Source organism: Carex rostrata, chromosome 14 (genome assembly GCF_964058835.1).
Source record: "Carex rostrata chromosome 14, lpCarRost1.2, whole genome shotgun sequence".
NCBI lineage: Eukaryota > Viridiplantae > Streptophyta > Magnoliopsida > Poales > Cyperaceae > Carex > Carex rostrata.
Genome location: NC_135931.1, coordinates 5,466,979 through 5,538,138, shown reverse-complemented (window position 1 = coordinate 5,538,138; position 71,160 = coordinate 5,466,979). Strand labels below are relative to the sequence as shown.

Below are 71,160 nucleotides of genomic sequence, written 5' to 3'. Positions count from 1 at the left end.
CTTCGTTGGAAGCATTTCACAACTAACACCAGTATCTCTCGCCAAGAATTGGAGAGTGCTATTTTGAAAGCAATTGACAAGAATTGCAATGCAAAGGAAGTCGTTGGGTTGTTGGTGGTGTACCTCTTCACGACAATTTTATTCCCTCAGACTGGAACTACTGTTCATGTTCATATGTTTCATTATGGAGAGTGTCTAGAAGATTTGGGTACGTATTGTTGGGTTTCGGGATAACCAAAACCCGTTTAGGCTTAAGCTACGGAAAAAACGTAAAACAAAAAATTTACTTCTAACTTAAGCCAAGGATTAAACGGGGTATGTCAGGAAACTTTCCAAGACGGTCCACCTTCAGTATTCCTTTGGCATCAAAACCCAATTTAATCCTTTTACAGATCTACTCCATGATTGATTTCTAAAACTTTAATCTACTTACCAATTAAATAGATTAATATAACATATTTATACCTTGTTTTCAAATCACAGTTGGAATGCAGACCGAGCGAGTAGAGCTACATCACGGGAATGATTCTCCTCGGAGCACCAAACGTATGGTGCCTCTATAGGTTATCCACCAGGACTAACCAGATAGCGGTTTATTTCTTTTGCCAGAAATACCGTAAACCGCGAAATTCTGCAAAAATACTATTCATGGGGAAAAAACGAAAACCTGTAAACACGAATTTTCAGCTACTCAGTTTCACAAATAAGCAAAACTGACATACCGCGAAATTCGGGAAAATACTATTCACCGATCCCGTAAATATACTTCACAACAACCCGCAATATTATACGTCAACTACGTATAACTTTCTTTTCTCAACCGAAACACTATTTGGGAGAGAAACCGAGAAAGAGAGAAAATACTGATTCGTTTCGACACGAAACGATACGAGTGAATTAGTGGTTTTTCTCTCTACCCCTCCACCCCTATTTATAGGGTTAAGGGTCGGTTGCCAAAAGACCGAAATACCCTCGGATGGATAAGGATGATGATATGTCATGATGACGTGTCATGCGGATAAGACTGATGACGTGTCATGCGGATAAGGATGACATGTGAAAAGACCAAAATGCCCTTGGTCGAAATCAATCTCCATATAATTATTCTGAACAATTATATTTCTTGCGGTTGTTGTTTCGGTAACTTTTATACAACGTACCGTGTACGTTTATAAATTAACCGTTGTTTTTGCTTGTCATCTTATATGACATTTATAATTTAATTATAACACGTATAATTAATTATAACCATCTTATTATTGATCATAACCAATTTATAATCAATCACAATAAGATTCTCTGATTAACTCCTATATGGTGTGACCCAATAGGATATGTGTTATGTTGGTAAATAGAATTAAAACTGTTTTAACTTCTATAATCATGAGAGGCATCTGGCAAAACGCATCATGACCATCCAATTACACAGATGATGCTGTACAGTACAATATCACGATCCAATAAACAATTTACTTGTGTCAGTTCTTTTGTCACATAGCTATCAAATTAGTTTCAAGGTAGGTGTGCGTCATCCTTGTAAACTTAATCTTTTCTTGATCTTGAGCAGATTATCAAATATGATTACTCTTGTAATCATACCGCGCGCTGATAATCTTACTCTATCAAGGGGCCCAGTGATGCTATATCTCGTATAGAGATACGAGGGACAATAGTACTTTTGGTAAACCATTACTACCTCAGCTAAGCCATGCATACCGAAGAGCTACCGTTATAACTGCATTTTACCGACAGCGTTTGATAACAATCACACATATACATTTCTTAGTAGGAAAGATGAATACCTCATACTTTAGAACTTAACACTGAATGAAAGCATTAATGACACGAACATAATTCCGTATAATGTTTCATTCGGGGTCTGTTAGATATCATGTTCCTGGAACATATATCTATGTGATTAAAATGACAACTCCTTGTCTATGGTCTGTAAAACTTGACCATCATTTAATCCACATACTAACCTTATCGTGGTAATTAGTGATCCTGCTAATTACCTTGGTCAGTGACTTTTAAGAGTATATATCATCTATATTATGAAGTTTCACAATTCCAGTTATGAACTCAAAATGATTCATAAATACAATAATACTCAAGGCAACAAAATGATATTAATCATCTAATTCATGAACAAAGATTTATATAATCAAAATTATCGTATTATTGACTTCTAGATTATTACAAACTAACACGTATAACTGGGGAGATGCAATGTATGAGTTATTAATGCACCACATTCCAAGTTGTGCTACATGGTGTAAGCTATTGAAGTTACGTGAGAAAGCTGGTGGTATATCTTCTTCGTCCGAAAGCGAGGACAGTTCAGATGAAGAAGATGTAAGAAATAAGAAGAAGAATTAGCAGAAGAAGAGGAAGAAGAGTGAGGTTGAAAAGGAGGAGAAGTTGAAAAAGTGGAAGAAGAAAGTTGAAAATGACGGGAAGCCATCTCAGTATTTTCCTGGTCGTACTTTAGCACTCATTGTACGTTTTTTCCATCTTATAGTTAAAACTCATTATTACTTTTTATCTTTCATTAATTATTTAAAACTGATAGACTGAATAACTCATTTTATTTTATCATTGAATTTTTTAAATAATTTTTGTATCTGGTTTTTTGACATTTTATTTCTGTGTTGTAGGTATGGTTCTTTGAACACACAATGAGATCAAATATAAAGCTAAATTTGAGAAAAAAAAGGGTGTATACCAAGGCACTTGAACTGGAATCTAACAAAGAACTGGAGGAGGGATACTTTTCAAAACCGAACACTAGATTTTGTATGGACAACAGATGTCAATGATGGACCACTTATCTTAACTAAAACTGAGATGCTAATATTTGAGAAAGGTTTCATTGCAGAACAGTACGTACAATATCTAAAGGATGAACGTAAATTAAGGCGAGATAATGACGAGTTGTAGCTGTTGAGTGAGGTTGCTCATATTTTTATGAAGTTTGGTTTGAAGCCTTGCAGTATTTTAAATGGAAAATTTCAAAAGAAGAGGTTTCTTAGTATTGATTACCTAGGTTTGTATAAGAATCAATGCAGCATCAATGATATTTCAGTACAAGATCTGCTTGATTTTACTGATAAGCTTGAACAGGAATATTTAGCACGTAAGATTTTATCTGTGCTTTATTTTTTTTATAAAACTGTTGTGTTCGTCATTTTTTGTTTTTCGTATTTTTATTTTCAAATAGTTAGCAATTCAGATTGATATTTACATAAGAATTTATTATCATTTATTTTTGCAGGAAAAGGAGGAAGCAATGTTAAAGTTAGTCCTGGAGGATTAAGTGAGGAAAATTTTGATGAAGAAGTAGACGATGATTTAAATAAAAGACGTAATATTTTTTATTTTCTTCATTCTATTAATGTTTATGTTAGTTGTATTTGACGTCATAACTGTTACTAATTCGGATTGATATTAAATTATTTATTAAAGAATGTTTTATGAATTGATATTATAGAAGAGGAAGAAAGAAAAGGTACATGTGGTGGTGAATTAAATGAATCAAAATATGAAGAAGTAGTGGAGCAGTCCAAAAAAAGACGTAATATTTTATACTTAATTCCTTTATTTATTTCTTTTTTCTGTCTTATGATTTACATACTGTTGTTATTGTCTTGTGATTGTGTAGGAAGATGTGAGCCAAAAGAGTCGAAGAATACTCCTGTCAGTCCTTTAGCTCCTAAACAACTGTTCATCTCGAGTGCAACACCAATTGTTGGTACATTTGCTGCCCAAAAGAGTAAAAGAAACATTGAAGAAATGATGAATGTGCTTGAAATGACTCCAATTGCTTGTGAGATGTTACAACCTGTGTTAAGTCTTGAATATCGTTTACCAGAAAAAGATCATGAAATGCAAGATATTTCAGTGGAAGCAGTTGTTGATGGAGTTCCCAATGAAGACTGGAAAAAAATCTGAAGACAGTATTTCAATTCCAATGCATGAAGGTGATGATCTGGAAGTTTTGAAAGTCCGAAAATCATATCAAAAGAAGGAAAAAACTCCTTACAAAAAGAAAAAGAAATATGAGAGTTGGCTTGGTTTAGACAAGCAGTGTCATTTTTTTCAAAAGTAAGAATTCTCGGTTCTGTTTCATAAATCCTGTTAGCTCCAATTGGTCTTTCTATGAAAGTATTTTTGGGGATCCTTTTGAGAAAGATCCGAGAGATAAGCCTGCAAATAATTTCCTTAAACAAGGTTATAAGTACAAGTACCGGAATCTGCTGAGTGACGATATTTCTGATGTTCTTGACAACTTCGCTCTTTGGTTGCAAGGTTCAGAACCTGCGGACCTTCAAAAATGCGGGTTCAGAGCTCGTGACAACTGTTCAGCTTGGTGCAAGTACGATTCTCTCAAGGAGTTAATGTCAAAGGCAGAATTTATATCTTCTGAGGTATGAGATTAATACAATTCTTTTATATTTTTGTGAAGCAGTACGCGAAAATCAAGAGAAATACATTAATGGGTACTTTTCTGCACGCAGATTATTGAAGTTGCACTCTATTTAATGCAGCAGGAAACTCCAGTGGATTTAATTTGGTTTTATATCAAACCTTACAGCATAGCAAGTTTGAGGATTCTTTACTGAATACTTTTATACCTTTAGTTTTGTTTGTTAATTGATGTTTAAATTATGAAGTGAATAGATTAATATGGTATGTACGTTAGCTTTCAATGCTTCTAATTTGTTATATTAATTGTTTAAAAAGGTGGATTACTAGTTAGGTTTCAATGCTATGTACGTTAGCTTTAAATGCTTCTAATATGTTACAGTGAATGGTTTAAATACGGAAATTATGAGTTAGCTTTCAATGTTATGTAGTTTAGCTTTCAATGCTTCCAATTTGTTACAGTGCATGGTTTAAATATGGGAATTATTAGTTAGGTTTCAATGCTATATACGTTAGCTTTGAATGCTTCTAATGTGTTACCGTGAATGGTTTAAATACGGAAATTATGAGTTAGCTTTTAATGTTATGTAGTTTAACTTTCAATGCTTCTAATTTGTTACAGCGAATGGTTTAAATACGGGAATTATGAGTTAGCTTTCAATGTTATGTAGTTTAGCTTTTAATGTTTCTAAATTTTATTTTTTTTCATGCAGAAACTCTTCTCAAGTGAGCAAAGGGTGAGTATTAAAAAACTTGCAAATGAAAAGTCGTTGCTTCTAGGTTCTCAATTTTCTCAAGCCAAGTGGTTTTTTGTTCTAATTTGTGAATCTTCGCATTGGGTTCTGTTTGCCATTGATATTCCCAACAAGCAAATATTTTGGTACAACTCAATGGGGTCAGACGGGAAGTATTTGCAAATTAATCATTCGAAATTGAAGTGGGTGAAACACTTTCTATCTTGGAGGTTTGGTGAGTTTCTCTATTTTTTTTTGTTGAGTAATTAAGTTTGTTTTACATGTATTTTCAAGTTATGTTCCATTTGTGTAATCATTATAGTTATTGTTTGTTCAGATGATGAATCTTGGCTAGGTGTTAACGTGTCAGTCATTAATTGCCTAAAGCAAGATGGTTCTAATGACTGTGCTGTTTTTGTTCTGCGATATATTTACAATATAATCACAAGGTTTGATGTCATGTCTTTCAATCAGGTAATATGTCTTTCATTTGATCATCTTTAATTATGTTTTATTTGACCATTTATAATGTTGTTTGTTTTCTTTTTCTTCTCCAATTTTTCAGGCCAACATAAACAAGGAATGGCTTGTTATTTTGTACAAGATTTTAACTTGTGAAAGAAACAAGTTTAAGTGGGAATTGAAAGATTTGTGAGCATTTGTTGATGTGTGAACAATATTTTTCCCTATTGTTTGATGTGTGACCATTAAAAAATATTTGATGAGTTTGCTAACAATTATTGTTTCCAAGAACTTGTTTCATTGATATTTAATACATGTTTGTTTGGTTACAAATTGTCATTGTTGTGAGAAGTTTTATGTTCAGAATATAAAATAATTGATGTGTCTACTAAAAATGATTGTTTCGAAGACTAGTTTCATTGTTATTTAATACAGGTTTGCATGGTTATAAATTGTCATTATTGTGAAAAGTTCTAATTTTGAAAAGAGTAAGGCTTGGGTGCTATGGATAGCATAGAGGGCTACGGTGCTACGGCTCAATATTTGAGTTTTTAAAATCCTAACAGTCGATCCGAACCGTTCATCTTGTTCTCCATATTAATATGTGTTCGGAGACCAAATTTTACATTTTTTGGAAATTTTTTACTATTTTTTTAAATAGGTAGAAAATCAAATATCTCAATGGTGCAGAATTTTTTAGATCAAGTGATCTTCTACCTATCTAAAAAAATAGTAAAAAATTTTCAAAAAATATAAAATTTGGTCTCCAAACACATATTAATATGGAGAACAAGATGAACGGTTTGGATCGACCGTTAGGATTTTAAAAACTCGAATATTGAGCCGTAGCACCGTAGCCCTCTATGCTATCCACAGCAGCCTTACTCTTTTGAAAACATAAAATAATTGATGAGTCTGCTAACAAATATTGTTTCCAAGTAGTAATTTCATTGTTTTTTAATAGAAGTTTGCATGTTTATAAATTGTAATTGTTTGTAAAAGTTATAAGTTTGACAGCAGAAAATAATTGTAACTCTTCTAAGCAGTATACTTTTAAAAATAAAACTTAAGGTTCTGCCGTTGAAATTTTTAACATACTATTTTCAATGGTAAATAATTGTGCTCATAATTGTTCAATATATTATTGTTTCAATTGTACTGGTCTTACAACATCAATACTTGAAATTATATATATATATAAAAAATGATTTTATACGAACAATTTTGTATGGTGTAAAACTGATGTTTAACTGTTTCAATATTTACTGTTTCAGTGGTACTATTCTTGCAACTGTAATACTACAAAAAAAAATTTAAAAATCATCTTACTATTTTTTAATCTTAAACTTACAAGTTTTTATTGTTTAAAATAGAGGTTTAATTAGTTATAAATATGTTGAGTCATATCTGGCAATCGGGGATTGGTAAAAATTCAGAGCTGTTATCATTCTAGAATGTACGGAAAAAATTGTGCTGGGGTACGCCATCGGGGACTGGTACAAATTTACAGCTGTAAAATTCGTGCTCGGGGACGCGTTTGGGGATTTGTTCAATTTTTGAGATGTAAATATGTGCTCGGGGACGGGTTCAGGGATTTGCTCAAATTTAGAGCTGTCAACATTCTAGAATGTTTAGCAAAATTTTGCGCTCGGGGACGAATTCGGGTATTCGTTTTTCTTGTAAAAAATTAAAATTTTACTCTTTTGCAATGAAAGTTAAATACTGGATCGTAGTTGATTAAACGCTTTTCTTAATATGTTTAAATTATATGAATATTTGGCTACATTTGGCGCGGCTTTTGTTAACTTTTTGAACGGAGTACTTTTCGCTTCATGCAGCGAAATGGTTCTGTGGTAAGAAATATTTGTACTGTTATTGCGCTTTATGAAGTAAAAACTGCTCAATTTTTCGCCGACATTCTAGAAAGTTGGGGGACGCACGCGGGTATTTTGTTTGGGTTACAATTATCAGCTCTCTATAATTTAAGTAATTTTTTGAATTGAGATTTGAATGAAATCGGATAATATCTGATCTGTTTACACTCCTAATAGATTAATTTTCTATTGAGTCTAAAATCCCACCAATTCTTATCCATTTGAACACGCCCTGAATATGTTCTATATACCCAAAAATATTTATTATTTCTGAAATGATCCCTCCAGTCGGGACCTGAATTGCAGTCAGTACTTCACAACAACTCTACAAGCAACTTCATGCTCGAGCATTTGTAAAGCAAATAAAAATGTTGATATCTCAACTGCAATTTAGTTGCAAACATATACAATTTCAACCAGATTCTAAATAGCACGCTATAGTGTTTTCAGTTGTTCCGTTATGACGCAATAAACACTATATAAACCTTTGATATCTTCAATTAATTATTCATTTTATAAAATTGTTTAATTAATAATTTAGTTAGAGCAAATAAGATTTGAATATAAAATTACATTGATAAAGAATTAAAATTGATCGTAAGTACCATGACAGTAAAATAAATTAATTGATGAATAATTGTTAAAGTTGTTGTGATAAAATATTTAAATACGATGGACCGGATTAGAATTGAGATTGGGAGCTAATAATTAATAAATAATGAATCAAATATTAGTTCTTGGTCTGTATTCAATATTAAAGATAACGCAAGCAAATCTGCTGCAATCCTACAGGATCGCAGGGTTTTGCGATTCCAATTTCAATCCTTCATTTATTACAATATATGAATCTTTAAAAGAGATATTTTTTTGTGCACAGATCTTAAAATATATGAATGGTTGAGATTAGAATCACAGCAGATTTATTTCCAAAGATAACACCTTTTTATAGCAATATTTAAGATAACATGAAAATGTTAAACAATATTATATATGAAAATGTACATTACATGTGGGCAGGAAAATATACACTAGTTCTTAGTTTTTTTTTTTAATCTTCTGTCCAGAAAAATTCTATTCATTATTGAGTTTAACAAATATCTAATTAACATATGGTATTCAACTTTCATCTAATTAATAAATTTTAGCAGTATTAATTTTCTCAACTGTAAATCACAACTTTACGTTAATAAAGATAATTTTATTGGTTATGGATGGATTGCACTCATTCTTTCCTCCGTTTCTTCACCTTCCCTTTCGACATTAATAAAATATACAAATTATGACAATTCGTCGGGTCGAATGAAAAATATAAATTAATTTGATTAAATAAACACATTTATCATTTTTTTTATGTACAACGTTTTTTTTTCTGCTATATAATCAATTAATTAAATAAACATATCTTAACAAAATGTTGTGATTTACAGTTGAGAAAGTTAACACTAAACTCATTAATTAAATGAAAGATGAATGCCGTGTGTCAATTAGTCACTAAACTCAATAATGAGCAGGATTTTCCAGATTCGGTTCCATCTTTTTTTTCCTCATCCACAATTTTTGTTTTTTCAGTCGAAAAAGTCAATTAGGACTGACTGCCAATAAAAATGGAAATCATCAATTGATTATACTCAATTAAGGAGGCGTCTATTAAAACAGTAAACAGTTATTTTTTTTTTAATTCTCTCATTTCTTTCCTGTTTTGAGCGTTCAAAAAATTCGCTGTTAAAATCTGGATCCGTATCCTCCCAGGTACCTGACTCAAAAAAATTGAAACGGACGGCCCAGATTTAATATCATCCGTTGCCTGTTTGGGATGATGGAGGAGCAGTTCTATTTATGCTTTGAGATTCGTGCCAAGTTAAAAATTCCAATCTTGGATCGTCCGATTTAATTGATTTCTTTTTATTCCCGCCTCCCCGCTCCCGCTGCCGGTGTCTTATTGAACTTCTCTCTTCTGTCCGTTCAAACTCTTCAGCTGCAGGAGCAAGAACTACCGCAAGAGAACGGCTGAAATTGTAGCAACCCCACTAATTTACTCTTATAACCGCCACTGAACCCACTGATTTATCTTATTACCGTCCACTGCTGCGCCGCAACTTCCTTTGACCAAAGGCATCCTTCAAGACGCTGTTTCGTTTCCGCCCTCTCGGAATCGAACCCTAGCAGAGTGATTGCCAAAAGAGGAAACAAAGATGTTCTATTCACCTACTATTCTCGCCAAGAAAAGCCCCATGGGTACGATCTGGATGGCTGCTCACCTAGAGAGAAAGATAAAGAAAGCTCAGATCGAGAAGATTAATATCGCTATTTATGCGGGTATTTGATTTTAACCATTTATTTGTTTTTAAACTTGTCTGATTCGTTTAATTTTTGCAAGACTGCGGTTTGCTTTTGGGACGGACTTATTAGAAAAAAAAACAAAACAAAACTGACGATTAAGTTGTGAAATGATAATTAAATAGGCCTAAAAGGAATCTTCCTTTAGGAAATTATATACAAACAAATCAAGAATTGTTTTATTTGTCAAAAACTTGAATAAATCTTGAACAAAGAATAGTCAAGAATAGATCTTGAAGTTCCTTCCACAATCAATTATCTTTAGCAGGGTTTTATTAAAAAGCTGTGCTAACAACATTTCTTTTCCCTTTGTAGAGAAATTACTGATCCCAGAAGTGCCAATAGCTCTTAGATTGTCGGCTCATCTGTTGCTGGGGCTGGTGCGGATATTCGCATGGAAGGTGGACTACACATTTAGTGATTGCAACAGATTGCTCACGGACATAAGAACTGCCATTGTCAACATTAAAATTGATCTCCCAGCTGATGCGAATCGAGCACTGCCCCAATCTGTAACCCTGCCAAGCAATTTTCAGCTTGACAGCATTGATTTGGATGACTTGGCAGATGATGCCGAGTAAGAACTTCGATTATCTTTTCTCTTTTTCTGTCATGTTCTGTTTTTCTTTGTGTGGAAGAAATCCTGTTGTCTACAAGAGAAAAGGACCTATCCTCCTATAATCAATGAAGAACCTGACATGCACCCTCCTGTTGGACCTACACAACAGTCACCCAATCATGGCATATCCATTGAGTCCTTCGTTAACTCTCCTGTTGGCACCATGCCAGAGTCCCCCCACCATGATATGGAAACTGTTGAAGAGCGCCCAATAAAGTCTCCAGCGGGCCCACTTTACCATTCCCCTAACCACGAGATATCTATTGAGGAACCCTCCATGGCCCCTCCCGTGGCCCCTCCATATGGTTCTCCTCATTATGAAACATATGTTGATGAACCCACCATAAACCCTTCAGCGAGCCCCACACAACGGTCACCTATAGATTTTGATGCGCCACCAGAGAGGCTTAGGTGCCAGCATGTAAACGAAACTATACCTGCACCATCTCCTCCAGTGGATCTAGGCTGGAGAACTCCTAATTCCAATAATAACCTCCTTAATACACCATCTGATGCGTTGCCAACTTTTGAGCCAGAAGTGCTTGACAATTTTCGCAGAAGTCCTCCAGCGAAGCATACCCGGCGCATGTCTCAGTCTCCTTGGACTCCTTCCCCTGAGAGAGATAACTTTAGGACCCCTCCACTCCACTGGTCTGCTGAGAGAGAGGTAGAGAAATATAAATAATAGTGCCTTCTCACAGCAGTGTAATTTTGCATCAGTACATGCACTTTTAGTTTATATTGCTGAATTGTTGTGACTTGGCCGATTATGCCCACTTGTCCTTTTAAGCCTCAAGTTTCATTTAATTATGCCTCTGCTGGAACTAATTGGGAAACCAGGGCTCAGTTTGGTATAACTTGCATCAACTAGTGTTCGATTGAAAATTAAGCCTCAATTTGTTCCATTTCACCTAGTTAATCCTCAATTTGCACAGATTTAATTTTGTTTAAATTTCACCCAACTTGGGTTTAATGTACTACAGTTGTATGACAATACAATCTAAAAGCCTCAAATACCAAAATAATATAGAAAAGTGGTAATCAAACTTACCGTTTAGATCATCTACAATAATCAAGGTGGCACTGAATTCCAAGATTGATTACTGTTTCAACTCATGTAGGATTTGAATTTTCTTGAAACTCCGCCAACTGTAAAAGCAAAGAGGGCTCGTATTGAAGATGGCAATTTATCTCCAAGTGTTCTTCTTGGAGATGGTAATAGAAACCTTGGATCTTTGCCTTATTTTATAACGAAGTTGAGATGAACATAATCTTTTAGATTCTGACAATATAGTGTTTCTCCGTTAATTTCCTTTTTTCTTTCTTTCTTGAAGATTCAGAAAGAAGAGAACGGAACAGCTGGTCTGCTAGGTCAATGTAAGGAAATATTGATATTTAACTAATCTTGGTAGTGTTTTGATTTTAGATGGGTTGCATAAATACATTTTTACCCTAATTTTATACGATTTCTGTTTCTAAATTCCCAATTTTTAAATGAAAAGATCAGTGCTGTAGCCCAGTTGTGCTGAAATTGGTACCCTTTTTCATTTTTCTAATTAGCCAGTAATGAAGAAATAATATGTTGCAGGGGCATGGCAAAGTACCTGAGAGAGCACTTCCCTGTAGTCCCTAACTTAGAAGGTCAAAATGGTAATATTTCTTTGAATAATATCCTGGAAGAGAAGCCCAGAAAGCACTGTGCCAGAATGTTCTTCGAAACCTTGGTAAAATACCTACATTTCCCTAGATATATTATTTTTGAAATTTTTGGTTGTATTAAGCCACTTGAGGCACTTTATATAACTTTTGGTGGACATGTAAGATACTTCTGTTATGTTGTAGAGATGTTTTATTTTTAAACCGAATTCCTTTTATTAGGTGTAGTTATTACTATTTTAGGAAAATGTCTGAGCTACCCTCCTGAAGAGGTTCTGTTTTCCAGTTGTTACCTGGAATATTTTACAATTTGCAACTCTATTTTCCATCAGGTTCTGACTTCTTGCGAGTATATTCATGTCAAACAAGAGGAGGCGTATGGTGATATTTTGATTACGCCCAGGCCCAGGCTCACTGCTACTAAAAATTGAGTCATTCCAGATATTTTGAACTAGTTATTTTAAATAGAGGTAATATATTCTCTTCACTAAAAGAATTGCTAGCTAATTTGTTAATAATTAACAATACTTGATAGTTGACAAATGGAACTCGATCGGCTCACATTTAATTTGTTTTTTTAATGTAGGGGGGCTTTTAACTTCAGAGGCATCACTCAAAGCTTCAATAGGCTGCTAATTTATAGTTGATATGAATTTAATTTTGGTCTAAGTTTAATCTTTTTTCTCTTATGATGCTATAAATCCAGTGGTTGGTGTTTGCATCGTTCCTAATTATGGTTTAATTATTCCATCTTAGGAGATGATGCTTGCCTATTTTATGTATAAATTATAAGTAATATATATAAATCTTTATCCGTAGCCAACTAATGTGAAGTTGTTTATTGTCAAGAGCAAAAAACATAGACATTGCTTTACTTTTCTTACTTTCTGATTATGTGAACAATCCAAAGGTTGCCTACAATAATATTTGTTTACTCGCAATTCAATGGTTGCTCAAACACATGAACAAGTTGTTGAAAATAAAGAAGAAAATCAAGAGGAATGATCTCAGCCGCACATCATAGATCAAAGGGTCAAAATAGGAAATAAACCTTTAGTGCAAAATAATAAACGGTAACTGTACACCGTATCCATTTACGGTAAAAAAGACTCCAACGGTAACTTGGAGAAAAGTTGTATAAATAGATTTAGGACTTGTAATAAATATGAAGAAAAAGTTTAATAAGAATATTCTCCTCAGAAATCATAAAAATCAACATGGTATCAGAGCCTCAGGCTTGATTCTGATAATATCCGATAATCCCCAATATTCTGATAATCATCCAATAATCCCTCAGTCATACTCATTAGCAGAAAATTCTTCACAAGCAGTGCAAAATGGATCAATGGGGGCAGCAATCCTACGAGGCTACCAACCCATCGAAACTCACTTCGCAATTGCTAAATGGTACGAATTATATATCATGGGCCAAATCAGTCTCTATTACCCTTAGTGGTAGGGACAAAATTGATTTCATCACAGGAGATAAGGCAAAACCAAAACCGTTAGACCCAAATAAACCAACTGAGGCTGAAAAACTAATAATCCAAAAATGGCAAAAAGAAGATCATACAGTTATGTCTCTGTTATATGGGTCCATGGAACAACAAGTCATTGACTTGTTTCTCCAAGATTGTGACACATCTCAAGAACTGTGGGAAGAAATTCGAGCCTTTTACGGGCAACAAAAAAATCACTCCCATGTTTACCGCCTCCATCTGGAAATCCAACAAAAAAAGAAGGGAATCAGAACCCATATGGAATACCTAGCCTCTCTCAAAAAGAAATACGATGAACTCAATGTTTATCGACCATTCACAACAAACGCAAAAGAACTCAAAAAACGAAAAGAAGAGGATCAAATCTTCTCATACCTTACCGGCCTTGATTCAAGCTACGAGGTCATTCGGTCACAGATTATTCGAGCACCCGAGCTCCCTACCTTCTCCGAGGTAGTCAACCAGATACAACGCGAAGATTCACTTCGGGAGGCTATGGGAGGTCCACAAGTCAGCCACGACGAGGGACACGAATCCCATGGCCATGCCGTAAAGTTTCCCCAAAATCACCGAAACCCTAGCTCTCAAAATCACCAAAATTGGCCACAGTCGAGAGGGGAGAAGTGCTCTCATTGCAAGAAAGAGGGTCACAAGGCCGAGAGGTGTTACTTTCTTCATCCAAACCTCCGGCCGAAGTGGTGGATTGAGACCGATTCAAAGAGAGGCGGAGGAGGAAGCTGGAACGAAGAGAAAAAGAAAGGAAAAGAAGGGCTCATGCGTGGAGGCTTCTCTGTCTCAACCAAAGAGACTCTTTTAACTCAACCAACTGAGTCAAGTGAACCGGGTTCAATCAACCAAGGAGCTGGCGGGTCAAGCAGGTCAGGGGATCAAATGCAACAGATCCTTCAGCAATTATCCGCGTTGCTCGCTCAAAAATCTGATAGCTCATGTGGTATTGTATCTCACTCAAATAATTTTAATTTATTTAACCAAATAATTGTTGATAGCGGTGCAACCGATCACATGTTTGGAAATGAAAATTTCCTTGAAAATTTGACAATACCAAAGAATGACCAATATGTAACCGTAGCAAACGGTATGAAAGAAAAAATCAATTGCTTAGGTGAAATTATTTTGAGCAATAAAAAAATTAGTAACGTATTATATTTAAAAACCTTTCCTATAAATTTACTTTCGGTTAAAAAATTAACACAAGATTTTAATTGTAATGTAATATTCTCATATGACAATGTAATATTTCAGGACCGGGTAACCGGGGACAAGATTGGTGAAGGGGTTCTTAAAAATGGACATTATCTTTTGGATTTAGAAAAATTAAATTTTTGTGCCTTGGCAAGCTCAATTAATTATGATAGATGGCACAAGAGACTCGGGCATCCCTCCAACAAGATTCTAAATAGTGTTTTAAATTTTCCAAACTCAAGTTGTATTAATTGTGATATATGTAAGTTGGCAAAACAAACGAGACTTCCCTTTTCACTATCCACTAGTAGAAGTGAAGCCTCGTTTGATTTAGTCCACTCCGATGTATGGGGTCCGGCCCCAATTAATTCGTATAATGGATTTAGGTATTTTGTGATATTTATTGATGATTTTTCAAAGGCTATTTGGTTGTATTTACTTAAATCAAAAGATGAGGTATTTATGTGTTTTAAAGAATTTCTATGTCTTGTAGAAACTCAATTCAACGCTAAACTTAAAATTTTTAGGTCGGATAATGGAACGGAATTTGTAAATAAAAATTTTACTAATTTTTTTAAAGAAAAAGGAATTATACACCAAACAACTTGTGTCAACACTCCCGAACAAAATGGAGTGTTGGAAAGAAAAAATAGACATTTATTAGAAATAACACGTGCATTGTTGTTTCAAAATAATGTTCCAAAAATATATTGGTCGGATGCCATCCTTTGTGCTACACATCTAATTAATAGGTTACCTAGTGTTATTTTAAAAAATAAAAGTCCAACCGAAATTCTTTATAAACAAAAAAAGAATCTAGATCACTTGAGAGTTTTCGGGTGTGTATGCTTTGTTCACATTAAAAGAAAAGACAAGTTTGATTTTATGTCAACAAAAGCTATATTTTTAGGGTATTCACCATATAAAAAAGGCTACAAATGCTATGACCCAATAAATAAAAAGGTATTAATATCTAGAGATGTGATATTTTGTGAAGATGAACCATATTTTAAAAAAAGTGAGATTAATAATAAATCACTTGAGAATAACCAAGTTAGACCAATAGCACCTCTCTTAGATGATTTAGATTTCATACCTAATGAGGAATATGAAAGTGAATCAAATAATCATGAAGAAGAAATAAATAATGAAAATAGTGAGGGAGAAGAAAATGATAACAATAATAGGGAGGAAGAAGAAAATACAATAGTTAGAAGGTCCTCAAGAGTAACCAAACCATCTACTAGACTTAGAGATTTTGTAACCTATACGGTACAATATCCAATACAAGAATTTGTATCATACAAAAATATTTCATCCGAATATAATGCATTTCTTGCTTCTATTGAAAAATAATTTGAGCCGAATAGTTACCAAGAGGCAATAACCAACCCGGTATGGTGCAAGGCCATGGAAGAAGAATTAAAAGCCCTTGAAAAAAATGAAACTTGGAAAATTGTTTCATTACCCAAAAATAAAAAACCCGTTGGATGTAAATGGGTATATAAGACCAAGTTCAATAGTGATGGTTCCATAGAACGGTATAAAGCGAGATTAGTGGCCAAAGGATATACTCAAACCTATGGTATAGATTATAACGAAACATTTGCACCGGTGGCAAAAATGAATACAGTTAGAATTTTATTTTCTATTGCGGTAAATAATGGTTGGAACCTGTTCGCTTCTCAGAGTGTGCTTACAAAGTTCCAAATACAACTAATTGTACTTGTTTTAAACCTTGAATCCACTCACGTCTAGGATTGCAATTGTACAATCCTATCCGTGTAGTAAAATAAGGTATCGATCCTCAGGGACGGTTAAACTCAATTCTAGACTTTCACAAATCCAAGTTAGGTACTAGAAGTTTGAAGAATTGGGTTTGATTTGTTTCAATTTCTAAATTTCAAAAGACAATTCAATTAAAGGTAAATGAAAGTGATTAAAAGGTTTGGTTTTGAATCAATTATAAAAGGTGTTCTTAGGGTTTCAGACTTCATCTCCAAACTTTCCCTTCTCTGGACCTATCATACAACTCGCATCATCTCTGATGCGACCTGTGTGATGCGACTCGCATCATCTCTGATGCGGGTCGCATGGCCCTCGAGCAGAGCTGACATGAGTTCGTATCTAAGTTGATTTCTTGTGCGAGGCTTCGACCTGTGGCTCTCACCTACTGGTATCTAACCTAGATTGATTGTCTGGTTAACTAGAAGTATCTATAACCTCTCGATAATAGAAATTTCACCTCTCGGTTACTATTGATCTTAGATCTACTTCAAGTGCTCAATTACAATTACAAGATACATCAAGGCCAAATTACTAGAAGAGATGCTATAGACATCTAACAGTAGACAATCAAGAATCAATCAAGAAATCACAATCAAGCAAACAATGAATACTCAAACAACAATCACACAAGTTCAACATTAGATCAAAACATCATTCAACTCAAAGAAAAGGTTTGGAGATTACATCTTAACCCTAAGAAACAGGGATCTACTCAAGCATAACAAAAGTAAACATGAAAGAGAGAGAGAATAAGCAAATCATGATGGAGCTCGAAGATCCAAAGTATATTGGAGAGGATCTTGAAATCTTCCCTTCTCTTCTTCTTCAATCAAGCTCCAATCTCCTTCTTCTCTCTTGATCTTCGCTCTTTTTGTGTTCTGGAATGTAGAGGGGGAAAAAGCTCCTCGAATTCTGGCACAGGACCTCCTTATATAGGCAACCGAGTTGACTTTGGGCTTGTCAGATTTAATTTGAACTGGGCGGCAACAGTTGATGCGACTCGCATCAGGTGGATGCGACTCGCATCAGATGGTCTTCAAGAGAGAGCAGTGAGGGTCGCATCGCAGGTCGCTTTGGGCTTGGATGCGACTCGCACCAGATGAATGCGACTCGCATCAGAGCTTCCTGAAGTTTGCCAATTGCCTGATTTTGCCCAATTTCGCCTGATTCCTGCAAAGTAAGAACCAAAACTTAGCAGTACCACATTCTATGGATGTTCAATGTAAAAGGCACCCTTTGTTGGTTCAAAACATAGATTTTCGTATGGAAACAAGTCGAAATGATAGGTCTAATAATGTGATAACAAACTCCCCCAAGCTTAACCTTTGCTTGTCCTCAAGCAGAAATCTAAACATTGGTACCAATCTAAATTCTAAATGCGAGTTTCCAAAATGTAAGAATTTATATGAGTTGTTTCAATTGGGAACTTTAAAAATCATGTTGGTATAACTTGGACTTTCCTATTTAACCTTGATTCTCCACACAAATCGACCAACCAAACTTCAAATTCTGAAATATTTGAATACTTGTAAAGCTGAGCACTTGAATCAATCAAGTTATCATTTATCTATTTAACTATTGTCCTCATTTGTGGAGATTTTCCCTTTTTAACCCCCCCAAGCTTGGAACAAGCTTAGGTCAGAAAGTTGCAGACTTCGCGTGTTGATATGTGCAAAATTTTCTTTTCTTTTTTTTTTTTTTTTTCTAAGTGGGAGACGAGCTCAAAGGCGCCCTAAAAAGGACTTATTGCCAGTACTCTTATGTTCTCCGTCTTTTCGTTTCTTCTTTTTTTTTTATATATTTTTTTTTGTTTTATTTAGGAGATGAGCTCAAAGGCGCCCTAAAAAGGACTTATTGCCAGTACTCTTGGTTTCTCCATCTATTATTATATTTTTATTCTTTTGCACATATCATGAATACACACATCCTTTGATATTCATTCATACCAAATGATATCCCAAACTTTCTTTATCAATAACCCCCATTTCCCTATTTGAGAAGGCACAGGTCAATTTCTAAATGAGTTTCGCAATGCATTTCAAGTTTTCATCATTACAAATGGTCAAAACATTCGTCCTCATCAGTTTGTTGGTCAATTATGGGATAGTTCGAATCTCCTAGGGTCATCCTGATCAACACCAACAATTATGTTTTAAAGTTTCCAATTTACACAATCACACAAATTCCTACCTAAAAATGCAATAAACAAGTAAACATGGCCTAAGTAAGAACGAATAAATCCTAAAAATCCTAAAGTCACCCCCCCAAGCTTAGTCTGAGCATTGCCCTCAATGCTTCAAGACTCTAGGATAAAGCAAAGGGAAGGGGAGAAGAAAAACAAACCTGCTCAGTCATCGGAGGGGTCGAATCTCCAATCGCGCAAAATATCCTCAATGTCACCCACTCTGCGCTGTAAGTCGTAGAGAATGGCACCCTGCTCAGACCTCATGTCATAGACGAGGCTGTAGATATCCTGGATAGTGGGTGAGGGAACTGGTGGTGGATAGGAAGGACCAGCATATGAAGTGGAGGGGCCAGCATGATAGGTAGATGTGCCTGCCTGGAAGGGAGATGTGGCTGCCTGGAATGTGGAATCATGGAAGTGCATAGGAGAAGTGTAAGGGTGGGCAGGAGAGAGAGGGACATCTGGCATGGCGACGTCATCATGGACTGGAGAAGTGGGCTGGATAGGAGGAGAAGGTGGCGCCGGCTCGTTTGGCAGGGGCTCGGTGAAAAACCAGGTGCTCTCATCATCGAAAGACAAGGGTGCAAGGCGGAGAGGCATCAGATGCAAGCCATGACCCTTCAGAGCCCAGAAGTACCGAGAACGGTGGCCAGCAGGACCGCGCTCAATCTTTAGAAAAGTCGCCCGCTCGTATGCCCTGGCATCCAGGGTGAGATGGCCAGTAGAGAGAGTGAGGCCTGCGGTCGAGACACCAAGCCTGTCAGCGATCAGGGTGACATAGGCGCCAATGCGAACAGCGCCACCCACCTTCGTGTTGCGCTGGAGATCCACCCAGTGACGGACCATGAACAACATCAGGTCCGGTCGCACCAACTCAGCCTCAGGACGGAGCATGTGGTCCATAAGGCAAAGGTCCTCCTCATTGACTCGGGCTGCAGTCTCCCCGCGTGCGAAGATAGAGCAGCCGATGGTGCGCTGGATGCACCGCAGTACCGGGTGAGAGATGGCAATGCTGCGGTACTGGGCACTGGTGGCACTCATCATCCCAGAGATCAGACGCCAGAAATGAGCCTTGTCGAACCCCACGCGATGGTCAAGGAAATCGGTATCGGGGTCGCTGTCAAATCCGAACCACTCACGGAGTCGGACCAGAGTGAGCCGGTGCGTCTGGTTGAGCATCTGGAACTTGATGTAGTAGTAGCCATGCACATCCTGACGCAGCTTGAGAGAGGAGAGGAACTCGAGGGTAAGCTCGGTGTAGCAGTTACGCTCGATTGCCCAGAAGGCGGGAGTGAACCCGATCCTTCCAGTGAGACGAAGGAATTCCTCGCGAACCCCAAAGGCATCCAAAGTGTCGAAATCGACTCGGCGCGTGTTCTCATAAGTGCGCTGCCTGAGGTAGAGAAATCGTTCCAGCATACCATGGCTGGAGAGAGTGAAGTGAGGGGCTGGGTAGTCTGCTGCTCGGGGGGTTTCCCTACCCGAGATGGGGTCAGAGTCATCAGAGTTGTACTCTATAGTGCCCAACCCTGCCCCTGCCTGTGCGGGAGAAGGGTGATAGGAAGACTGAGAAGAATGAGAAGAAGAAGAGTGAGAGGAGTTACCACTGGTGTGAGCTGAACTGGCGCCTAGCTGAGACCAGTCTTGGTCCTCAGACTCTGAAGGGGAGGGAGTAGGGTCCGGTATCCCCTGTTGGATACGGAGATCCCTCTGTCGGCGAAGCTCGCGTTGTCGGCGCTCTTGGTTGTGCTTGGATCGGAGCTCGCGGTTCATGGGTGATTCTGGATCACTCATGATGGCTGTGATGCGAGTCGCCTGACTGTTGATGCGAGTCGCACTGTCTGGTATCTGGTGGCAGAGGCGATCTAGCAGAGGCGGAAGAAGAGAGAATGAGAGGGTTGTGATCGTGGCAATGGAGAAAAGGGAAGTGAGAAGGAGGTTTCGGCAGGGAGAGATGGAGATGGGTATGATGGATGGAGAGGAGGTGAAGGCCGGCGGATGGAGAAGGGAGAGGCTAGGGTTTTGGGTTGAGGGGTCGGTTGAGGCTCGCACGGAGTTGATTCGAGTCGCAACGAAGAAGAACGAGGAACAGGAGAGGTGGGGCTCGCTGGGCAGAGGAAGAAGAAAGGAACAGGAGATGTGCGGGTGAGGGTTATATGGTGAGACTCGCGTCGTTTGGGCGCACCCTTTTGATGCTGCGTCGGTTCGCATTGATGCGAGTCGCATCATGTGGGATGCGAGTCGCATCGAGTGATGCAAGTCGCATCTGAGATGATGCGAGTCGCATCAAGTGGAAGTTGGTAATTCTTTTCGATAAAAAGGAAAAATAGCTAACTAATCTAACTAAAAGTAAACTGAAAAGGCTTGGGTTGCCTCCCAAGAAGCGCTTGTTTCAAGTCTCAAGCTCGACCTTCTCTGTGCTAATCCTCCGGTGAGTCGGGGTCAGAGAGGTCTTGAACAACCCGCTCCTGATAATCATGATCTGCCACATAGTGCTTGAGACGCTGACCGTTCACTTTGAAATCCCCACATGTGTCATTCCCAATTTCAATCGCGCCGAAATGGTGCACCTTTCGTACCACAAACGGACCTGACCATCTGGTTTTCAATTTCCCAGGAAAGAGTCGCAACCTGGAATTGAACAAGAGGACCAGATCGCCTTCCTTGAAGTCGCGAGATATGATGCGTCTGTCATGAATTCGTTTGGTTTTGTCTTTGTAGATCCTCGCATTCTCGTATGAGTGCTGACGCATCTCTTCCAATTCGTGCAAATCGAGGATACGCTTCTCTCCAGCTGCTAACAAGTCCATGTTGATAGCACGAGTGGCCCAGAACGCTTTGTGCTCAATCTCAACTGGCAGATGACACGGCTTTCCATACACCAGCTTGAAAGGGCTCATCCCAATCGGTGTTTTGAATGCTGTACGGTAGGCCCAGAGTGCGTCACTCAATTTCAAAGACCAATCCTTCCTTGTTCTTGCCACGGTCTTCTCCAAGATAGATTTGATTTCCCTGTTGGAGATTTCAGCTTGGCCGTTCGATTGAGGATGGTAAGAGGTGGAGACCTTGTGCGTCACTCCATGTCGCTGCAGGAGATTGTTGAATTGACGGTTTATGAAATGTTTCCCTCCATCGCTGATGACAGCTCTTGGCACTCCAAAGCGAGGAAAGATGACATCATTGAATAATCGCTTCACTGCGTCTGAGTCAGCTCTTCGACAGGCCACCGCCTCGACCCATTTTGAAACGTAGTCAACCGCAACTAGAATGTACTCATTTCCACATGAAGCTGGAAATGGTCCCATGAAATCTATGCCCCACACGTCGAAGACTTCGACCTCAAGAATGGAGTTGAGAGGCATCTCATTACGATTAGTGATGTTCCCAGTGCGTTGACACTTGTCACATGACATCACCAAGGTTTTCGCATCCTTAAAGATAGATGGCCAGAAGAAACCACATTGTAAAACCTTGGCGGCCGTTTTGGAGAACGAGGCATGTCCGCCATAGGCGGATGAATGGCAGTGCTCGAGAATGGAACGTGTCTCTTCATGTGGTACACAGCGTCGGAGGAGGCTGTCGATCCCTAACTTGAAAAGAAAGGGATCGTCCCAGAAATAGAATTTTGCGTCAGATTTTAGCTTTTTCCTCTGCTGGTAAGTCATGGCGTTTGGTAGGATCCCAGAGGCAAGGTAATTGGCCATGTCTGCATACCAAGGGTCTGGATACCTGCTCAAGCGGGTCGCATTGACTCCCATGCGAGTCTCATCATGAAGGATGCGAGTCGCAAGACACTCCATGCGAGTCGCATCAAGGTGAGCCAGAGTTGAAGCGGAGAAGAGCTGCTCGTCGGGAAAGGAATCATCGATTGGCAAGTCGGCAGAACTCTCGTCATCCAAACGGAGTCTGGAGAGATGGTCGGCTACGGTGTTTTCGACCCCTTTCTTGTCTCTGATTTCAAGATCAAATTCTTGCAGGAGAAGAATCCATCTTATCAGTCGAGGCTTTGCGTCCTGTTTTTTCAACAAGTACCTGAGCGCGGCATGGTCGGTGTAGATGATGATCTTTGAACCAACCAGATACGACCTGAACTTGTCAAGAGCAAACACAACAGCAAGAAGTTCTTTCTCGGTAGTCGTGTAATTCATCTGGGCAGGGTCTAGCACCTTGCTAGCGTAGTAGATGGCACATGGCATCGTTCCCTTCCTCTGCCCAAGAACAGCTCCTACTGCGTAGTCGCTCGCATCGCACATGATCTCAAAGGGAAGAGACCAGTCAGGTGGTTGCAGGATAGGTGCTGAGATGAGAGCCTCCTTCAAGCTGTGAAAAGATTTGACGCATTCTTCAGTGAAGACAAAGTCAGACTCCTTGATGAGCAAATTGGTCAATGGCTTAGCAATCTTGGAAAAATCCTTGATGAACCGACGGTAAAATCCAGCATGTCCAAGAAAGCTTCGAACTCCTTTGACGCTCGTTGGAATCTCTAGTTTCTCGATCACTTCGATCTTGGCCTTGTCGACTTCTATGCCTTTTGAGGTCACGACATGTCCAAGGACGACTCCTGACTGGACCATGAAGTGGCATTTCTCCCAGTTCAGAATGAGATGGACTTCCTCACATCTCTGCAAGATCTTGCACAGGTTGGTCAGACAAGTGTCGAAACATGTTCCATACACTGAGAAGTCATCCATGAAAATTTCAACCTCTTTCTCAATGAAGTCTGAAAAGATGGCCATCATGGCTCTTTGAAAGGTTGCTGGTGCATTGCACAGACCAAATGGCATCCTACGGTACGCGTACGTACCGTAGGGACAGGTAAAAGTGATCATTTCTTGGTCTTGTGGGTGAATCGGTATCTGGAAGAAACCAGAGTAACCGTCCAGATAGCAGAAGTAGGAATGATCTGCAAGTCGTTCGAGGAGTTGGTCAACGAATGGCAGAGGGAAATGGTCCTTGCGTGTGGCTGCGTTCAGCTTCCTGTAGTCGATGCACATGCGATGTCCCGTCACCACACGGGTTTGGACCAGTTCATTCTTCGCATTTCTCACCACCGTTGCCCCTCCTTTCTTTGGCACCACGTGGACTGGGCTCACCCACCTACTGTCAGAGATAGGGTATATAATACCGGCGTCTAGAAGCTTGAGAATTTCTTTCTTGACTACCTCTTTCAGGTTCGGATTGAGCCGTCTTTGGTGCTCAACAGATGGCTTGTGATCATCCTCCAAGAAGATTCGATGTGAGCAGATGGACGGGCTGATCCCCTTCAAGTCGTTGATCGAATACCCAATCGCCCCTCGATGAAGTGTCAATTTCTCCAAAAGCTTGGCGGTTTGTTCGGGATTCAATTCGGCGTTTACTATAACGGGGAGAGATTGATCTGGTCCAAGGTACTCATACTTGAGGTTGGCCGGTAGAGGCTTGAGCTCAAGAGTGGATTTCTCTGCCTGGGCTTTGATGCAAGTCGCATCATGCTCCTTGCGAGTCGCATCACACTCCTTGCGAGTCGCATCAGGTGTACTTGAGTCGCCTCCATTAGCTCCAAATTCTCCAGACCTTGGGATGCGACTCGCATGGGGTTGATGCGGGTCGCATCCAGTCTCACCAAAGTCAGCTGCTTTCACATCTGCTCCACATACTTCCGAATTCGTTATTTCAACTTGCATTTCAGACAGAAATTCGAAGTGCTCGTTCATACTCTCATTGGTCCGCTCAAGAAGGTAGTCTTCTACCAAATCCGTTAAACATTCTTCGATCACATCTACTCGGAAACAAGATTCGGTTGAAGGATACTTCATGGCGCGGTCGATTTGAAAACACACTTTCTCTCCTCCAAAGTTCATGGTCAGCGTTCCCTGAGAGACGTCGATGATTGCACCTGCCGTTCTGAGGAAAGGTCGTCCCAAGATGATGGGGACTTCCTTATCCTCTTCCATCTCCATGACAACAAAATCGACAGGTACGAAATACTTACCGACTTGAACTGGTACGTCTTCCACAATGCCAAGTGGTAGTCGTACCGAGGAGTCTGCTAGTTGTAATGACATTCGCGTTGGTCTGAGCTCACCTACCCCCATTCGCTCGTAGATCTTGCGTGGCATGAGACTCACGCTTGCTCCTAGATCGCAGAGAGCTTTCCTGATTGTCGCCTTTCCTATGATGCAAGGAATGGAGAACTTACCTGGATCGTCCAATTTGGGAGGTAGGTCGTTCTTCAGAATGGCACTGCATTGTTCTGTCAACTTCACCGTTTCATTTCCCCCCAAGCTTCGCTTATTGGATAGAATATCCTTCAGGAACTTGGCATAGGAGGGCATTTGAGTCAAGGCATCGGTGAACGGGATCGTGATTTGCAGGCCTTTGATCACCTCAGTGAATTTCGCGAATTGTGCGTTCAACTTGTTCTCAGCTAATCGTCGGGGAAAGGGCACAGGTGGTCTGTAAGGTTTTTCAACTCCTTTCCCTTTCTCTCTGTCAGACTTGTCAGATTCCTTTGATGCGAGTCGCACTGTACCAATGCGAGTCGCATCCAGAGGTTCTTCTGGAGTCGATGTGAGTCGCACTGTGGTGGTGCAGGTCGCATCAGGGTTGATGCCAGTCGCATCAGTTAGAATCTGATCAGTTGGGAAAGCTGGTTCATCGTACTGGGTCCCACTCCTCAGTGTGATCACCTTAGCTTCTCCTCTGGGGTTTGGTTCTGGCTGCGCTGGCAGTTTGCCAGGTTGAGATTGGCTAGAAGTGACGATATGACTCAGTTGCTCCAACAATTTGCTTTGGGTGGCCATTTGAGTTGCCATTGATTGCATTTGCTCCCACATCATCTGGTTCATCTTCCCTTGCTCGTGTGTGAAGTTCGTCGCATAGGGAGGCACATACGGTCTGGAAGGGCCAGCTTGAGGTGCTCGGTTGTTCTGATTGGGGAAGAAGGCGTTTTGGTAGAAGTTTCTGCTGTTGCCTCCTCCAGAAGAATTGTTCCAGTTGTTGCCGGATGATGGATTGATGAAGGAGTTATTGTTGTTGGTGGGGTTGGTGAAAGGGGGCCTGGGAGCATTGTTGAAAGGCGCAGGGTTGTTTTGATTCCTATTCCAATTCTGTTGTTCCATTGGATCCTTGGAGTAGGATTGGTTGAAGGGAGGTTTTGGAAAAAAGGAAGGTTCATTGTTGATGGAATTGACCTGCTCGCTCTCCTCGTCAGCTTGCACCAACGGACATTGCTCGTAAGCATGTCTCTCATCACCACACATGACGCATGCTTGAGGTTGCTGTTCAACTGCTTTGACGCTGAGCTTGTCCATCGCTCTCTGCATGGCGTCCATCTTAGCGGTGAGAGCTGTGATGTGATCCACCTCGTACTTGCCACCTCCTTGGCTACCTCCTTGGCCTCCTCTTCGTCTTGAATTGTCATGGCTGGACCATTGCTGGTTCTGCGCCATGCTGTCTATCAAGTTCATAGCCTCTAAAGACTCCCTCGACATCAGCGCGCCTCCAGCAACAGCGTCGACGTAAGCACGAGTGCTTTCGTTCAAGCCGTCATAAAATGTTTGGATCAAGAGCCAGTCTGGTATACCGTGGTGTGGGCAAGAGTATTGCAATTCTCTAAACCTTTCCCATGCCTCATTCAGGGGTTCATCAAAAATTTGACTAAAGCTGGTCAGGTCATGTCTTACCTTGGCAGTTCGTTTATGAGGGAAAAATCTGGTCAGAAACAATTTTGACAATTCCCTCCAAGTCAAAACTGAGTCCCTAGGTAAAGATCCTAACCATTTCTTTGCTTTGTCCCTAAGAGTGAAAGGAAATAGAGCAAGTTTGGTGTAATCAGCATTCTCACCGTTGGTTTTGATGGTCGTGATGCACTCGAGGAATGTTTGGAGATGAGAGTGCGGGTCCTCGTGGTCGAGTCCATGAAAGGTGTTCTGCTGCACCATGTTGACAACTCCCGGATTGAAGTTGGGTTGTTGTCCTGGAATGCGCGGCAGCCGGATTGCGCCTCTCACATCTCCAGCCCTTGGTACATTGAACTCTCGCAAGGTCCTTGGCATGAAGACATCCATGTCGTCGTCAGACTGGTCAGTCAAGTCTTCTCGCTCTCTATTTCTTTCTGCATCCCTGTCCTCCCTGCTCGGATGTTCTGACATTGTCTCTGTGATGCGAGTCGCCTCAGTAGTGATGCGAGTCGCTTCGGTTGTGATGCGAGTCGCGTCAACCTCTGTGCGGGTTGCTTCAGTTGATGTCTGAGCAGGAACTGTGTCTTCTGGAGGTGTTTCGTCGAAGAGTGGTCCTCTGCTCCTCAGTTGGTAAGTCAGCTTGTATTTACCTGCAGGAGGGGGAATGAAAGCCAGTTTTTTTAGTAATAAAGAAGTAAAGCAAAAGAAAAGATACAAACTAAAATCTAGATTAACTAAGAAAAGTGTAAATCTAGAGAGGAATTGATAGCCGTCCCCGGCAACGGCGCCAAAACTTGTTCGCTTCTCAGAGTGTGCTTACAAAGTTCCAAATACAACTAATTGTACTTGTTTTAAACCTTGAATCCACTCACGTCTAGGATTGCAAGTGTACAATCCTATCCGTGTAGTAAAATAAGGTATCGATCCTCAGGGACGGTTAAACTCAATTCTAGACTTTCACAAATCCAAGTTAGGTACTAGAAGTTTGAAGAATTGGGTTTGATTTGTTTCAATTTCTAAATTTCAAAAGACAATTCAATTAAAGGTAAATGAAAGTGATTAAAAGGTTTGGTTTTGAATCAATTATAAAAGGTGTTCTTAGGGTTTCAGACTTCATCTCCAAATTTTCCCTTCTCTGGACCTATCATACAACTCGCATCATCTCTGATGCGACCTGTGTGATGCGACTCGCATCATCTCTGATGCGGGTCGCATGGCCCTCGAGCAGAGCTGACATGAGTTCGTATCTAAGTTGATTTCTTGTGCGAGGCTTCGACCTGTGGCTCTCGCCTACTGGTATCTAACCTAGATTGATTGTCTGGTTAACTAGAAGTATCTATAACCTCTCGATAATAGAAATTTCACCTCTCGGTTACTATTGATCTTAGATCTACTTCAAGTGCTCAATTACAATTACAAGATACATCAAGGCCAAATTACTAGAAGAGATGCTATAGACATCTAACAGTAGACAATCAAGAATCAATCAAGAAATCACAATCAAGCAAACAATGAATACTCAAACAACAATCACACAAGTTCAACATTAGATCAAAACATCATTCAACTCAAAGAAAAGGTTTGGAGATTACATCTTAACCCTAAGAAACAGGGATCTACTCAAGCATAACAAAAGTAAACATGAAAGAGAGAGAGAATAAGCAAATCATGATGGAGCTCGAAGATCCAAAGTATATTGGAGAGGATCTTGAAATCTTCCCTTCTCTTCTTCTTCAATCAAGCTCCAATCTCCTTCTTCTCTCTTGATCTTCGCTCTTTTTGTGTTCTGGAATGTAGAGGGGGAAAAAGCTCCTCGAATTCTGGCACAGGACCTCCTTATATAGGCAACCGAGTTGACTTTGGGCTTGTCAGATTTAATTTGAACTGGGCGGCAACAGTTGATGCGACTCGCATCAGGTGGATGCGACTCGCATCAGATGGTCTTCAAGAGAGAGCAGTGAGGGTCGCATCGCAGGTCGCTTTGGGCTTGGATGCGACTCGCACCAGATGAATGCGACTCGCATCAGAGCTTCCTGAAGTTTGCCAATTGCCTGATTTTGCCCAATTTCGCCTGATTCCTGCAAAGTAAGAACCAAAACTTAGCAGTACCACATTCTATGGATGTTCAATGTAAAAGGCACCCTTTGTTGGTTCAAAACATAGATTTTCGTATGGAAACAAGTCGAAATGATAGGTCTAATAATGTGATAACAGAACCTATACCAAATGGATGTAAAAAATGTTTTTCTTCAAGGAACACTTGAAGAGGAGGTGTACATGACACTACCACCCGGCCATAACATGAAAAATTATTCTAATATAGTTTGTAGGTTAAATAAGTCAATCTATGGATTGAAGCAATCTCCTCGGGCATGGTATGGCAAACTTAGCTCATATTTAATTTCGTGCAATTTTAAGATTAGTAGTGCCGACCACTCCTTGTTTACCAAAACCGAAGAAAAAAATATAACCCTTGTATTGGTATATGTAGATGACTTGATAATCACCGGAAATAATTTTGAGGAAATTAAAAAAATCCAATCCCAATTAAAAGACAAATTTGACATTAAAGATCTAGGATATTTAAAATATTTTTTAGGAATAGAAGTGGCTTTTTCGGATAAAGGTCTCTTCATTTCACAATGAAAATATACTTTAGACTTGCTAAAGGAAACCGGTAAACTAGGTTGCAAACCGGTCTCTACACCAATTGATACCAAATACAAATTAAATACCGAGGATGGTGAACCATTAGAAGACATAAACCAATTTCAAAGACTTGTAGGAAAATTAATTTATCTCACGGTAACACGTCCGGATATTTCATTTTCCGTAAGTCAAATTAGCAAATTTATGCATTCACCAAGAACGCCTCATTTGGAGGCCGTACATAGAATATTAAGATATTTAAAAGGAAATCCCGGAAAAGGAATAAAAATGGAAAATAATAATTCTAACGAAATATGTGGCTATTCCGATGCAGATTGGGCCGGTAGCTTTGATAGAAAATCCACCACCGGCTTTTGCACATTTGTAGGCGGGAATCTAGTCACATGGAAAAGCAAGAAACAAAATGTTGTGGCTCGATCTAGCGCGGAGGCAGAGTATCGAGCCATGGCATCCACCGCAAGCGAATTAATATGGATCAAACAACTACTTAGAGACATGAGTATTGAATTTGATCAACCTATGAAGATGTATTGCGACAATAATTCCGCTCGACATATTGCATCAAATCCGGTATTTCATGAAAGAACGAAGCACATAGAAGTGGATTGTCATTTCATTAGAGAAAAGGTCCAAGCCAAAGAAATCGAAACACCGTTTGTGAGAAGCAAAGATCAATTAGCGGATGTTTTTACCAAAGGGTTGGATCCAACACATTTTGAAGATATCACTAGCAAGCTAGGATTGTATGATATATACACTTCTAGCTTGAGGGGGAGTGTTGAAAATAAAGAAGAAAATCAAGAGGAATGATCTCAGCCGCACATCATAGATCAAAGGGTCAAAATAGGAAATAAACCTTTAGTGCAAAATAATAAACGGTAACTGTACACCGTATCCATTTACGGTGAAAAAGACTCCAACGGTAACTTGGAGAAAAGTTGTATAAATAGATTTAGGACTTGTAATAAATATGAAGAAAAAGTTTAATAAGAATATTCTCCTCAGAAATCATAAAAATCAACACAAGTTTCTACCAAAGAGAAATTCGAACAAACAAAACAAATAAGTTATTTGCAGCCATCCTGTACCAATTGACAAGAGGCTTTTAAAAGGCCTTTTTTTGGGATCATTTGTAGTTTATAGCTATATTATTGAATAGTAAACTCCGCATCATTTTTTTTTTATTACAGTGTCATCAAAATTACATGTAACACTATAGAAAGGAGTTTTAGAATGTAGAGGATCTCTGCTTCCTTACCCCATATACACCAGCAAATGTTACATTTTACCTCAGCTATAACTACAAGGCTCCTTAGCAAAACCAAGCCTAGACCCAACTGTGTCATAAACAACCCTCTGATTTTTCTGTTGGTAATTTCCTATTATGCCAACCTGATCCTCATAAGATAAACTGGCCATTGCTAAACACACTTGAGAACCATCCTTCTTGACAAAGTACAAAATTCCCGAAACATCAATGCTGACTGTTACCTCGCCTTCAAGCTCAAGCTTCAGAGTTGGGACTCTCACTTCATCATAGCTGCTTAGATTGAAACATGTATCCAAAATTGAAAACCCTGTGACTGCAGGATAGGAAGAGAACTGTGCCACGAACTCTGCCTTCAAAGCCTTATAAATTGAAGGTGGAAGTCGCGTAATTACTGTGCCAGAATCAATCAAGATTTTACCATTTGAAAACCCGGACGCTTTTATTGGCACTCCACCTCAAGCCGTTCGAGAAATAGCATGGAGATCATTGATTGATTGTAGAGCAGAGGCAGCATGTTAGCATAAATGTCAAGGCAAGGTGATAATAATAATACCCAGACCGGACCGGTTCAGACCGGTTCAGGTTCCTTTCTGATTTACGCTTTTAATTTTAGATTTTACAATAATCACTTAGGAACTACTTGGTGTAAATTCTATTCCATCAGTAGCTAGTATAGGTTCTGCTATAATATCCTTAGCTTTCTTTTGGTGAAAAATTAAGAATGATGAAACTTACTTTAAATTAACCTTAATCTTGTCAATGAATGTTTGTAATTTGACCCAGATAGACAGTATGATTCCTCTTATGATACCAAATACCATAGAGGAGGGCAATACTTAGGATATAGGGGAAGAAGAATATGGATACGGGGAGCTGGACCTCTCAGACTTTCTGATAGACAAGGTTGAATCAAACTCTCATAGCACATCTTCTACTGCTACTATGACTCTTACATGGATTATACCTCTGCTTCAAAAAGATGCTTAGTTTTATTAGTATATGTCTGTTATTACTCAATCTACTTCTCTCTAGTTGTTTTGTAATATTTCCTTTCCTTTTTGCTGAAACTTTGACAGTATGGTATTATTTTGCACAATGAGGACTACCTCATTGACTTTTGTATGAACTGCGGTATTTTGTTTCTATAAGAAACAGGTGGGGATACCCACTTTAATTTGTTAAAAAAAAACTACTTGGTGTAAATTAATATTTTTTATATTTGGGTATTGCTATTATATACTCACAATATACTTTCGAATAGGTAACTAGTCTAGAATAATTTTGTTGAGTTGGGCTATTATGATTTATGAAGTAAAGGGGTGTGATACACTTATATCTTCGTTTATGAAGTTTAAAAGATCAATTCGAGTCGTTCAACATGATTTACATAATAAAATGTGTTTGGAGGCTAAATTTTACATTTTATGATTTTTTTTATTTTTGAAAATGATTGGTTTTCATAAAATTATGAACCATTAAAAACAATGACTTTCAAAAATTCTAACAAAATAGTAAAAATATTCAAAAATAATGAAAATTTTGGTCTTCCGACACAAGTCAATATGGAGATCATGTTGAACGAATTGAATCGACTGTTTGAATTTTTAAATCAAAAATATGAGTATGAAGTAAAATATATCATTTGCTTCTTGAATCACAGTATCCCAACTTCAATTTTCTTATTTATCACCAAAACAAAAATAAGTTCTCTATATTATGGAAAATAATACTTGTGATGGAAGAGAAAGGGATGGTTATATAACTCGCTCGACTGAATTTTGAAATACGAACTGAACTCGAATCAAGCTGGCGACTTTGCGAGCTCAAAGCACGAACTAGTCATATTTTTGTTAAATCTAACCTGCACGAAACTAATTGTTTTTTTTTTTTTCAGCTCAAATTGTTCCAGACTTCGATCCGGCAAAAAAAATATTTAATACAATAGATTTATTTTATTTTTTTGTAAAAAAAGGTTGCAAACTTGCAATGAAAAAAATTTGGACACAAACAAATATCCTTTTTAAAAAATTTAAAGACGTGTATGATGATAAACAATATAACTACTCATGATGTAATTTATGTAAAAGAATAATGAAAGCATTGCATTTTTAAGAAATTCACTACATTTTAAACATATTAAACACCTCTTTTTTAAATAAAGAGTAAGAAACATCATATACGAATCATCTGATCATAATAAATAAAAGGAAAACAAAATCAGATGGACAAGAAAGCAGGGATTTATGTCTTGACTCTAGACTAGAGTCTAGATTCAAATTTTCAATAATTTTATATTACAGATTCTGACGTGATAATTATGTAATGCTATGACATTTAGGTAATGGACTAATTTAATTCAATTAAATTAATAAGAACAACATTAAATTAATTAAGAGGTCCAAGCAAGATTAAATTAAAAATTCTGCACTCCTGTTTGGGGGGGGGGGGGGGTTTAAGTAGGAGTTAGGTTAGATTTAGCAAATTAATTAGAGAGTTGGACTTAGATTATTGGGTTAGGTTTTTAATTAAATCTTACTTGGCCTCTTAATTAATTTAATTGAATTAAATTAGTCCATTATCTAAATGTTGTGGCGTTACAAATTATATTTGTAATTATAAGAATATATAAAGTAATTATTAATTAAAATTCTTACTAAATTAATAATATTTTTAAAAATATTTATCATAATTTGCAATTGTTTTTAAGTATCAATTTTAGGGATGAAACAAATAAATTACAAAGTATCATATACATTAAAATATGCAACAGATCTTATAAATTGAAATCAGAATGAATCGTAAGGATAAAAATAGTTTAAAAATAATTGAGAAATAATTTCTCCGTAGATAGGGTGTCTACAGTAAGGATCAAGTGAAAGTATTTTAATATCCGTATCAGTTACAAACTTTTTTTTATCTTTATTTTACTTTTACCTGCCACACATTATCTTATATCTTATATGTACTCTATCCTTGTTTATTATGGTTGTCGAATAACGGAATAGTAGCGGATAAATAATTGATAATATTAATATAATAATTATTTTATTATTTATTAAATAGAACATTAAAACATATACATTTATTTCACACATATATAGTATTTTGTTGGAAAAAAAGTTCTAATCATGCTAAGTGTAAGAAAATCAATTAAAGTATTTTTTTTCAATACTTATTAATGTATGTATGTATGTATGTATGTATGTATCCGATTGGATAACAGATACGAAATAGATTTTATCCGTATTTTCATATGTTTGGATAACAATTTTTTTTTTATCCACATCTAATAAGTTAAAAAAAAATGTTATACGTATCCATCTTATCGTATATGATATGGATCGATCATTGACACTGTTTGTAGAAGAATATTTTTTTTTTTTTGGCGAGGAGGTTTTGTTGGCAAAAATAAAATAAAAAATAAAAAAAACGGCGAGACCTAGTCTCCCTTCCGTCTATTTTGGTTCCTTGCCTCGTTCGACGGGTTCCGGCGCTCACCTCACTCTCTCAACCTGATCTAACGGTGTGGTGCCGCTCTCTGTCTGACCTCCAATTCCGATTCGGCTTTCGACGTGTCGTGGTGGTTCTCCGCGGTGGGGCTCTCTCTCTGTGGCTCGTGAGTTTCTCTCAGCCCCTCTGCCTCGTGCCCACTTTGGTGCTTGAGGTGAATTCCCCTTCAGAGCCTTCTCTTTCTTGCATCAAGCTTGTTTGTTGAACTTGTAGTCCCATTGGGCTGATTAAGTTATAAAATAATAACCTCATCTATACAGCTTGCACTTTGGTGTCAGTGTCTCTGATACTTATCTTTCCGAGGATTTCACATTTTGAGATTTTGGAAGGAAACAAGGAATTACTGTGGTATCATACTGTTGCTAGTACATGGTTTGTTAACTTTTACACTGTCCAAAGTGAAATTTAGTAGTTGTGACTTGTTACAGTTTTCAGGAAGGTGCTTTAGTAACAATGGCAAAGAAGAGAAAGAAGGAGAACACCAAGTCAATCAAGTCCATTAAAGCACCTCAAGAAAGGTATACAAATATTTCTGTTCATTTGTTTTTTCAGAAATTCCTTGTGCTGAGTACCAGTACAAGGAAGCTTTAATTCCTCGGAACAACCATAATACAAAAAGGTGACTGCCAACTGAAAAAAATTACAATAGTGCTTAATGCTCATTTGAACTGGTGCGTTTGTTAACAAGTGTACTGATTTGGTACTTTTTTCTGAACTTTCAGCTATTTTAGTTAAATTATAATTTTAAACATATGATCAGTGGTCAATTTGTACACTTTAAGCAGAGATAGCTCAAGCTGCTATGAAGAAGACCGACTTGATTTCCTCTTGGGTAAATTACAGAGGTAAAGTTCAATTAACTATCATTTTCCCTCAATTTCTACTGTTATTTTTAATTTTTTAAGATAATTGGGAGTCGATTACAGTAAGGTTTCGTCAACTAAATGGGGCAATATTGAGGCCCTGTCTATAGAAATTGACGCAGTGATAGGACTAAACTAGGACTTATCCCACAGGATGGCAATATCATACCATTTATGTTTATTTTGCTATACCCACCCCACTAGTAATGTGTTGGTTACAAAGTTGTTAAGGTATGACAAAATCTTCTATTGCCATGTAGGAGCGTGGAGTTGGCCAAGGCTTCGAAAGGACAAGTGCCTGATAAGATATGGACTAAGGTAATCTACCTTATTAGTAAGCCCCTCTTGGTATCATTGGAGGAACAAGCAGTGGATTGCTAAGACCTGTAGTGCCTTTCTTTCAGTTCCTCATTTTGTTTCCTTGGTATGATTGAGGTGAAATGCATTGTCAGCACTGAGAATGAATAAATGTAATTGTTTAAATGTGTACTAGTTATTTTTGTGAAATTGGATTAATTAGTTCTTAACAGAATTAAGATATGTACTAAGGTAGTCTACCTTATTAGTAAGCCACTTTGTACCAATGGAGTAACAATCAGTGGGCTGCTAAGATATCCACAAATTGGGTATGCATGATTACGTTATTTATGGTTTAGCTTTCTTGATTTGTTCAAATAATGATTTCCATTGCAAATTGAAGGATAAAGGAACTTTGGTGATTTATATTAACCAAAATGTTGTCTAATGGTGTAGTTGCAATTTGCAATTGGTGTAAATGATGTGACACGTGTGCTTGAGAGAATGCCTCTACCTGATTCAAATGCAAATTCAAAAGAGGATGACAAGACCACAAGAGTTCCACGTAAATCTCCTGTGACACTTCAGGTTATTTAATTTAATTTTATATTTGTTTTTTGCGCTCGAGCTTTTATTCCCTTTTTTGTCTGTGCCACATTGGTTGGAAACTAGCAACACTATGTGTGATATGAGTAAAAGATAATCTGTCTTCACAGCTGTTATCATTAAAGTCATACACAGAGACACAGCTGAGAAATCAGTCCCTTCGACACCCCTATAGCATGGGAGATATCATTTAACATTCTATCATCCAAAGTACAATCAAAGGACTACTATTCAGATATTTATTTTAGAATGTGCAGCATGGGTACCTGTGATGTTTCCGTTATTTTTAAGGGGTTTTGTCTGTATAAGGTTTAACTCATGTTGCAAGGTTTATGCGTGATACTTTGAGGTATTGCAATAACCTAAATCTTTTCATAAGAAGGATAGAGTTGTAGAATAAAAAGGTTATAATACACTATAACTATGTAGGCTGTGCTTTTAGCTACCGATTGTAACCCTAAATGGCTGACAAAGCATATACCAGTGATTTCTGCCTCGAGAAATGTGCCTGTGCTAGCATTAAAAGATAATAAAGGAAGTTCTCTTAGGCTTGGAGAACTGGTTAATGTCAGGACAGCTCTAGCCATTGGAATTAAGGTTGGTAATTCTCATCTTATTTTGTTTCCAACATTTCTTTCTTATAATATCACATATGCTACACCTGTGTTTCAATGAACAAGTGAGGAGTTTATAATGGGAATTGTTTTATAAAATGAGCAAAATATGATGTGTTTAAGTAGGGTAGATGAGGGATGTGTTAAGGTTGTCAGTGTAGCTTCTTTTGTAATGCTATACATTGAGAGAAGTTTTCCAAGTATCCTTTGCACAAGCTCTCTCTCACATATGGGCATCGAGGGGTTGCTTGGAAATTATTTTAAACAAAGAGGGGACAAGTCTTTCTTGCTTTATGTGGTCAATAGATTTCTTGCTTTAAGGGGTGTACAATTACTCCTATATTTATTTGCTCTCTTTTTAAATTTTATTTTCCAGGCCAGAAATTGCTGTATCAACAAAACTATTGAGGAAGTTATTTCGAGTAGCAAAGCAGTTGATGCTTCTCTTGCTACTGTTCAATAGCCTTTGTTAGGTATAAGTAGAGTTAGAAAGATTCATTTTTGATAAGTTTGTAGTTGACAAGGAAATAGTTAGATGTAATGTGGAAAATTTTGTAGTAGACGAGAAAATATTCAGAAGGATAAACCTAAGGTACATTCAAACTAAAATAATTATATTGTTGATGTGTTTGTTATTATTTGAATAGGGCGTGTGTCATAGTTAGGTCAATTTAAATGTGCGTATAGCTTTACATTAAATAACTTAAATTTTCTAATAGTTGAATTTTACGACTTTTTGATGGATAATCAGTCGAAAAAAATACATTTTCTCCAAATTTACATATCAAGGGGATGATATAATAAATTAATTTTTGCATCATTTTCACCACAAGAAAAGTATGGTCGGGCACGCAATCAGTAAGATCATAAATGAGGTGTGAACAAGTAGGAGAATGAAGTTTGGTATTTTAATGTGACGACACAGTGAATAATTAGGTAGCCAAACGTGTTGAAAATGGAATGGCGCACCTGGGAGTCAGCTTGTGGATGGCTGTGAATGCTCCGAAATTTTTATTAAAAAGAAATTAATTAAATAAATATAATGGAGAACGAAATTGAGTTTTTTCGATATATAAAAAAAATATGAGAAAGTTATAAACTATCACGATCAAATTAGCTTACTCTTCCTTCTAACTGAACATTTACCTTACTCTTCCTTCTAACTGAAACGTGTTGAAAATCAGGCCGTAATACTCGATCACAGCAAGAGGTAAACAAAAAAAGGTCTTTGCATTAGTTTATGGGCTGTCTTTTTTGTCATAGGTCAACAACATCCAGAGGACTTTTTTTGTACAGCGCACCTCTGGCCATAAACTTGACTTTATAAACTAATTGACTTTAATACAGCCATAAACAAATTAATTTTACCTATGACCTTAGCCTCAAACTAGTTTTTTTGTACAGCGCACCTCTGACCGTGATAGGGTATCACGTTTTTTTTTTTTTTTTTTCTTTCTCTCTACGTGGTTCAGTTAGAAGGAAAGGTAATTAATTTGAGGCTAATTTAATCATAATAGTCTATAATATTTAGAAACTATCACGTTTTTCTTATATCTCGAAAAAACTCAATTTCGTTCTTTATTATTGATATTTATTTAATTAATTTCCTATTAATAAAAATTTCGGGTGAATGCCTGTACCTCTGTTGGCTTTTGCAAGAATGGGGGATTGTAAATAGGATTGTTTTTTTTATTTTTTTATTTTAAGGGGTGGGATTGTGGGAGATATCAAGGTGGAGATGTTCCGACAAGTATTCTCTCTAATTTTATAATATTGGGAGATATCAAGGTGGAGATATTCCGACAAGTATTCTCTCTAATTTTATAATATTGTAAAAGATTCTCTTCACTTTACAGTTTGAGATTAACTTTAAGCCGCTTTGAGATTTGGACTAGGGCAGGGGTAGTACTGTTGTGATTTGTGATTCGTGCCAAGTTAAAAAGAACAGTCCAGATCCAATAATTCTAAAAGATTCTCTATTACGGTACCGAGGATATGAATTCGAATCCAATTATTCTAAAAGATTCTCTATTACGGTACTGAGGAGGATCTGAATTCGAGTCGTCCTATCTGCATGAATCTTGATGCATATTAAGGGCGTGTTCGGATTTTATTGTTCACGTGGGAAAAAAAATTCAGTCAGACTGAATTTTTTTTTCCCACGTGAACAATAAAATTTAGTTCAAAAATTTTGCAATCTCATTCCTATTCCTATTCCCGTCCGTCTGCCGAACACGCCCTAAGTGACTATACTGAAATTCACAATTTGTTCTGATGTACATTAAACCGCTTCCTGTTTCATAGGAATTAGGTACTTTTAAGATGTGTATTGAGAATCTTATAATATTTTTTAATTAATTGGCAATGGCATATCCGATAGTAATTTTTTTGCTCACTCAAATTTTAACTCATATTTTTAATACACATCTAAAACACGTTTTTAATTTAATTGTACACTACATTTTTAAATTATGCTTTGTTCAGAACTTTTTAGTAAACAAAAACATAATTGTGTTTCTTTTTAAATTGTTTTGCATGCAACGCTTCATGAATTAAATTCATGGAGACAAAAGAGTGATGTACAAATATTGTAGCAGTTGGTGAAACTTTCCATTTATTTATTTTTCTAATAAAAGGGCCGCAACAACGTTGCTTTTGTGAAGGAAGCCAAAAGAATTTACATAGTATCTACAACAAATTCACAAAACAAAAAAATATACAACAACCGGTACTCATACAATTTCTTAGTGCCCCGTACTGTATCAACTATTGTTTTTATTAGGGTAAATTTCGCTGGAGGTCACTAAACTTTGTTATTTGTCACGAATTGGTCACTCAACTTTGATTTGTCCCTTTTGAGTCACTCAATTTTGTTATTTGTTCCAATCAAGTCACTCAACGTTTTCCATCCAAATTTTTAACGGAATATGCTAATTCCGTTAGTTTTTTGGATGGAATATGCTAATTCCGTTAAAATTTTGGATGGAATGGGTATATTCCGTTAATTTTTTGGACGGAATAGGAATATTCCGTTAAAAATTTGGATGGAAAACGTTGAGTGACTTGATTGGGACAAATAACAAAGTTGAGTGACTCAAAAGGGACAAATCAAAGTTGAGTGACCAATTCGTGACAAATAACAAAGTTTAGTGACCTCCAGCGAAATTTACCCTTTTTATTACAACCGATGAACCGAACAAAACACAAACAACAATTACATAATTTCTATGAGTTCGGCTATGATATTTATATATGTATTTTAGCAACTTATGCTTACAAGTTATATATCTGTTTTCAAAGTTCAAACAGTTGATTTCGAACCGTTCAATATGGTCTCTATATTAAATGTGTTTGGAAACCAAATTTTACAATTTTTTTAAATTATTTACTATTTTTTTAGATATGTAGAAAATCATTAATTTTCAAAAAATAATGTACCATGAAAAAATTGATTTTCTACCTATCTAAAGAAAATCAAGAAATAAAAAAAAAAATTGATCTCCAAGTATGTATAAATATGAAGATCATGTCCAACAATTGAAAATATATATATGATTTACAATCATAATTGCTGAAATACTTATAAAAGTAGCGTAGTCGGACACATTTCTTATTCTATAAAATTCAGATATTTTTTAGAACACAAAATTCAGATTATAGCACAATTTTACATATACATCCACAACTTCCATACAGTCACTGCAATGGATCCTCCGATCAAATATTCTAGTTACGTACAAAAGTCTAGATTTATTTAGACACATAATCATCATATCAAATTGTATCATCTTTCTGATTGGTCATAATTTCTTTCTATTTTTTAAATGTCACTTAAGAAGTTTTTAAATGTGATTAATAATTGACTGGTTATGTCTTCATTTCTTTCTATTTTTTTTTATATCATTTAGGTAATGTTATATGCCATTGTTTGAGATTTTTTTTATAAAAATATGTCAAAAAGATTAAAAAAAAAATGTCTTTTAAAAAATATTATTTGTGTAGATGCCATTTAATATGTCATTTAAAAAATGTTATTTGTCATTTATTCTAATTTTTTTTTATAAAATTATGTTATTTTGTATGAGTTTTTTTTTCCTTTTATAATATGTTTTTGTTGCAATGCACATGTACGATACTAGTAATGAAAGATTCATCTCGCAAGACATTATACCATTGTACAACTAAATAAAATAAATGGTCTATAATATATATATATATATATATATATATAGAGAGAGAGAGAGAGAGAGAGAGAGAGAGATGGGCTATGGTGCATTGCAATGCATGGAGGGGTTTGTTCATTGGATCATAAATCTAAAATTCAAAATTCAAATGGCCGATCCAAACCGTTCATCTTGTTCTCCATATTAATATGTGCTTGGAGACAAAATTTTACATTTTTCTGAATTTTTTTACTATTTATTAAGTATTTTACAAAATTGTTGATCCAACGGTGGCTGCTGATTTTACTGTTTTGTTAAGCCACCGTTGGATCAACAATTTTGTAAAATACTTAATAAATAGTAAAAAAAAATTCAGAAAAATGTAAAATTTGGTCTCCAAGCACATATTAATATGGAGAACAAGATGAACGGTTTGGATCGGTCATTTGGATTTTGAATTTTATGGTCCAATGCACAAACCCCTCCATGCATTGCAATGCACCATAGCCCATCTTTCTCTCTCTCTCTCACTCTCTCTCTATATATATATTTTTTCTTTTATAATATTTTTTTGTTGAAATGCACGTGTACGATACTAGTAATGAAAGATTCATCTCGCAATACATTATACCATTGTACAGCTAAATAAAATAAATGGTCTATTATATCTAGGGACTAGGGGTGTTCATCAGTTCGGTTCGGTTGAAACCGAATCGAACTTGGCATACCAAAGTTATAATTCAGTTTTAAAAATAGAACCGAACCGAATTAGAATTGCAACTGAACCGAACCGAAGTTTTATTTCGGTTTGTTCGGTTCAAACCGAAATATATTATTTTTTGTTCATTTAAAACAATTGATTTATAATAAACCAAAGTATATTAAGAAATAAATCGGAGTATTAAGAAATAAACTAAGATATTTAGAAATAAACCAAGTATTTAAAGCAATTGATTAAGAAATAAACCGGAGTATTAAAAAATAAACCGGGGTGGTTCCGATCAAATTCATATTATATGAAAGTTCGGTCGGTTCAGTTATTTCAGTTTTGAAATTTTTCAAACCGATCCAATAAACCAAAATAACCGAACCATTTAAACCGAACTAATTTGGTTCGGTCAAAAACCGATTAAACCGAACCGTTTGAACACCCCTAATTATATCAGTTTCTGAACTCGTTTAAATTTCCCTGCTGCACAAGAAGAACTGTTCAGCGAATTTTATTTAAAAAATACAAAGACAAGTTATAATTGAAATAAAGTACAAATAAAATGTCAAACTTCCAAATTGGAGAAATCTATTTAATTGAAAAGTCGTGCGTGACCAAAACCATCTGATCTGCTTTTTACAGAAAGCCCATCGCTTGTGCTTCTGCAACCCAATAAGGAAAGAAGGCCCAAATTTGTAAAACTAGGTCCATAAATTATAAAGTATTATTATAATGCTTACTCCTCCATGGCTTCACATTTCACAACCATTTACCATTTTTTCATGACAGAGAGATACTTCGGGAAAGCTCCCTCTTCGCCATGGGAAAAGAGAAGCAAGGCGGTCTAAGCGACCGACTCCTTTCTCTCCGCCACCGGCTCCACGAGTCTCTCTCTCTCGGTCTCAAGTACCTCTCTCCCTCTCTCATTTTCTCTCTTTTGTACAAATTTTGCTACAAAGTACTAGGTTGCTCTGTCCTTTCTCTAAAAAAAGCCCTCCTGAATTCATGACTGCCTTTAGTATTACTTCTTATGAGAAGTCTATGTTTGCCTGATTGTGTCTTATTCTTTATTTATTTATTTTTGGTTTTCAAATAAATGGTATAGTTGTGTTCAATACTGGTACCAGGATAACTGTACTAAACATTTTTTAGTGATTTTTGGAGAACTTTTGTGTTGAAAACTTTTGATTCTGCGTGTAATTCTGTTAAAATTTATATATCAAGAACATTTTTTTTAATGATACATTAAATATTACCTTCCACTCTTGGTATCTTCAAAGTTCAAGCCATATGGCCATCATGATCCTATTTCTTCCTTAGGAACCTTTGTTTTTAGGCCTTAATTTTTTCTTGTTAGATTGTTTAGGATATGGAAAATAGGCAAGGGTTCATTTGTATTACAAGGGTTTAGGTGATATTTCAGTTTACTGGTATCCATAAAATTCAGGGGATTATATATGAGATTATGATGTTTTTTACACTTCTCAGTACACATGATATTTCCCTTGTTAGTTTTGTAATATTTAATTAAATCCTTTTAGTGTTTTATAAATATAATTGTAAACTTATATCAGTGTTTCATTTTGTATTAAATCCGACAGGTATGACAATGAGCAAGAGGCTAAATGGGTGTGCATTGACGCGAGCATTGAGTCACAAACACTTAAAAGAATGGATGCATTCCTTAATTCTCTATCTTTGTCTCTTTCCCGACATCCCCTAATACAGGTATTTCCTACCTCATTTCCCTTCACTACACATATCAATTGTTGTATTTTTTTTTCTCAATTAAGTGGTATAGATATGCGACCCCATACCTTATTTGAATTGAGCATGAAATATGAAAAAGGGGCTATGCATCTCCTGGGGGACAAAAGAGTATTTAACATAATATGCTTGTCCCTTAAGGTTAAGGTTCTTTGCAATGTGCAGGAGTTCTGCAACCTTATTGAGCCCATGGCTATTTTTAACTTTATATATTAATTTACTTAGTTAATTTCCTTTTTCTTTTCTTGATCAGGCGTCTATTTCAAAAATCATAATTGCATTGACTGGAATTCTCAAATCTCATAATACTGCATCTCTAAATCATGCAATTGAAGTTACATCAAAGTTGGTCTTCATCATTCAGACCGGTATTCGTGATTACCCTACACTGGAGATGATCGCATCTCTTTCTCATCTCCTTTCACTGAACCGAATTCCTCCCACTAGAAAATCTTCATGTCTTACCGCTCTGTCTACCATTCTTACAAACATGAGTTCAGTAAGTGGAAAAAACCACAGGAAAATTAAAGACATCTTGGAGACCAATAGCATTGTCGTGTGCATCTCTCATTTCCTGAAAGAAATAGAATGTTTTACGGAAGCAGTTGTTTTGTTAAGAACTGTTGTCCTGGGGTGGCCTGCATTGAGATTCCGGGTTTGGAAGGACGATAGCATGATGAAAGTTTTAGGGGAGAATTGTGATAATTCACTTATTTTGATTTCCACCAATGTTTTGAAGGTTCTTTCTTCTTTAGGTACATATCTCTCTCTTTAGATTACATAAAAGTTAATCTGTATGAGCTGTGATTTAAGACAACGGCCTATAGTTATTGCTTTGATTAATGGCAACAATTATGTCAATTCCTTGACTGGTACATGAACAATTCTGGACTTGACTGGTTTGTTACTGGCCTGGCCTGATGAGCCTTCCTGAGTTGCTTAACCTACCTAAGAACTAAGCTAAGTAGGCTCTAGTTAGTTTCAGCCTTGCAATTTATAGCCTAAGATTGTCCCAATTTAGCTTATTTGCAGTCAATTCTGCAAATATATCTGAATTAAGAATTCAATACTGTCGACCTAAACTGACCTCAGTTTTACTGCCAATTAATCTCAACAGAGGGAAAAAGAAGAAAGACAACAGAAAAGAACTTTATTTCTTCACTGGACATAATAAATAAGCATGCGTTTGTGTTATTCATTATATTTTGCACAAATAGGTGTCCTAATTACACAGGTGATTTTTTTGATGGATTTTTTGTTTACTAGCTTTGTGCAGCCATGGTGTGAAAAAGATGATTGAAAACAAAGCACTCTTTAGTAAGATTATTAAATGCATGGGGAAGTCAAGTCCTGTTGAAGTTAGAATTGAATCTCTCATTCTTTTTCGTCATTTGGTGGTAAGATTCCAAGTTCTTCTATTGATAAGATTGTCATTTATTAAATCTTGGGGTATTGTACCAAGTATCAGCTTTTATGTATACTGCTTTTATCTTTCTTTCTTTTTTCTTTTCATTTGCCATTGTAAAACTAAAAATATCAAGCTCCCCCCAGTTAAAGAAAAATCTTTCCAGTAGTTCGATAAAAATGCAAGTATCACTTACTTTATAGGGCGGGATCCGTTGCCAGTGGATTAATTTGATAATTTTGACAAGTTTCAAATATTTCTTATTTTGAAATTTGACATTTGAATCTATACTATATATTGTGTATTTCATCATAAAAGATGATGAAATCTGATGAAAATTTTACCGTTCACCACACAACTTGAGCTTTGAAGTTGTCCATATTTAAGAGCTTTTAGTGGAATATCAAATGACACTCAATTGCATGAAATTTGATACACAACCAATCTATGGGACCAACGATATCTCTATAGCAAGTGTTAGATTAACCCATTGTTGGTGGATCCCAACCCTATTATAAGTTGTTGAGATTTATGTATGTTTATTGCATTAATAGTAACTATAGGGTTATATTGGTAAGAAAGCAATTATAGAGAACCGTAGGGTTACGAATGTAATTGTGACGCCTATATAGGCCCGAAAGAACAAAGGAATGAAACAATTTTCATTTTTGAATCATTTCTTTATGGTATCAGAGCTGAAAAAAACGAAACCCTAAAATCGCAACTGTAGCGCTACAGTAACCGCGATTTTACAGAATCCGAATCCAGGCAGAGCCCACCTCCGCCCAGCTCCGCCTGACTGCCTGAGCTCCGCCTCTCTCCGTTCGGGTCGCCTGACCCTCTTGGTCACGGCCTGAGCTCCGTCCGGCCGCCAGGCTCCGTCCCGCCAAGCTGCTGCCATGATCTAAGCTCTCTGACCTAGATCCGCCGCTCCGACCCTGCTCCGCCTACTGCTCCGTCTAGGCGGCGCCTAGCACCATTTGCTCCGCCTAGTTCAGATCTGGTCCGAACCACCTCTCCTCCTTCTTGACCGAACCGGATCTGCCCCCTTTCTTCTTCTAGACCGAACCAGCCCCTTTCTCCTTCTAGGCTGATCTAAGGTAGGTTTGGTCCTCTTTGAGTATATTGGCCGGCGTGGGGGGCATATACCTCACGATACCCGAGTAGGGGGGGGTTTTGATCGGGTTTGAGCTCGAATCTTGATGTGTTAGATCAAGGTCGGGTCAAAAGGGAGAGATGATGTGGATCTCGATCTTAACAGTGTAAGATCGGGTCTAAGAGAGTAATAGGAAGGATTCGGACTTGGATTGATACGTGAGGCGTAGATTTGAGTCGGATCAATGTCAGAGGAGGAGATTGGGAATGCATATGCGAAGGCTTGCGCGAAGCTGACCTCTGATGAGATGGCTGTCATGGTGCAACGAGCGTTGGCCGTGTACCAAGCTTCTGTTGAGAGCAAGCCGACGGTGCAGAAGGTTGAGCTGCCACCTATCGACATGAGACTCAAAGGGAAGGATCTTGAGGGGTACTTAACTGATGAGGAGGAGACCCATATTAGGCTACAGGCTGGGACAGCAGGACTTCCAGGAGTGAAGTCAGCACTAGCGGTCTCCAACTCAGGTCACACAGGTAACACAGGGTTCAGAGGCGAGCCTCGACGGTGTTATAGATGCGGTGAGGTAGGTCACCTGAAGCAGGCTTGTCCTAAGCCACCAAAGGAGAGAGATACAGGTGGGAGGGGGCAGTCTGGGAGTTATGGCCGCGGCCGTGGAGATCGGAGAGGTGGAAGAGGAGGCAACCGGACACATCTAATAGTTGCAGAGGAGGAAGAAAAAGCTAGTGGGGACCTTACAGAGGAGGATCAGGCACTCGTGGAGGCTTATTCTCAGAGACTCCGGAACAGGCAGAAGCTGATGGGTGATATGAAGAGCGTGAGAGATGATGCATCAACCTCTACTTCATCCAGGGGTAACTTTGCTTCTCTTGCCCACATAGCTACAGGTACTCATGATGCTCTTGCTCTAGCCTCTATACCCACCACGAGATCACCAAATTGGATAGTCGACTCTGGTGCGTCTCGCCATGTGACTGGTACTGTTAGAGAGTTTTCTTCCTATACTCGCCTAGCAGTCCCAGAGAGCGTTCAGATCGCAGATGGTACAGCTCAGCCCGTAGTTGGTAAGGGTACCGTGAAATGTACCGATTCAGTGACTCTGACCAATGTGTTGCATGCTCCTTCCTTTCCGGTAAACCTGGTGTCCATTAGTGCTATTATTCGTGAGCATAAATGTATCGTGACCTTTGATATTCCGAAGATGGTCTTTCAGGAGAAGGGGACGGGTCGGATACTTGGGACTGGTACATGGCGTGATGGGTTGTGGTACATGGATAGAAAAGGGATGGACACAGCGCTGGCATCGGTGGTCGATAGAGTGGGGGTAGGAGGATCTGGAGTGAGTGTGGAGGATGAGTTGCTTCTGATTCATCGGCGGATGGGGCACTCTTCCTTCAGCCTACTGGAACGTTTGTATCCATCAGAGTATAAGAAAGCTGACAAACATAAACTTGTATGTGATGGATGTGAGTTTGGAAAGCATACAAGGAGTTCGTATGTAAGCTCAGGAAATAGGAGTTCTCATGCCTTTGATCTGGTTCATTCAGACGTATGGGGGTCTTGTCCCACGACTACTGTGAATGGGTTCAGATATTTTGTCTCATTCATCGATTGTTTTTCTCGTGTGACTTGGATTTATCTGATGAAGAACAAGAGTGATGTGTTTGCTTGCTTCAAGGACTTTCACAAAGGGATTCAGACTCAATATGGTGCAGTTGTGAAGGTATTGAGATCTGACAATGGAACAGAGTACACCAACAGGGCGTTTGGGGAGTACTTGTCATCCCAGGGAATACAACATCAAACCACGTGTCCATACACACCAGAGCAGAATGGGGTAGCAGAACGGAAGAATAGGCATCTCCTTGAGGTAACTCAGAGTATGATGATTTCGATGAATGTTCCGAAATATTTGTGGGGACAAGCAGTCCTGACAGCCGCACAATTGATCAACAGAATGCCATCTAGAGTGTTGGACTGGCAGACTCCATGTGTGATGTTGAAAGGAGATAATGAGGGTATTCTTCGTCCAAAGGTATTTGGTTGTGTGTGCTTTGTGAAAGACAACAGACCAAATGTTGGAAAATTGGATCCGAGGGCTGTGAGGTGTATCTTTGTGGGTTACTCAGCTACTCAAAAGGGTTATGTGTGCTGGAGTCCGGTAGAGAGAAGATTGTTTGTGAGTATGGATGTTACATTTCGCGAGCTCGAACCTTACTACTCCTCAGAGACTACATCACCCTTTGGAGACTCGCTCGATACAGGAGGTATGAGGCGAGAGGGGGAGAGTAGTAGTGATGGTGAGAGGAGGATGGTGAGTGTGGGTGGTATTCCTTGCCCACTGGTGGATTCGGCTAGAGTTGAGCCGGAAAATGAGGATTCGGCTAGAGTTGAGTCGGAAAAGGAGAATTCGGCTAGGGTTGAGCCGGAAAAGGAGGATTCGGCCGGGGTTGAGCCGCAAAGGGAGGATTCGGCGGGTGAGCCGGAAGTTAAGAGAAATGGGCCCGAAGGTGGTAGGACTAAAGCTCAGGGGGGGTCGAGATACCGTGAGGTGTATGTGAGAAGAAATAAGCAGAGTGAAGGAGCCGTGCCTACAGTGCCACATGTGTCAAATCCCTTGTCCCTGCCTAATCCGACTCCTGAGACACTTACACCATCCACCTCAGACTCAGAATACACAGGTGTTATGATTCCTCTCTCTACTCCTCCCACTCCCCTATCAGTAAGAAGGACTCCTCGCGAGAATGCGGGCATTCCTCCTGACCGATATGGTTTTCCGCATGAGATTGCCCAGTTTGTCTCTTACTCACACATATCACCGGTATATAAAGCGTTCATTGCATCATTAGACACTGTCTCTATTCCTAAGTGTTGGCAGGTTGCTAAAGGAGATCCGAAATGGAAAGCAGCCATGCAAGAAGAGCTTGAGGCCCTTGAGAAGAACCGAACCTGGGAGTTTGTGTCACTACCACCAGGCAAGAAGGCTGTTGGGTGCAAGTGGGTCTTTACAATGAAACAGAATCCAGAGGGTCTGGTTGAGCGCTACAAGGCTAGGTTGGTAGCGAAGGGGTACAGTCAGACCTATGGCATCGACTATGATGAGACCTTTGCACCTGTGGCGAAGATGAGCACAGTGAGGACACTGGTTTCCATGGCAGTGAATGGAGGATGGAAGTTACACCAACTCGACGTGAAGAATGCGTTTCTTCATGGTGACCTGTTAGAGGAGGTGTATATGGAGATTCCATCAGGGTTTGGCATGAACCAAACAGTGGGTAAGGTGTGCAGGCTCAAGAAGTCGCTTTATGGGTTGAAGCAGTCTCCCCGGGCCTGGTTTGATAGATTCAGAAAGGCTATGGTAGGCATGGCCTATCAGCAAATTAATGCTGATCATACGGTGTTTACTAGACAACATGGTGATCACATTACTATGCTGGCTGTGTATGTTGATGATATGATCATTACCGGAAATGATGAGGGGGAGATTGCACAGTTGAAGGCAAGATTAGGGAAGGAATTCGAGGTGAAGGATTTGGGACAGCTTAGGTACTTTCTTGGGATTGAGGTGGCTCGTGGAGCAGAGGGGATTGTTTTATCTCAGAGGAAGTATGTCCTAGATTTGCTCACTGAGACAGGCATGTTGGGATGCAAGCCTGCAGTTTCTCCAATTAATGTAAAGGCCAAGATTAGTGCAGAAGCAGGAGAACAGGTTGATCTATTTGACACATACACGTCCCGATATCTCATTTGCAGTGAGTGTGGTGAGCCGCTACATGCATGACCCTAGGAAGGGCCATATGGACGCAGTGTATCACATTCTGAGGTACCTGAAGAGTGCACCAGGGAAGGGCTTGATTTTCAGGCAGAATGGACACATGAACATTGAGGGCTACTGTGACTCTGACTGGGCCAGTTGCCAAGATGACAGGAGGTCCACAGCTGGCTATTGCATGTTCGTAGGGGGTAAATTGGTCTCTTGGAAGAGCAAGAAACAACCAGTTGTTGCGAGATCAACAGCAGAAGCCGAGTATAGGGCTATGGCATTGGGAGTTGCTGAAATGGTGTGGCTGAAGAGGTTGTTGGAAGAGCTCAAGGTGAATCACGGAGCTAAAATGAAATTGTGGTGCGATAGCAAGTCAGCGATCAGCATTGCCAACAATCCTGTGCAGCATGACAGAACCAAGCATGTGGAGATCGATAGGTTCTTTATAAAGGAAAAACTAGAAAGTGGACTATTAGAGCTGAGTCATATAGCTACTGGAGATCAAGTAGCTGACTGCCTCACCAAAGGACTTAGCTCAATAGATTTAGAAAGGTTTTGTGACAAGATGGGCTTGATTGATATCTTTTGCTCATCTTGAGGGGGAGTGTTGAGATTTATGTATGTTTATTGCATTAATAGTAACTATAGGGTTATATTGGTAAGAAAGCAATTATAGAGAACCGTAGGGTTACGAATGTAATTGTGACGCCTATATAGGCCCGAAAGAACAAAGGAATGAAACAATTTTCATTTTTGAATCATTTCTTTATAAGTGTTGGAACATAATACTTGGACCCCTCCTGTCTGTTATTTGAATAAAATTATCCAGAAGGACTTTCTTCAAAATAGTAAGTATCAAGCTTACCTGCACAAAACAAATGTATAATAATCGTTGATACGATACATTCACAACAACGAATACACATACTCCCTTTCTCTTTGCTATGTGAACTGGTGCCATTTCCTGTTCTAGTTGGGTATACATGGTCTTTTTCTTAAAGGAGTATAGTTGATAATTTGAGGTCTGTATTATGTTTCTAATTTATACTTTTTTTTCCCCTTCACTAAGAGATTTGAGGAAGTGACCTCTACTGTTAGAGATGCAAATTGTGAGAGTATCATAGAAGCCATAACTGATGCAATGGCGCTTTCAAATGGAGTGCCACTGATTCTAGAGGCATGTCGCACCGCATCTGTACTGACTTGCACAGATGGTCCCCATCACCTGCAATTGTGGGCTCATGATATTGATGCAATTTTCGTAGACATTATCTTCAGGAGGTGCTCTAATAAGCAGAGCTTGTTGTGCAACAAGGAGATTTTAGAGGTTGATCAGCATGTGTGGGATATTCTTGGCTTCTTAGTGGCATATTTACCACGGCAGTTTCATCCAAAAGCTACTGGGGAGTTTTGTAGACTGGACGATCTTATATCTTTTGCTTGGTACACATTTTTAAATATATTTTGTGTGTTATCAGTTCTTGCCATTTGGGGGGTATTCGCTCTGTACTTTTGCACAGGTACCACAGAGGTTCCTAATGGAAGCAAATACTTGTACCATTTACCATTTCGTACTTGATTAGTATCTACTGGTTCATACTGGAATCAGATCTTGGTATCTTATACCAGTTCGTACCTGACATAATTAGTATTTAATGGTCCAAGAGAATTTGCAATGCTTCAGGTTGGTTGGTACATTCAGGATCAAATATGGAGCATTTGGAACCTATATGAACTAGACAGTGAACGAGTCTCCTATCCTTTAATCATAATGTTATGAAGTAATTCCTTATATTATTTGATTATTGTAATTTTTTTTTTGTGTGTCAAACAGCTCTTGGGCTTTGAATGTTGTGGAAAGAAGTAGGAGCATTTCGTCAGACATGTTACATATGGAGGAACCGGTGTGCCGAGCACTTCTTCTTATGCTCCTTGCTCCCTGTAACTACATTTCCCAAAAGTCAAGATCTATTCTTTCAGTGCTTTTCAAAACCTGTTACGATCCTCTTTCCCAGCTTGTTGCAAGAGTTCTCTCTTCTCTACAATCAATTTCTGCTGGAGTTGTCCCCACTTCTCAAGCTATAACAGACATGGTTATGTTGGGGTGCCTTTCCACATTTCCTCAGTACCAAACCCTAATTTTGGAGAGGAACGGGCTCAATATTTTGTTGGACCTTATTAAGGGGCGGTTAGAGAGTGACATACCGGTTGACCGTGAAAAACTCATGCCTTATCTAAAGAAAATTTATGTAGGGATAAGATGTTGCTCCAAACAGTTTGAGGATTGGAGAGGGGCAGACCTACCACTGTTCTATGCTCTAGTATGCCTTTCTCAATTGATAGAGATCTCAAACGATGCAACCCAAGATTCGACAAACAGTCCTTTTCAGTGTATTTTAAGCAATGACCACATTGGTGAGGGACCAAAATCTTACTGTGCGTATATATTGAGTTTATTTGGTTTTTATGGGATTCGAAGCGACTTTGGCAGAAAGATTGGGAAGGTTTTTGACATGAAAGAGCTAGCTGATAGGAGGTTTATTTTGTCTGATGGGTACTTACTTGATGTCCATGGGGCAATTTTAGCTGCTAGGTGCCCCAATTTGGTGCCCCGAAATGTAGAGGCTCTCTCAAATAAAAAGACTATTGTTAAAATGTCGGAGAGGGTTGATAGAGAGGCTTTGGATAAGATATTGGGTTATGTCTATTCAGGATTTACCGAGATGAATGATTTGGACGAGGGTTGTTTGAAGAAAGTAAAAGTTCTAACTAGCAATTGCGGCCTGGAATCTCTATCACAGATGCTTAACAAAGAATGGCCCAAATGGGGCTCTCGTGGGCCTCACTTTGACCTCACCAGAGCGCTTGGACCTGACGGATATCCCTTCTCGTGAGTTTGCTCTTTGTATTGGCTTTTTATATGAAAAAGATTCGTTAGCTACAACAATACATTTCTTTTTGAAAAAAACAACGTCATGTTTGTCTGTTTGTTTGTTTTTATTTTGCCCATTTTGTTTCTTATATCTTGTTCATTTTCACATTGAACAATTTCAGGCTAATCGTTTTTAATTATTATTAGAATTTTTCAATTGTAAATATGTCCGATATAATATAAAATTAACCCTTTTATTGTGAAAATTGTATAGGGATGTAATTTTAGAAGCCAAATCAAGTAAGCAATTGGCATGCAACTACAGCAGTTGTCACTTGTGTACACGGCATGTACACTCACATAGAGTCATACTATGTGCGAGTTGCGAATATATGCGTGCATTGTTCAGCTCAGGGATGAATGACAGGTGAGCTTCAATTAGTAACTTAACAGAGAGTACAGTCAGGCCCAAGAAATGGAACCATGCTTTACATGTAGATTTCTCCAACAAGGTACTGTAACCATATTCATACCAGTCAGGTGCAACCGGATGTACGTCTTGTTGTATGCTTTTAAATAGCACCGAAATATTGCTGGTAGTCATGTATAAATTTGGCAGAAGATTAAATATAGAATCCTAACAGAGAGTGCTTATATTACCAGTGAGACTCAAGTCTATGATCGCAATCCAACTCAACTTTATCCTTTCATTTTTTATATAATTTTGACTTTAAATGGTATCTGTGCAGCTTCTCCAATATAATCAAAGTTCCCACAGGCTGGGAGGCATTGGTAAAGCTAACTGAATTCTTTTACCGTGGTAAAATACCTCAAGTAAACCCAGACTGCCACTGGAAAAGTTTGACGCAAGAAGAAAAATTGTCAGAGCTGATAGCATACACAGAACTGTCTTCACTAGCTGAATACTGGTTGTTAGAAGGAATTGCAGAGGATATTTTGAGTTACATGCTTTCGTTACTTTCACATGGGGTTACAGATGAGGAGGTTATTATTGAAGTGATTCGTTTCGCCTATGGTTTGGGGCAACACAGGATAGTCGAGATGGGTGTCACGAATCTGGCCCCTATATACAACAAATTGCGGATCTCAGGTTATATTGCTGAGACAGGGGATGAGGTGGCAGAGATGTTGCGGGTCGAGCATGTCCGACTCCTCTAGAATCATTTGGGTGGAATCTTCGGTACAGTTCTTGATTTTGATCTGTTTAAACAAATAAATTGTTTAAATAGCAGTGAGGAAAATCTAGTTTGACCTATGTTACACTAGAATGGCAATATAGTCTCATCTCCTGGAGATTCGAATATGCAGTCCAACTTGCGAGTTGCAAGTAATTTAAACCGTACATTAAATCCGGCTATTGTCTGATAACCCATCCTAATATGCTAAACTACTATTTGTAGTTTGGAACCTACCAAAATCATTTCTAGAGAAGTCGGTACTTTCGGATGGAAACTAGTCTGACAATGCTGTTGGATGTGAATTTTTGTTAGTCAGCAGTTCTGTTATTTTGCCTTTTTTTTTTGTCAAGATTTCCAGTTTCTAGAGGAGTCGGGTACTTTCAGAGGGTACCTTGTATAGAAAAAAACATTGCGAAATACCCAAATTACTCTGTATATGCTTGTATTATAGTTTGTAACCATTTGGCTGGTATCCGGCTGTTAAAGATTGCTTGATTTTGTTTAATTTTGTTACCTGTTTTTCATTGCATGTAAGAGAGATGAGCGCTGTTTGTTCCCATAAATTAATACTTTTTAAATACTTGCACAAAATTTAAGCATAAGTTTACTACTGTTGCAATTACTAAATGGTTTTTTTTTTTCTCTTTTACATTTCCTTTCTCTGCCTCTTATTTTCTTTTGTTTAAATATACACAAATGGTTCAGACAGTCGAAAACATGCTTGTCAATTCTATATCTCATGATATATCATGAATGGAACTAAGTAGGAACATATCATCCTTGTAAATCTACTTATTTCTTGATTTTAAAATAATTTAATAATTATGATTAATTCTTTAATTATATATGTACTTGTAATATTTCATCAAGAGTCTCAGTGATGTCATCGCTATCTTACGAGGAACATTGATATTCTCTCCGGATTACGAAGTACGATATTAGCATTGCCTCCCTGGTCTTATTTGGAACCATTTTGTTTGTGAGTAGCTTTATTTTTTCCAAGTTCTCCCCCAATGACTTTGTTTTCAGGGATGGAGAATCTATTAAGTATTGCAGCATAGATCCTCATAGGCGTCATGCAATCTAAAAATAGATGTTTAACTCTCTTCATTTTTCTTTGCACATTTATGCATCTATTCGGCTTCTTGATGAGATTATTTATTGCGAAGATTCTGTTTGAGATCATTAACCATGCAAATACCTTCAACCTTGGTATAATTTTTTTGTACGCTGGACATTAACTTTCAAACTATTGGTTTTGTGCTCCAATCATACCCCATATCTCTATTTTCATTTTCAAAGTTCAAGCAGTCGATCTGAACTCCTCAACATGATATTCAAGATCAAATTTATATTTTTTGAATTTTTTTTACTATAAAATCACTGTTTTTGGATAGTCTAGAAACAGTGATTTTGTACCTATTGAAAAAATATGGAAATCATGTTCAACCATACCTCACCATACCCCATATCTCTATCTCCATTTTTCAAGTTTAAGCCGTCGATCCGAACTCTTCAACATGATATCCAAAACCAAATTATATTTTTTTTTTTTTAAATTTACTATAAAATCACTATTTTTGGATAGTCTAAAAGCATTGATGTTGTACCTATTTAAAAAAAATGAAAATCATGTTGAACGGTTAAGATCGACTGTTTGAACTTTAAAAACAAATAAAGATGTTGAGTATGGTTAGAACACAACCAATGGTGCATTTTAACCCTACTCTTTCACTAGATTGCTCTTGGTAATTTGACAACATTAATTTTCCTATCTTGTAGAAAGCAAAATTAGTGTAGAGCTAATTCTACAATTCCTGGCAAACTTTGGTTACCAAACTTAGTCTTAATTTTGTTGTCCTTCCTGGGGCTGCCCAATGTTGAATCGATTTAATAAAGTCTAATTTAGACCTACTGAACCTTACAACAGGAGGAAAAAAAAAAGGAACATGACATACAGTAAAATATTGAAAGCATGAACTCACCTATAAAAAAGGTACGCTGGACAACAGAAAAAAAAAGGAACATAACAGAACATAACATACAGTAAAACATTAAAGCTACAGAGTACTTACAAATTCAAATTCAAAACTGGACAGAAAGAAGCTAAAAAAAAGTTATTATTCTAAAACTAGCAATGAAGTTACAGGCTCACACCAAGTTACAACCCTAATAGATGCTATGAATAGTGCCCTAGAATCCTCAGTTGAGCATCTTAATTCAACTTACAACAAGGACTACTTTCTTCTTCCCCCCACCACCCCAATTTGAGCATAAAAAAAATAAACCTCTATATTTAAATTAAAAAGAATTGCATTCTGCCCATGATTTATAATTATTTCTCTATGCTATCACCTATGGCTCAACTTCTGTTTCTTTCTCATGCGCTCTCTCTCTCTCTTTCCTCCTCCTCAATGAGGCGCAATTGCTCCTCATCTTCCTCTCTTGCAATTTTGGAGCTGAAACAAAGGCAACCTTAGTGCTTGTGGCTTCAAAATATTGATATTAACAATATGACCCTCAGAGATTTGTTATAAATACAGGGTGCGTTTGGATGAAGGCTTGGGTTAGTGAGATCAGTGAGCTAACTCAAATTTGAGATAGTGAGCTAACCCAACTTTTGGTTGGGTTAGTAGAATAGAATGCTAACCCAAACACATTCAAACATAGAATAGTAGTTCGGAATAGCTGCTAACCTGGATTAGCACTATTCTTTGCCTCATCCAAATGCAGTCATAGAGAACAAAATTTATAGATGAAAAATATGTACCTTCTTAGTTCCTCTTTTTGAATCACATCAAATCCAACTTCCATATCACTGTCATCCTCATCCCTCCCTGCGTATTTGTTAGGGTTGTAGCTGCACAAAACAATCAATTTAAATAATTGTACTGATAACAAACAGCATCAGGAATAGTGGTATGCTAACAATGATTGAGGTGAAAAAATTATGCCTAGTTACTAATAATTAGAGTTTTCAACACCACAACAACATAATAATTAGTGGTACATACTTGAACATCTTGCGGATCATGTCAATCGCATTATCATCCTCATCATCGAAGGGTCCTCTTGAAACCGGTTTTTTCTTTAACGTAACATTCCTATCATTGCCGCTTGATGCCATATGCTTCGAAGGCTGTTTTATTAAAACTTAGCGTTAAAAATATAAATGAACAATAGTGTCTCTGATATTTATATACCTATGGCTTTGGATAAATTAATTTATTCATATAATAGCTAATGTTTTGGATGGGCAACTTACCTGAGGTTTTGAAGGTTGGGCTGACTTCATAACAGGTTTTGCTGACACATGACCTGCCCTTTTCTGTTCTGTTGGATGTCGTTGCACAGAAGAAGAAGAAGAAGAAGAAACAAATGGCCTTGAGTTAGAGGCAACAGAAGTAGTCTTTTTTACAACAGGGTGATTGTTGCTGGTGCCATTTACAGCCTTCATAGGAGCTTTATTTGCTCCCATGGCTGTTGTAGGAGCTTTTGCACCAGTACTGGGTCTGGGATGGTGAGACCCATTTGAAATGGGCCTCGGCCGGTTGGATTGAGGTACAGGATGTCTGGTGGTGCCCTGCCGTTGATGCTGTTGTTGCGGTTGTCTTTGAACTGTATTGCCCTGCCTGTGATGCTGTTGTTGCGGGTGCCTTTGAGCTGTACTGCCCTGCCTGTGATGCTGGTGTTGCGAATGTCTCTGGGTAGAGGTGCCTGAAGCAGAGGGTGCTGACCTGCCATTGAGCCCCGTCAGATGGTCTCTTGATGGCCCTTTGACGTGTTTAGATGATGAGGGCTGGGATGAAGAAGGATCTTTGACATGAGGAAAAACCTGTATGAGTATGTATCCATGAAAGAACCTAGGGATGGGCATTGGTGTTTGTTTGGTCCCCAAACCAAACACGGATCAGGACCTACCAGGTCAAGTTCTACTATAAGACAATCTTGGATTTTCTATAAAGGGTTATATGGCTTGAAATTTCAGATACATCATTTCAGGGTTTTCGAGTACCTTCAACCCCAATTGTCCAGAAAAGATAACATTGACCCAAATGATAACAATGATGCAAATCAAGTACATGGCTGGTCAGAGACATGATAGCCCAGAACCATACAGATCCAAGGCTCAAGTTCTAAACAACCCAAGATCCTAGGGCATGGCCTGAATCAATCCATGAGCAGAACTGACCTGACCACGATTTCACCCACCATAAAACATTAGATGCATACCTATCGTGCCCATTTGAAACATTTCTACAGACTGCAGAGAAGTTACCAAAATGTGAACTTAGTGAAGACTCAGGACAAAGAAGCCAGACTTACCAGACTTTGATTGAGAGCAGTTTTTTGCAGAGGGCTCATTGGGTGCATCAGCATCATCTGAAAACAAAAAAGAGTAGTCTCTATTGCCTTTCAGAATCTCAACCTTCTTCTTGACCTGAAAGCAATATGCCCTCCAAATTAAGGTATGCACATTTACAGAAAAAACGAAGATTATACCTGCGCACCCTTCATCATAAAATCCACCTCAAAAGTTGAGTGATGGAAGTTGAAAAATATAGAAGCAATTAAGTCCACAGAGACATTACTTATTTACTAGAAACATCCATCGTCATAAACTCAAGGTCACTAAGATCCTGATGGATTCTTCCCTCACCCAAAAACGTACAGAAAATAATATATAAAGGAAAACTATAAGCTATACCTCGTTGACAACCTTCGGCCGATGGCTCTGTTGTCCATTTGATGACTTGGGTCTTGAGGACAATGGTGCAGCCCCTTTCTACAGTAAGAAGTTCGTGACCAGGATTTAAAAATCCATGTAATTAAAACCTCAATTATAATAATGTAATAACGAATAATATTACTAGAAGAGAAACTAACACATACAGTATTAGAAGACCCTGAAGATTTAGAAGAAGAATGCAAATAGCCATTCTCCTTGATTGATTTTGTTTCTTCAATTACCCGTGGGGCAATTCCAGGCAACGAAGGTCCAAAAAAGGACCCAAATCTGTTCAAAGAATAAAAACGAGATTTGAGTAAAATAACTTCAGTGCTCAAAAGCTAATAAAAAATTTAGTCCATAATCACACATTTGTTTCTCTTCTCTCTTCCTCCAATTGATGTTATTTCTTCTGCACATTCTGGAATAAATGCTAATTCATATATAAGAGATGGAACGTTTCTAAAACACTTCCTTACTGGCTTTGAAGGATACCCAAAGCAATAACAATTCTGTCATAGTTTCCCTAATAAATGCTTAGACAAATTCCAAATTATTAGGAAACAAACATGAATGAAAACTCAAGCACCAGAGGCCTGCCTGACCAAATCCCCACTATCCTGATCCGACCAACAAGCGAAGGCCAGATGGTTAAACCATACTCGTCAGGTATGGTAAATGAGAAAGAAGTAACTAAAAAGAAAATAAGGGAGGTGGAAAAAAAAATATAAACATACTTCTCCTGCGATGGGGTCTTCGAAGTCAAAGTTTCACGTACTGCAGAACGACCAAAAGTGGAGGCCCTCTCCTTCAATAGCTTTTGTCTAAATTTTTCCTTCAGCTTCTCTCTAATGCTGAGAAAATCTTTTTCTTCTTTTGTTGGTTTTGGCGGTTCTCTCACCACTTCCTGCTCTTCTTCTCCTTCTTCTTCATATTCATCAGCATATCCCTCCTCCTCGTCATCATAATAATCCTATAAAAAAGGAGATATTCAACTTCAATCCAATTTTAATCAACGTATTCCTCAATTAACACCCAACTGCTACCTTGATTTATCCCGATTTAACCTCTCACATCCTACATATTATTTTAGTAAATCAAACAAATAATCCCAAACAATGATTCCAGTTCTATCTGATTATTCAGGCCAAACTCATCAGTTAGACTCCTTATTAATATTTAACCTCAATTTTCAGGAGGCCTTACTGGCCGGTACATACTGCATCTAGACTAGACAGGTATATCATCCAGAGATTCTGAAAAAAAAAAAAATACTTTCAAAATAAAAGTCACGTACATTGTTGTACTGATCCCTCATCTTTTTGTAATTTAAACTCGACGAAGTAGCAGATTAAATTGGCTGGAATATGGCCGCACTCCTGAAAAAAGGGGAATGCATTTTGAGAACCTAATGAATATTAGTATAAAGAATGGATTCTGATACAATCTTTCCATAAGAGTCGTTATATAAAATTTTGACTTAGAGCTAGTTCAATTCCACAGAGATCAGAATTACTAATCCTGAATTTATTCAGAATTTGATAAGTTCAATACCTTGATTCCTTTAATTTTAACTAAATGACACAAATATTGTCTAATATGAACCAGGAAGTAGTAATGAACTACCCCTCGTCAAAAACATAAATTCTAACCCTAGACAGAGACGGAGCGAGAGGATTACTTAGAATTAGGATCTTCTACCAGCAGCCACGATCCGATTATAGCGCGATTTTCCGAAACAGATCAGCCTAAAGCGTTTTGGTTTTGTCGGAAGAACCCTAGAATCGGAAGAGACTCACCTTACGTCCGATCGAGTTACGCCGATTCTTGCTTCCGGTTTGTTTGTAGCTTGACTGATTCTCAGATTTGATTTCTCTTATCGATTCGATTCTTCGAAGGCAAAGCCGCAATAGGGATGTGATTGATTGATGTTCGGGACAGAGATTTGGGGATAGCGTCGAGTATGTCTCGTTAATTCTCTTTTATGATCCACTTGGGTCGATGGAGCTTTCTCGCATTTATATCTTTTTCTTTTGTCATTGATACTCATTCTCATATATCAGAAATTTCCTTAAATGTTTCTTAGATATTATGTGAACCTAACTCTGCAATTACCTTTGGAACGGGTGAAAGTTAATATAAACGGGTTGATCCAACTTGTTACACTAAGAGGTATATAGAATTACTGCTGAAGACTTCCGTGTCGAAAGAAGATGGGTCTGCTGAGTGGGGATCCGACGGCTATTATGCAGAAGAAAATTAATTTTATTAAGGGTATTTAGAGTTTTATTGAGCTAGTTACTACGTTTTATTTATTTTTATTTAATTGGACTATGGACTGTAATTCTGTAAATCAGTATTGTAAATAACGGTATGCGGTCATCGGACGGACATGGTACCGCTAAGCAATTAATTGGAAATAATCGGTCATAATCGGAAATAATCGGCCTATTAGTCGGAAAAATCCATGACAGTTTGATTATCGTCAACAATTAATCTGCCGATTAATTTATCTAAACGGACATTTTTACAACACTGTTTTAAACTATAGATTATAGATATAAAACAATTATATTTTTATGTTTTTGAGAAGTACATATGAAATAATTTTTGTTTTTTTTATCTAATTTAAAATTTTAATTCATTCGTACTTGTTGTTTATTTTCCTCTTATTTTATTAATAGTTTGAACTTTTAAAAAAAATGTAAAATCATTCATACATAACCTGACAAATGACAAATCATAAATATCATGCGTACTCAAAAGTAATTTGTTTTTAATCAAATATATATATGTAGTATTTTTTTTCTATTGTGTATTTAAAATTTATAATTATTTCAAGCATGCTTTATTTTATTTTTTTTGTACTTGTGTTGTATCAAACGCGTGCTTTAAATGGAGTCTGGCTAGTATGATATTGGTGTCACATGACACTAACTTTAAAATTGATTTAATAGACTTCAAACGACTAATATAAACCGTTCAAACCAATTTACTTAATGAGTGATGTGTTTACATGCAAATTTTTTATATCTTCGAGTTATTTTAGTATCAAATCAAGCGATAAAAATGTTGAAAAATGAATATATTAAAATTAACTTAAAAACTCACATATTTGACCGCTTGACTTGATATCAAATAAATTCAAAAGGTTATAAATTTTACATGTAAATGCACAACTAATGAAGTAGATCGGTTTGAATGGTTTGGATTCACCGTTTGAAATCAATTCGATAAGTTTTGGAGTTTGTATTATATAAACTGAAATGACATTAATGTTATACTAGCCAGACTCCTTTAAATGAATGAAATTGTATGTCCTAAGATGATTTTCAACAAGCCTGTTTGAAAAAAAAAAAAAAAAAAAATCTAAACCACCAATACAACTCACAATTATGTCAGTAAAAAAGCAAATACAAAAGTAGATATGCATGTGAATTTTGATTATTTTGTTATAGTATATCCAATCTAAATTATACAAAATCGTCAATGAACACACTAACACACTGTAATTGTATTTAAAAATAATTATAAAAACAAATTGAAAGAGTCTATCTTCCATTTTAGATGATTGATAGTTATCCATGTTAAGTCGTTTAGTCATTGAGTTTTACTTTTATTTTCTTTTTATTTCGCATGTTATTATCTTAGATCAGATCACGATTTCCTCATATTTTCACTGTAATCCAATTTGCAATCTAATTTTTAAAGCCCCACTTCCATTGAACCCTTCGTAAAAACTTTAGATGAACGAGTAGAATATTAATGCACAATATGTCATTTTCTCTGTTTTTAAAGTTCGAACAATCGGTCTAAACAGCTCAATATGATATTCATATAAAAATATACTCGGAGACCAAATTTGATATTTTTTTTATTCTTTTATTATTTTTTAAGATGGATACAAATTTACTGTTTTAAATTATTTAGAATCTTCTCATACAGTAATTTTGTACATATCTAAAAAAATAATAAAAATAGATTCAAAAAATATAAAATTTGGTCTCTAAGTAAATTTTAATAAGTGAGCAGTTTGGATTACAGTGAAAATTAAGCCTTAATGAATTTCTCAATTAAAACAACTGACTTATTTATTCATCGGATTAATTAAGGGTTAATTAGTTTTCTTTCAAATTTCTTCAATTTGAACCCAAGGCATAAGTCAGGCCCAATAGCTTAATTTTCATTCAAAAATCAAGTCACAGTACAAACCAAGGACCGGTTTTAAACTTAAGTTCTTTTAATTCAAGTTTCAGCCCAGGGCAAAGCCTACGGCTCGAAACAGCCCTATGTTTCAATTTTGAATATTTTTTTTCCCCCTTTTAGGCCTGACACAAAAAAACTTAAAGTTCGTGGTTTACTTGAGATCGGCTCTAAAAAAATCATAATTCGCAAGTTTAATTATAGCTTAGCTGGTCATTAACGAGTTTAAGTTTAACCAAGTTTGGTCTGGCTCGGCTTTATAAGCTCGTTGTATCACTATTTTTATCTGTGCTCGTTAAGATAGAATGAAAGCTCGTTATCGCAAGAAGAAGAAGAAATTTTGTTCCAGCTCGTGATCTATGAGCTACTCACAGCATAAAAAATTGATGAAAAATTTAGTCAATGTACGGCTCGCGGCATGAACAAGCTGTTAACGAGCTAACTTGACATATTAATGCACTATTGGTTTATCAGCTCGTTGTATCACTATTTTTATCTGTGCTCGTTATCGCAAGAAGAAGATGAAATTTTGTTCTAGCTCGTGATCTATGAGCTACTCATAACATAAAAATTGATGAAAATTTTAATATATGTACAGTTCACAACACGAACAAACTGTTAACGAGCTAACTTGGCCCGGCTTGTGAGTCGTGATGGGTTTGCCTAAAATCAGGCTCGGCTCAAACTTGACACAAACCGAATTTGAGATGGAACAAAAGTAGGGACCCGAAAGGCACGAGACATGTTTCTATTTTGATCATAATTTTGTCGTCTCAAATCCGATTGAGATGAAATAAAATTCCTGAGAAAACTCACAAAGAGATATGTAACTTTCGTGTTTTGAGTTTCCTCTAAATCGGAATGTACATCCATAACACTGTTCAAAGTGAGTGTTCTGTTTTTCTTCAATGCTCGTGATTTGGACCTCCTTTCCTTCGGCCCAAAAGATGAGTCGAAGGATGTGCTTCGGCCTAGAAATAATTGGGAAATAAATCTGCTGCAATCCTCCGTTCATGAACAATGTTTTTAAAATCTCTGTTTTTTCGAATTCAGTCGTTGAATGTTTTTTGGAAACGAATACCGAAGTAACTCTTTTCAATAACTTTTCTGTGCAAGCATCTCGAAATATTTTAACAACTGGATTTCAGAGTTACTGTAGACTCACTGGGATCGCAGCAGATTGAGTGAGTCTATGGTACTATGCATATTACGATTTGTTACCGTGCTACGGCTCTATATTTGAGTTTTCAAATCCGAACCGTTCATCTTGTTCTCCATATTAATATGTGTTTGGAGACCAAATTTTACATTTTTTGAAATTTGTTTACCATTTTTTTAGATTTATTGAAAATCACTGTTTTTGGATGGTCCAGAATTTTCAGATCAAGTGATTTTCTAAATATCTAAAAAAATAGTAAAAATTTTTCAAAAAATGTAAAATTTGGTCTCCAAACACATATTAATATGGAGAACAAGATGAACGATTCGGATCGACCGTTAGGATTTGAAAACTCAAATATAGAGCCGTAACACGGTAACAAATCGTAATATGCATAGTACCATAGACTCACTCCAGCAGATTTGTATCCGAAATAATTGAGATGTTTTGCACTGCTCCCCGCGGTCCAAAAGTGCAACAAAAAGGTGACTTTCGGTTTTGTTTTGAAAATAGAGTTTTTCGTCGTCTTTTCGACTGGTTTTCATTTTACCTTTTTAGGTCTCTGGATTTTTACCTACAAAAATATGGAAACTAATGCAGAATCCTCGATCTTAGTATAAAAACAATATATTTGGTCAAAAAATCAATTCAAAATCTAGTAAGGAGTCTGGTCAGTGTGATATCAGTGCTATTTCAGTCTATATAACATCAAATTTAAAACTTATTGAATTGACTTCAAACAGTGAATCAAAACCGTTCAAACCGATATACTTCATTAATTGTGCGTTTACATGCAAAATTGTGCGTTTACATCAAATCAAGTAGTCAAATATGAAAATTTTTAAGTTAATTTAATACATTCATTTTTTAAGATTTTTGACCACTTGACTTAATACTAAAATAACTCGATTTTTTTTTTGGCATGTAAACGCATAACTCATAAAATAGAGTTAGGCTGGGGTGCTATGGATAGCATAGTGACCTCTATGCTACGGCTCAATATTCGAGTTTTCAAAATCCAAACGGTCGATCCGACCGTTCATCTTATTCTCCATATTAATATCTGCTTGGAGACCAAATTTTATAATTTTATGAATTTTTTTAATATTTATTAAGCCACTTTGAAAATCGCTAATCCAACGGTTTTACTGTTTTGTGCAGCCACCGTTGGATCAACAATTTTGTAAAATACTTAATAAATAGTAAAAAAATTCAGAAAAATGTAAAATTTGGTCTCCAAGCAGATATTAATATGGAGAATAAGATGAACGGTTCGGATCGACCGTTTAGATTTTGAAAACTCGAATATTGAGCCGTAGCATAGATGCCACTATGCTATCCATAGCACCCCAGCCTAACTCCATAAAATAAATCGATTTGAACAGTTTAAATTAGCCATATAAAGTCCATCTAATAAATTTCAAAGTTAATCTCATGTGATACCGATCTCATAAGTCATCATCCTTCAAAAACATGGAACCATTTTTCCCATTTCACCTACTACCCATATAGTACGTTATTATTATTCACCTATATCATGTTTGATTTTGAAATAAAAGCTAGCCCTATATTTAATTGTGAACTTAAAGCCTTAACTATTCTACGAAACAGAAGTTTAAACTAACTGATCTAACATGAAACAATTTTAAAATTAATTTGGTATAGAATTAACATCTTCAATGGCTTGCAAATGCAATTGTAAAGTCCTTGTTGGCAATTTCATTTCTATTTTCAAAAATATTGAACCCTTTTAGAAGCACTTTTATCTGAGAAAATTGACGTTTACTATTATTTAAAAGTAAAATTTTACAATTACCACTCTTTTATGAATGCATTTATTTTGCAATTAGTAGTTACTTTCAATTTGACAATTGTCTTGCAATTGCTAATCAATTATATTGATAGAGCTACTCTATCTTCGGAGGTGCTTTTAGTCCACAACCAAACATAATTTTTACCATTTCACCCACCGACCCACGGTCTATACCTAGTTAGCATTTTTTTTTTCTTTGTTTCGAATCTTTTTCCAACTACAAACTACTTTTATGATTTAATTATGTTAAGACGCTACAAATAAAATATTCGGTCTAACATTCATCCCTATCTGGAAAGATATTGTCGATTAACAATTTAGCATGAACGAAAGCGATTTGTATATCTCGGCTGCACTCGGTCCATGCACCCAGGACATGTTATCTATACTGTTGAAGATGGCCTTCATCCAAGATGAATGCATATCCTCTGCATTAACTCAAAAAGGAATCTTTTGAATTAATGAATCTCAACCGTCTAATTTTAAACAGAGCTAATCCGGCTCATGCTTATGATATAGGGAGCCCTTTAATATTAGTGCAGATTTAGTATGCATGAATCTTAAAGCAGATCAGATGGTCAATCCAAGATATATCTCACACAACAATAAGAACGAGATGACATCAATTTTTGAAGTACAATTATTGTAGAGAGAACGTGCTATGCAGTTCATATTTTGTCTAAATAAATTTGAAACGTTGTCTTTAAGTAACAAGAAATATGAGATGGCATTAACATTTGAAGTACAATTATTACTTAAAAAGGCTAATTATTGTACGGAGAATGTGCTATGCAAAACATTAAAGAAATTTGAAATGTGGTGTTTATAACAAGAAATGTGAGATGACACTAAGTTTTTGAAGTACAATCCAGCTTGTAAAAAATAGGCTAAACGGTTGATTAATTGATCATTTAGTATGTGGTGGTGACTAAACCACCACGAATAGATTTAGCAGAGGTGTGTTTGAGGATTTTTTATTATCGATTAATTATCGTGATTATTTATGTTTATTTTCATTTATTTTTGTTTTATTGGTCATTTCTTTCTATTTAATTTTTTTGGTGATTGCAACACCCATAGGTCTTTTAGTCGGTCATTAATTGAACTATGATATTTTATATACTAGGTTGTTTAGTCCGTCAAATCGGTCAATTTGTCCGATTAATTTGTTAATAGTTAATACTTTGCTTGTTTTATATGGACTTTCTCTAAATAACATTTTTTAAAAAACTTTATTAATTAATAAGGAAACTGAGTTAAAAATAACTTTATTCGATGAGTTTGATGAGTTAAATTAATTATTTTTAATAAATTATGAGTATATGCATAATAACTTCAATGAAAACACAAATTTGTTTGCAAAATTTTGATTTAATTGGCTGCATACCGATTAATCTTTTGGCAACACCCGTTCCGTCTAACTAACGCATACCGTTATTTACGCCACTAGTACAATAATTTCTTGAAAAAAAAATTTATTGTGCAGAGAATGTGCTATGCAAAACATAAGTTTCTACATAAATTTGAAAATTTGTCTTTATTTACAAGAAATATGAGATGACGTCAATTTTTGAAGTATTGAAAAATTGTCTTTATTAACAAAAATACGAGATGGCTCAATTTTTGAAGTACAATTATTACTGGAAAAAAAAAACATTTATTGCGCAGAGAATGTGCTATGCAAAATATAATGAAATTTGAAATGGTGTCTTTATTTAATTGATTTTATATATGTATTTTCTTATCCACCAATGAAACAGGGAGCGTAATTGGCAACTTGTGGATTTTGCAGTTGTTTACGTATATTTCCTTGTATTTGTATACCTAGACTTTATACAAATCATTGTAATTACTAATTAATAAAACATTTTTTTAAATAATAAGAAGTAAAGTCCAAACTTTGTTGTATACTTTACAATAAATAATGTTTCACTTTGAGAAAAATTAATTTCATTATCTAAATAATTTTTGTGATGTTGCTAACGACCGTTAAGACTTGACTGTATGATTTTTCTATCATTAGTATCAACTATATTTATGATAATTGCAAACTATATACAAAATATGTTTTTATTTTTTAAGCAATATTTTAGGCTTTTAGCTAACCATGAGAAATAATTTGAAATTAAATCTACAATAAATTTTGATAAATATTTTTTAGAAACGACAAACCTCTAAATAATGAAATATATATATATATATATATATATATATATATATATATACACACTGCATTTCCTTCTCCTGTATATTGTCAATTACATCTCAATTCTTATAAAAATTCTAAATGATGTATTGTCACGACTTTGATACTCGCCAACATAACAATAAAATAGGATAGTTCTAATGTATATCCATTTTTGGGTTATGCTCATTTGATATATTTTAATAATTATTGTAACAAGTTGTTCGCATCAAGTTGTAAATGTCTTGGCGACCTTTTCTTCTCATGATTCATGCCAATTTTAATTTAAACCGCGAAAACTACGGCCGTACACTTTGAAATTAACCTAATTTAATATATGTTGTATTTAAAGAGATAGAACACATATTAAATTATTTGTGAATTGACTTGAATATTGTTTTTGAAGATTTGAAATGAAGAATACTAGAATTACCCCTAAAAAATAAAAAAAAAATAACCATAAAAAATTACTTGTTAATTAATTAAGCAAGGAGGTGCTACTTTTAATCCGAGAGTAAATTAGTTTTCAATAATTATTTGGAGCAAATGCTTTTGCACTTAAGTAACGTGCATAAATTCCAATTTCTTCCCTGATATGCCAACAAAAATTCATATACGCCCACCCTTGACAGAAAAAAGATCAAGCGTTGTTTTTGGTTATGTCCAGTGCACAAGTCATATTTTCTTTATCCAATTTAATTTGTCTTTGTTGTTTGTTCTCTGCATGAAGCAAAAACGGTATTGTCAATATCGTTATCTCTGTTCTTACAGTAAACACGTAGATGTCTTGATCCGCTAACAGTTGTGATTAAAAGAAGGAATTTCGGATTAAATATTTCGTCTTCTTTTAATTCAATGCATCTTTTTCACGTTTTTTTTACATGTAGAAGTATAAATTTATTTATGTACTCATTACACATATTTGTCATAAGTCTATTTAGTCTGTCTTTTTTAGTCTTAATTTCTTTCTATTTCTTAGATGTCATTTAAAAAAAATTTAGATTGATGAATAATTTGTTGGTCATGTCTTCATTTATTTTTATTTTTTTATATAATATAAAAAAATATTATTGTCATTTAATGATCACATTTATACATGTTATATTTTTTTTAAGTATACAAATGCATATATATTATAGGAAAATGACAATAACTCTTGTAACAATAATAAGAGGCATAATATGATAACAAAATGTGTCGTAATATGACAACAACATTAATACAACTTATGATCTTATTAGTAAAAAGAAAGCTCATAAGTATGTCATTAAAGAATGAGTTTTACATTTATATGAGAATATATTCGTCTATTTTTTTTTATGAAAATATGTTATTTTGTATGAGAATTTTTTTTTTCTTATAATTGCAACGGGCACGATTGATATTATTCCATTAATATTTGGTTAATTGTAGGTACTACATCTGAGTAAAAAAAATAGTTGTTAAAAGTTAAATATTCAATTCTTATGATTGGATTTGTGCATAAATTTTCAGCAAAGAAGTTGATTTTTCAATAGTATTGATAGACCTTTTTTCAAAGTAAATAAGCCTTTTTGGAAAGGCAAAGAAGTATAAACTAAAATCTGATTATGAAACTGTAAGAGTGGATTTGTGCAGAACTAGGTGACAAAAATTGACAGAGAAAAAAGGCGGCTTTGTTGATGCTTGACAGATTAGGCTAATGTCTATTTTAAACTTTTGAAGTGCTTTTTAGCGAAGAAGATAACAGCAAATAATGGCTTGCGAAATCAGCTGTGAAAGTGATTAGATATGAATGAATAAATTATATTTTCTTTATAAGAAAAAATATAATTGGATTTAAATCATATTATATTGCTTGGGAATTCTAGGGTTTGACTAGGCAGCTAGTCAGCTGAGTCAAAATTAATTTGATATCTATTAAAAGTATATAGCATGTTTTTGTTGAGATTCGTGTCAAATTGAAACGAACGATTCAGATGAATCAGATCTCATTCTATACGGTCAGCCGGACGGCTGGACCTCGTATCTCTGGATCCAAATTAAAACTTGTCATTGGACCGTTTTCTTTTCTAAACACAACTATTATTATTATTATTATGAGTGATGCTTCTATGGACATAAGGATCTATTTGTAAAATGAACATATTTTTATTTTCAAAGTTCAAACAGTCGATCCGAACCGTTCATCTTGTTCTCCATATTAATATGTGCTTGGAGACCAAATTTTATATTTTTCTGAATTTTTTTACTATTTATTAAGATGGATACCAAAAATATCAAATTCAGACCATTGAATTTTATACCCATCTTAATAAATAGTAAAAAAAATTCAGAAAAATGTAAACTTTGGTCTCCAAGCACATATTAATATGGAGAACAAGATGAACGGTTCGGATCGACTGTTTGAACTTTGAAAATAAAAATATGTTCATTTTACAAATAAGTCCTTATGTCCATAGAAGGCTTTGCCTATTATTATTATTAGGAGGAGGATTCAAATGTATTAATTTTTTTTTCCTTCATAATACTTTTATTTTTAAAAACTTTAATAATTTTAAATTTAAAAGTCAAAATACAACTATTGAATATGATCTACATCATTTTATCTATGCACGTGTAAAAAATTATGATGTTTGAATTTTATTTTAGTTGTCATCAAGAGCTTGTAAAAAACATATTGATTTGAATAATTTATAGATATTGATTTTTCAAATAATTGATTCACATGAAAACAAAATTGAAATGTGATCTTTTTTCTTATGATGAGCACATAGAGGAAATAACATAGATCATATCTAACGGTTTTATTTTGACATTTATGATTTAAATTTTGATTTATTAATGTTTTTAAAAATGGAAGTAAGTAAAATGTAAATGACAGTATTACTAAAAATACTTTATTGGGCAGGAAACATGAGCAAGAAAGTCAAGAATACTGTTGGAGAGTGGCTCCCGGTCATAGAAGATGTCATTCCTTTGAACCAGTACATGCCACTGGAGCTAGTACCTTTCCATTCGGGTGTAGAGGTCTTTAGTCAGCAAGGGCCTGCTACTGCCAACGTGTTACCGTAGTGGAACTTGAAGACGCTTTACCAATTTTGTCGTATAGTTATACTTAGCCTTAGCCAAAATTTTATGGCTTAGTTTTAGCAAATTTAGCATATTTTTTGTGCCTTGCTAATAGCAAGCTTTGGTGGTTATATTGCATGTTACTCAATTTTTGGTTTGTAAGGAGTGATAATGATTCAGTAGGCTGGATAGATACAAACTAGTCTTTGTAATTATTATATTTCAGCAATGAAATGGGCATTTTTTGCTTTTTTTTTTTTTTTTAAATACTTTATTGAATAAACTTGGCGTATGAGATATATAATGATAGATAGATGAGAGGGGAACTATGTGATTTTTTTTTAATTACTGGTTTTGATTGGTTTTCCCATCGCAATCTATGTTAGTAATAAATAGTTGTGGGAAAAAATTATTCGGTCCCACTTTTCTTTTCCTTTTTTTCACAGACGATGACAACAACGCTTCTCAGTTCTCCATCTCGTCAATATGCAGCGACAGAACAAAAATATTTAGATTAGAATTCTAACCAATAAGCTCCATGCACACATTTAATATTTTATATAAAAAAGCGAATCATATAAAAACTTTTGAAACGATAAAATTAAATTAAATTTTAATATACATAATTAAAAACAAATATAAACTATAAAAATAGCTAAGCAGCTCTTAATTTGCATTTATATCCGCCTTATATGTAAATATAGTCACAAGAAGATAACTAGGCTTTAGTAAGGGATATATTTGTATTAATTCAC

At 36.6% G+C, this 71,160-nt stretch overlaps 5 protein-coding genes across 12 annotated transcripts; 3 read left to right on the top strand and 2 right to left on the bottom strand.

Annotated features, from left to right (window-relative positions):
- The first annotated feature begins 10,524 nt into the window (after positions 1–10,524).
- LOC144565636 (uncharacterized) lies at positions 10,525–13,012 on the top strand. 3 transcript variants are annotated; one of them, XM_078315447.1, is made up of 5 exons: positions 10,525–11,118; positions 11,573–11,666; positions 11,786–11,828; positions 12,040–12,175; positions 12,440–12,571. In XM_078315447.1, the coding sequence occupies exons 1-5, from the start codon at positions 10,531–10,533 to the stop codon at positions 12,536–12,538; spliced, it is 960 nt and encodes a 319-aa protein (XP_078171573.1). In that variant the 5' UTR covers positions 10,525–10,530; the 3' UTR covers positions 12,539–12,571. The 3 variants fall into 3 exon arrangements, with proteins under 3 accessions (XP_078171573.1, XP_078171574.1, XP_078171572.1); XM_078315448.1 differs by lacking the exons at positions 12,040–12,175; positions 12,440–12,571 and adding an exon at positions 12,864–13,012; XM_078315446.1 differs by lacking the exon at positions 12,440–12,571 and having other exon boundaries at positions 12,040–12,379.
- Positions 13,013–30,403: 17,391 nt separating this feature from the next.
- Positions 30,404–30,897, bottom strand: LOC144565574 (aspartyl protease family protein At5g10770-like). Its single transcript, XM_078315363.1, has 2 exons — positions 30,838–30,897; positions 30,404–30,742 (listed from the first exon to the last, which is right to left on the bottom strand). The coding sequence occupies exons 1-2, from the start codon at positions 30,895–30,897 to the stop codon at positions 30,404–30,406; spliced, it is 399 nt and encodes a 132-aa protein (XP_078171489.1).
- Positions 30,898–33,788: 2,891 nt separating this feature from the next.
- Positions 33,789–36,917, top strand: LOC144565743 (Ribosomal protein L7Ae/L30e/S12e/Gadd45 family protein). 4 transcript variants are annotated; one of them, XM_078315565.1, is made up of 7 exons: positions 33,789–34,047; positions 34,329–34,411; positions 34,670–34,738; positions 35,017–35,074; positions 35,510–35,641; positions 36,089–36,256; positions 36,650–36,917. In XM_078315565.1, the coding sequence occupies exons 2-7, from the start codon at positions 34,347–34,349 to the stop codon at positions 36,734–36,736; spliced, it is 579 nt and encodes a 192-aa protein (XP_078171691.1). In that variant the 5' UTR covers positions 33,789–34,047; positions 34,329–34,346; the 3' UTR covers positions 36,737–36,917. The 4 variants fall into 4 exon arrangements, with proteins under 4 accessions (XP_078171691.1, XP_078171690.1, XP_078171693.1 ...); XM_078315564.1 differs by having other exon boundaries at positions 34,322–34,411; XM_078315567.1 differs by having other exon boundaries at positions 33,790–34,047; positions 34,679–34,738.
- Positions 36,918–41,910: 4,993 nt separating this feature from the next.
- Positions 41,911–53,388, top strand: LOC144565198 (BTB/POZ domain-containing protein). Its single transcript, XM_078314878.1, has 8 exons — positions 41,911–42,051; positions 42,747–42,873; positions 43,166–43,667; positions 44,179–44,309; positions 50,264–50,637; positions 51,029–52,084; positions 52,341–52,493; positions 52,816–53,388. The coding sequence occupies exons 1-8, from the start codon at positions 41,966–41,968 to the stop codon at positions 53,243–53,245; spliced, it is 2,859 nt and encodes a 952-aa protein (XP_078171004.1). The 5' UTR covers positions 41,911–41,965; the 3' UTR covers positions 53,246–53,388.
- A 1,909-nt stretch (positions 53,389–55,297) lies between these two features.
- LOC144565116 (uncharacterized) lies at positions 55,298–60,006 on the bottom strand. Of its 3 annotated transcripts, none has more exons than XM_078314770.1 (10): positions 59,647–60,006; positions 59,292–59,373; positions 58,732–58,967; positions 58,159–58,282; positions 57,974–58,051; positions 57,592–57,706; positions 56,531–57,081; positions 56,280–56,404; positions 56,036–56,125; positions 55,298–55,724 (listed from the first exon to the last, which is right to left on the bottom strand). In XM_078314770.1, exons 2-10 carry the CDS (start codon positions 59,310–59,312, stop codon positions 55,646–55,648), a joined length of 1,419 nt encoding a protein of 472 aa, XP_078170896.1. In that variant the 5' UTR covers positions 59,313–59,373; positions 59,647–60,006; the 3' UTR covers positions 55,298–55,645. The 3 variants fall into 3 exon arrangements, with proteins under 3 accessions (XP_078170896.1, XP_078170895.1, XP_078170894.1); XM_078314769.1 differs by having other exon boundaries at positions 59,676–60,006; XM_078314768.1 differs by having other exon boundaries at positions 59,794–60,006.
- Between the last annotated feature and the right edge of the window lie 11,154 nt (positions 60,007–71,160).

Bases quoted from the DNA above. Each gene is read 5' to 3' on its own strand.
- LOC144565636 (XM_078315446.1), top strand. From the start codon at position 10,531: ATGCACCCTCCTGTTGGACCTACACAACAGTCACCCAATCATGGCATA. The intron at 11,667-11,785 runs GTAATAGAAACC...TCTTTCTTGAAG, and splicing joins AAGTGTTCTTCTTGGAGATG to ATTCAGAAAGAAGAGAACGG. The intron at 11,829-12,039 runs GTAAGGAAATAT...AATATGTTGCAG, and splicing joins AGCTGGTCTGCTAGGTCAAT to GGGCATGGCAAAGTACCTGA.
- LOC144565574 (XM_078315363.1), bottom strand. From the start codon at position 30,897: ATGCTGCCTCTGCTCTACAATCAATCAATGATCTCCATGCTATTTCTC. The intron at 30,743-30,837 runs GTGGAGTGCCAA...TCAATTTATAAG, and splicing joins TATTTCTCGAACGGCTTGAG to GCTTTGAAGGCAGAGTTCGT.
- LOC144565743 (XM_078315565.1), top strand. From the start codon at position 34,347: ATGGCAAAGAAGAGAAAGAAGGAGAACACCAAGTCAATCAAGTCCATT. The intron at 34,412-34,669 runs GTATACAAATAT...CAATTTGTACAC, and splicing joins ATTAAAGCACCTCAAGAAAG to TTTAAGCAGAGATAGCTCAA. The intron at 35,642-36,088 runs GTTATTTAATTT...ATAACTATGTAG, and splicing joins AATCTCCTGTGACACTTCAG to GCTGTGCTTTTAGCTACCGA.
- LOC144565198 (XM_078314878.1), top strand. From the start codon at position 41,966: ATGGGAAAAGAGAAGCAAGGCGGTCTAAGCGACCGACTCCTTTCTCTC. The intron at 42,874-43,165 runs GTATTTCCTACC...TTTCTTGATCAG, and splicing joins CCCGACATCCCCTAATACAG to GCGTCTATTTCAAAAATCAT. The intron at 52,494-52,815 runs GTGAGCTTCAAT...GTATCTGTGCAG, and splicing joins AGCTCAGGGATGAATGACAG to CTTCTCCAATATAATCAAAG.
- LOC144565116 (XM_078314770.1), bottom strand. From the start codon at position 59,312: ATGAGGGATCAGTACAACAAT. The intron at 58,052-58,158 runs GTATGTGTTAGT...TTCTTACTGTAG, and splicing joins CTTCAGGGTCTTCTAATACT to AAAGGGGCTGCACCATTGTC. The intron at 55,725-56,035 runs GTACATATTTTT...CCTTTGTTTCAG, and splicing joins CAAAAAGAGGAACTAAGAAG to CTCCAAAATTGCAAGAGAGG.